Genomic DNA, 72,089 nt, shown 5'->3' with positions numbered 1-72,089 from the left:
CACACCTATGCAGTTTTAGTGCTTTTTGCATTTTACAGATTTGCACTACAGTCCATTTAACATGGTTTTCTATGGAACACGTTCTGTAGTGCAAATCTGCAAAATGCAAAAAGCATTAAAAATACATAGGTGTGAATCCAGCCATAGGCAGGTCAATTAGGAATGAACCTCTCCTCTAGTTTGGAAGCCACAGGTGCTGGCAATGCATATAGCAATGAAATTGAGGAAAATTCTGGACAGCCGCACTCCAAAAGGCATTTTCCTCAATTTCATTGCTTCTTGCTTGACTGACTGATTGACTGCAATATTAGAAAAGTTGATTAGTAATTGGCACTTTTCCTCACAGTACTATTGACACAAGTTCAATTATCTGCATACAAGGACATTATCTACACATATTTTGTAAATTCCCCTCGGGGGTTTACTGACATCCTGCAGAAGCACTCCAATGGGTTAACTGAATTCTAGTGCACAGTGTACGTGTGCGTATACCTGCACGTGTGCCTCAACAAAGGTTGGTATACTATAAAGCAGGCATGTGCAATTAGCGGACCTCCAACTGTTGCAAAACTACAAGCCCCATCATGCCTCGGCCTCTGGGTGTCATGCTTGTGGATGTTGGAGTTTTGCTATGCCTCGTGGGACTTGTAGTTCTGCAACAGCTGGAGGTCCACTAATTGCATATCCTTGCTATAAAGTATCTCAACCAGAGAACAAAAATATAATATATTGCAGCTTTCCACTCACTTTGATGTGAACGCCGCTGACTGACACTTTCACCTGATTATCCTGGCAGTGACATACTTCATGTTCCAGTACCCACCCAATGTAGTGACCTGTGCCCAAGCTGCAGCCCTGTTCCATTTTAAATGCTGCTTTATATATTGACATACCTCCTACTGCCACCTGCTGACTTGACATCATCCATGGGCAACTTAACTCTTCAATAAGACACCGAAGTTGAATCCAATGCAATTGTACTTGAGCTTTTTGCAGTGCAGAAGATGTTGTTCCAGTCTTTAGAAGGAGGATGTTGTTCCAGTCTTTAGAAGTGTAATGCCTTGTACACACATTCGGACATTCCAACCACAAAATCCGTCAGATTTTTTCTGACGAATTTTGTCCTAAACTGGTGTTGCATACACACGGTTGAGCAAATTTGTCGGACAATCCGATCGTTCGGAACGTGATGACCTTCGTTACGACGGGACTACATTGAGGCTAGTAGCCAATAGCTTTGGTCTCGTAATTTGATCTGAGCATGCGATCGGAATTTTCTACAAATGATCGGAAAAATTTCGATCTGATTTTTTTTTTGTCGGAAAATTTGAGATCCTGCTCTCAAATTTTTTCCATCGGAAAAGTCAGATAAAGCCCACACACGATCGGATTTTCCGACAATATAATCCGATCGGACCTTTTCCGTCGGAATTTCCGATCGTGTGTACAAGGCATTAGAAGACAATGACTTGACTTTCCTAAACCCTGTCTCTGTGAAAAACGAACACTGACTGAGGGAACATGGAAGAAGTGGGGGTGATCTTGCAAATAGGGGAGGGCAGAGGGTAAAACAAGTTTGAGTGGCCCAAAACCACCACTAGATATCAGCATACTGCAAAACAATAACAACCTATTGCAGTTCATTACAATACATAAAAAAACACACAAAAGTGGGGAAGAAAAGGCCCTTTGGCACTTTTTGTGTGACGATGCAGGTTTTCCCTATTATTATAGCAGTGATCTCTAGCAGTCTCATGTAATGTGTCTCTAGTCTATGGCTGTCTTTTTAAGCAACTCTTTTATTGTGTTCACAGTCTCTGACAATCTCCTGCAGTATGTTCATGATGTCTGACCATCTCTTGTATCATACCCATAGTATCTCACCATCTCTTGTATCATGCCCGCAGTCTCTGATCATATTTGTATCGTATCCAGAGAATATGATCATCTCTTTCATCATGTCCATGGTGTCTGACCATCTCTTGTACCATACCTATAGTATCTGACCATCTCTTGTATCATACCCACAGTCTTTGATCATCTATGTATCATGTCCAGAGTATCTGATCATCTCTTGTATCACGTCCACAGTCTCCATCTCCTGTATGATGTCTACAGTCTCTGACCATCACTTGCATCATGCCCGTGGTCTCTGACCATCTCTTGCTTTGTGCATGCAGTCTCTGATCATCTCTTGAATCATGTCTACAGTCCCTGACCATCTCTTGTATTGTGTCTGCAGTCTTTGACCATCTCTTGCATCATGTCTACAGTCTCTGACCATCCCTGGAATCATATGTGCATTCCCTGACCATCTCTTGTATCATATCTGCAATCTCTGACTATCCCTTGTATCATGTCTACAGTCTCTGACCATGCCTTGAATCATTTCTACAGTCTCTGACCATCTCTTGTATCATGGCTGTAGTCTCTGACCATCTCTTGAATCATTTCTACAGTATCTGACCATCTCTTGTATTGTGTCTGCAGTCTCCGGCCATCTCTTGTATCATGTCTACAGTCTCTGACCATCCCTTAATTTTATGTCTACAGTCCCTGACCATCTCTTGAATCATGTCTGCAGTCTCTGACCATCTCTTGTATCATGTTTGCAGTCTCTGACCATCTCTTGTATCATTATTATTATTATTATACAGGATTTATATAGCGCCGGCAGTTTACGCAGCGCTTTACAACATTGGGGAATGTATCATGTCTGCAGTCTCTGACCATCTCTTGTATCATTTAACTTTACCTTCAACTTTAAATGGTACATATCACAGTACCAAAAGGAATCAAATAAGAGTTTTTGTAAGCTAATTTCCATGCGTGGGCTGAAGTGAATAGTTTAATATTCTCTGTAAAGCACAGCAGAATATGCTGGTATTATATATGAGTAAAACATGACCATTTGCACTTGACGCATGCTTCTTACAATATAACCTTTATCCTTTCTTGTAATGTTCAATACAGTGCTATAGTTACATGCCAAGCCTTGTGTGAATGACAGTTCTATTCATTATAGAGATGAATGGCGGCTGCATGCTATGAAATGCTTAAAGGTGCTTATTACACAGTAACTTGTATTTGTCTGAACGAGCCCAACTTAAAATCCAGTGTTGTATTGAATTAATTACACCTTTTTGTTCCTGGGAAGAGTGCCACTGATGATACGGGATGGCACATATTTGCTTTTTTGTTTTTTGCAACTCTGTAGACCCTATTGCTGCAAAGGGTATGTGATGAAAAATGTATATAATAGCATGCTTTCCAATACAAAGTCTTGTAATAGGACACATTACATCATCAGTCCATAATTTTCTGTTTAAATATCTTTAAAGGCTAGCTTCAGTTTTTAACAAAAGAAATTAAATATTCTATTCAAGCGAAACCTCACCCAAAAGGTTCTGCTGTAACTCCTCCTTCTCTTTTCCACTACCAGATTTGGCAAATCATTTTTGTTAGGGAGGAGCGAGTACCTAGATTTGACAGGTAGCCACTCCTACTTCTGCTCGGATCGCCCAAGGTAGACCATATATCTCCAAATTTTTTTAAATGGCCATTTTACTTTCCTTCAGAATTTAGGAGGGCCAGAATGCAGCCAGTAGGAGTAGAAAAAGCCTCAGACTTGGTGGTCAGTGGGGTAAAATAACTATATAATGCCTGTAGGCAGTAGGAGGTATTGGTATTAGTGGGAAGAATAATCTCAATCATTGTTGTCAGTGGGAGGAATGGTGCCCCACCATTGGTATCAGTGAAGGAATAGTGCCCCATCATTGGTGTCAGTGGGAGAAATAGTGTCCCATTATTGTTGTCAGTGGGAGAAATAGTGTCCCAATACTGGTGTCAGTGGAAGGAATAGTTCTCCATCTTTGGTGTCAGTAGTGCCTTGTATCAGTAGGAGGAATAGCAGCAAAGGGCTGCATCTGGTCCTCAGGCCACAGTTTGGAGACCATCGCCACAGACAAATTGATTTTCTTTTCTTCCACCATGGGTGTTGATGGGGGAATCCCTCCTGCAGAGCTATTGTGTTTTTACAGTGGGGGGGGGGGGGGTCAGAGGGAGCCATACCTGCTGGGAGAACACAATGATTGTTGCTAGAGGCTATAACTACTGGCAATAATCACTTGCTGAAAATCCATTATGCTGGTTGTACTCAAGTCTATCGATCAGTGGGTATAATCAACCTGCCCATGGATGGTTCAAAGTTCGGCCAGCGCCTGCTAAACCAATTGAGATTCGAAACATCTATGGTCGGCTTAAGCGATACGAGTGTAACTTCACCCCTTTCTCTTCACTGCAGCTTTCTGGGACACGTCACAGGTCTTAGAAGGCTGCAGGACTATTTTTTTTCTAGTGTGAAGGACCTCTTTAACTATGCTAGGTCAGCTCTTTTGATTCCTTATGTCTGTACAAGTTCTTGAAGTGTCCTTCATGTCTAGTGAATATTGTTAAAACATTCTTAGATATGGTTCAACCCACGTCTCTTTCTACAGTCCTAATATTTCTTACTTTACACAACCAGGTATTGCAGAGGTTACGTCCTCTGTTACTAGGCTGACCCATATGAACACACCATGACAATGAATGATTTTACATATGACATATACTTCATAAGGTCCTTCAATGCCATACATATTGCCAGCACAAATCCTATTTTGTAACTGGATGTATACTATATGTGTTACACTTTAATTTATGACCTATTTTAAAGCCAATAAAATCAGACAAAATAGAAATTTTGTTGGTTACCATGCATGTAGACAGAGGGTTAGTCTGCTGCATTCTTTCAGAGCTTCTAATAGCAATAGCTGTATTTAGTTATCCTTGGCATCCCACAGATTATAACCCTATAGGACACAGTCCTATTTCAAGACATTGCACAAGGATAAGGAATGAGAATGTTAATAAATACTATTTACATATTCACTTGTATCAGTGTCTTGGCATATCATTTCATATGTCAGAATGCTTTGTTGGGCTTTAAATATAGGAAACTTAAAGAGGAACTTCATCCTAAAAGGCAAGTTCTGCTTTAAGTCATCCTCCCCTCCTCCTCTAACACATTTGGCACATTAAACTTTTTTCGGGGAGAGGGTACCTAGGCAATCTGAGCGGAAGTTTGCCCTCCCCCCCTTCTTTGCCCACAGCCTTCTGGGACACAACACAGGACCAAGAAGGCTGCAAGACCATTTACAAAGCGCACCTTGCGCATGCGCAGTGGGAAGCTGGCTGTGAAACCGCAAGGAGTCACAGCCGGCTTCCCTTAGTAAACATGCCAGTGCCAGGGACTGAAGACTGGCAAAGAATTGACTCTGGTGAGGGCAGTACTGGATACCTGGACATGTACCGTAAGTGTCCTTTTCTTAAAAGTCAGCAGTTACAGTGTTTGTAGCCTCTGACCTTTTTTTTCTTTCTAGGGTGAAGTAGGCAAAAAACCCTAGCTGAAGGATATTTAGTTTATTAAAGTCTGATAAATATAGCTTTTTTTTTTTTTTTTTTTTTTTCATTACAGACCTTTCGTCTTTGCGCTGTTTCTCCAGCTGGGTTCCTTGACAACAGTGGACTATGCCTGCGTAATGTGTGTCATTGTCAGAGTCTAGAAGGACCACTTGTAGCCTCTGACTATGTGGGCGAGCAACTGGGAGACAGACACAGAGCGTTTTCACCCTAAAGCAGGAAGTGCCCGAGCAAGGTCCTTCCTGGAAGGATAACCAGGTATTAGCTTAATGAAAACTGTAGATTTAAAAATAAGATAATCATGATGAAGAACTCAAACATTATTTGATGCAAGCAGCAGAACCAGAAAAATAGTTCAGTTTTTTGGAAGAATTATATTTCTTTAACCCTCGTCATAAAGTACAGGTGCCGTATACTAGACTGTGAATTACCTGCTCTCTGCTAACAAAGAAATTGCTGATCATTCCATCTAAATACACTAATTTGCCTGACTGTCACATAGCTCCCAAGTGTCCCTGATTTTGAGGGACTGTCCCTGATTTGGAGCAATGTCCCTCTGTCCCTTCTCATTTGTCCCTCATTTTGATCTGATCCATATAGATGTATATAAAATGCACTTTTTATCAGTGAAAATGTGTTTTCCAGCACTAAATCTTTCATCTGAATTCTTAATTGCTGTATTTGTGAATTCCAAAAGCCAATATAAAGGAATTAGGGCTGTTACTGATTAAAAATTTTGTGTTTGATTAATCGATTTTTGTTTTAATCGATTAATCGACTAATTTCGATTAATTATAACGCACATACAGAGCCAACTACTTTTAGCTGATCTCCTTGCATTGCAACTCTGCATTAGTCAGTGGTAAATATGGTATACACTATATACAATCACCCGACACTAGTTAGTTTCCACAATCCATGACTTAACTTCACAGTTCACACAAATACGTTTTAAATTCAAACTGTAGCACTGACGTCATTTTATTTTTCACAGTAGCGTAACAATCTCTTCACCTTCAGTCTAACTAATCACTCTCACCTTATGGCATGGACCCCTATACAAACAGGTGCTCATGCAAGCGGATATCAAAAGGGTTAACATGGACCATAAACTTCTCTCACGTCTCCTTAGATCTCAGCAATGACGCCAGGTCATGGATAGTAAGAAAAGATCGAAGTGCTTACCGCTTAAGTATAAGATTTAATTTTTGTGTTCAAACACAAACTACTCACATAAAGATGATAAAAACACAGCATGTAAAGCCGGCAATCGTGTTAGTTCCCTAGGGCAGCAGCGGGTGACGTCATGCGTAGCTCCTCCCCGTATGCGTTACGTTCAATCAGAACTTCAACGTCACCAGACTCCTCCCCCTTCCCTTTGTTAGCAGACGGAAGGGGCAGGAGTCCAGTGACGTTGATGTCAGTGACGTCACCGGATGTCCAATGGAACTCCCTGAAGACCCGTAAGCCGGCAGAGAGGGGAATACCAATCAAAAGAATTTTGATTGATCAAAAAAATGAATCAATTAATTGAGGAATTAATCTTTAATTTCCACAGTCCTAAAAGGAATAGATAGTAGTGGTTTAGTAGGTTTAACCAATCTTGTTTTTTTTGTACAATTCTCCTTTAAGGGGGTGTGGCAAGGGGTGTGTCCTATGCCTGCATACTTTTGCTGATAGGTGTCCCTCATTCCCATCTCAAAAAGTTGGGAGGTATGCTGTCATGTGAATTCAATGGCTTCAATACTTTATGAGTCGTTGATCAGGAACAAGTATGCAGTTTTAACTGTACTTTGGATTGATTTACTAAAAGGCAAAGAGACTGCTCACTTTGCAAGTGCTGTTGCACTATGCAAGGGAATTTGCTCCAGAGCTTAGTAAACAACTGCTGACTTCCATCATCCAATCATGTGTAAGTAAAAATACAGTTTAAAAAAAAAAAAAATCCTTGTATGTGATTGGGTATTCTTTGAAAAGTGAAGCTTCCCCTCATTCACTAAGTTCTGGAACAAATTCTGTTGCAGAGTGCAATTGCACTTACAATGTACACAGTCTATTTGCCTTTAGTAAATCAACCCCTTTTTTCTTCATTGAGTGTGTGCTTGTTCACTGTCAGTGATGTATGCAAGTGCCAGGAACCAGGCAAGTAGCATTTTCAGGTGGCAATATTGGAAATCTCCCAATACAGAAATTTTCAGCAGTTTTAACCACTTCCTGACCGGCGCACGACGATGTACGTCGGCAGAATGGCACGGGCAGGCATATTGGCGTACAGGTACATCCATTTCTATATGCCGCCCTGCCATCGTGTGCATGCCGCCGCCAGGATACCCGTGATCTTCTCACGGGGAGGCTGAACAGGGAGATGCTGGTGTAAACAGCATCTCCCCATTCTGCCTAGCAACAAGTGACACTGATCTCTGCTCCATGTGATTGGAGCAGAGATCAGTGTTTACTAACACAAAGCCCAGCCCCCCACAGTTAGTAACACACCCTTAGGAACACTTAACCCCTACACTGCCACCCCCTGGTCAACCCCTTCACTGCCAGTGTCATTTACATAGGAATCAGTGCATTTATATAGCACTGATTGCTGTATAAATGACAATGGTCTCAAAAATGCGTCAAAAATGTCCGATGTGTCTGCCATAATGTCTCAGTCACAATAAAAATCGCTGATCGCCGCCACTACTAGCAAAAAAAAAAAATATTAATAAAAATGCCATAAAACTATCCCCTATTTTGTAAACGCTATAACTTTTGCGCAAACCAATCAATAATCTCTTATTGCGATTTTTTTTACCAAAAATATGTAGAAGAATCTGTATCGGCCTAAATTGAGGGGAAAAACTGTTTTTTTATATATTTTTGGGGGATATTTATTATAACAAAAAGTAAAAAATAATGCGTTTTTTTTTTTAAATTGTCACTCTATTTTTGTTTATAGCGCAAAAAATAAAAACCACAGGGGTGATCAAATACCACCAAAACCGACCGCGCAATTGTCAGTTAAAGTGACGCAGTGCATAATCGCAAAAAGTGGGCTGGTGTTAAGCCAACAAAATGGTCTGATCTGAAAGTGGTTAAATTACAATTCACTTTATTTTGGATCATCCTTTTGCTGTTGTCTATCTGAATGGCGGTTGAGCCATGGTACCTCTTACTGTATTAAACTCGCCCATTCACATAATGTATCCACACCACACAGGGATTTAGGAGGCAGCCGGATCACCCAAATAGTATATATATTTCTTCCTAATCAGTGACATTTACTGAGAAAAAACAGGAAAGAATGAGATAAGGACAAGTATTTATAATATTTCTGCCAAACTATGCTCTGCTACATACCTAGACATAGGGAGTAGGCTTAGTTTACATCTCAGCACATTCCTTTCTTTGTATGGCCTTGCAGTTTCTAGAATACCGCAATAAAAAGGGATATGGAGTGGCATACCCAGTGGTATTAGATTTACAGTTAAAAATTTATATTATTAACCACTTCCGCCCCGGACCATTTTGCTGGCCAAAGACCAGACCACTTTTTGCGATTCGGCACTGCGTCGCTTTAACTGACAATTGCGCGGTCATGCGACATGGCTCCCAAACAAAATTGATGTCCTTTTTTCCCCACAAAATTAAAGTAAAGTAAAAAGTAAAGTAAAAGTAAAACTCAGTTTACTTCTGCGTGATATGGGTGTTTTTTATTTTTTATTTTTTGCGTTTTTGGTGAAACATGTAAGATATCCCATTCATTTGTGGGCTTCATGGGCTGAGCTTTCTTTTGGTGGTATTTGATCACCCCTGCGTTTTTTATTTTTTGCACTATAAACAAAAATAAAGTGACAATTTTGAAAAAAACGCATTATTTTTTACTTTTTGTTATAATAAATATCCCCCAAAAATATATATAAAAATTTTTTTTTTCCCTCAGTTTAGGCTGATACGTATTCTTCTACATATTTTTTGTAAAAAAAAATTGCAATAAGCGATTATTGATTGGTTTGCGCAAAAGTTATAGCGTTTACAAAATAGGGGATAGTTTTATGGCATTTTTAATAATTTTTTTTTACTAGTAATGGTGGCGATCAGCGATTTTTATTGTGGCTGCGACATTATGGTGGACACATCAGACATTTTTGATACATTTTTGGGACCATTGTCATTTATACAGCAATCACTTTTATACAAATGCAGTGATTCCTGTGTAAATGACACTGGCAGTGAAGGGGTTAACCAGTGGGTGGCAGTGTAGGGGTTAAGTGTTCCTAGGGGTGTGTTACTAACTGTTGGGGGCTGGGCTTTCTTTTAGTGAACACTGATCTCTGCTCCAATCACATGGAGCAGAGATCAGTGTCACTTTTTGCTAGGCAGAACGGGGAGATGCTGTTTACAATGGCATCTCCCAGTTCAGCCGCCCCGTGAGACTATCGCGGGTATGCCCGCAGCGATCGAGTCCGCGGGACCCGCGACCGGACTCACAGGGGTCCCGACCAGCACACGAGCGCGCCGCCGGCAGCACGCACGCGATGGCAGGGCAGCATTTAAGATTGGACATACCTGTATGCCAATATGCCTGCCTGTGCCGTTCTGCCGATGTACATCGTCCAACGTACATCGGCGTGCGCTGGTCGGGAAGTGGTTAAAATATACTCTTAGAACAATATTCTACCTTACAATTCTGCTGTAAGAACAAATTAGTGTTATTCGTTTGGAACTTTTGTAGGTATAAAAGATGTACAGGCATACCCCACTTTTAAGTACACAATGGGGTTTATTTACTAAAGCTGGAAAGTGCAAAATCAGGCTCACTTCTGCATAGAAACCAATGAGCTTCTAACCTCAACTTGTTCAATTAAGAGTTGGTAATAAGACCTGGAAGCTCATTGGTTTCTATGCAGAAGTGAGCCTGATTTAGCACTTTCCAGCTTTAGTAAATAAACCCCATTGTGTACTTAAAAGTGGGGTATGCCTGTATTCCTTTAGCCCTTTTACTGCCAGAGCTGTTATTTGCATCTTTTGCACACATTTAAAAATAACTTTAGGCCTGAAGATCGGTTAAAACCTCCAAACAGTACATCATTTCTGAATGTAGAGACCCTGGAGAATAAAATATGGGTAGTTCCAATTTTTTTTTTTTTTTATGTCACACAATAGTTGCGCATCAATTTTCCAGTAAAAGATATACTAAAAGGTAATTTTAGGGCACACAAGCGCAAAATTACCAATTTTTTTGTTGGTAAAGTATAAAGAAAACTGCACGCAAAAAAGTTGGTACCCCAAATTTTCAATAGGCAACATTTTAAAAGCCATTACAAGTCATCAGTTTGGAGTTAATTGAAAATAATGGCCCTAGAATTATCACTTCCACTCTGGCATGCACGGCGATATGTAACATTTGTAGCAAAATCATTGTTTTCATACATAGACATCCCAGACAAGTTTGTTTATTCATATGCACAGGTACGTGAGAGTGGGGGAGAATCCAATTATTATTTTTTTGGGTGGGTGGGCTGGGGAAGGGGCAAGTGCTTGGGTGTAACTTTATTTTGTTTTACATTTTTTCCACTAAAACTTTATTTATATTACATAGGTGACAGGCCGATTCTTTTTGTGTGTTCACACTCATTTGTCTTGCATTTAGAATTTTCAGAATTGCAGTATGTAATGCTACCTGCATTCACAATAGTTTGGTTTTATCACTCCATGATATTATATTATCTTTCCATTTTCCTATTGGTCCTGTAATGCTCCATGTCCACCCAACTTGTGTATCACCAGGCTAACGTTAAACCCGATAGAAAAATGTTGGGCTTCATTTGTACATAGAATTTATTCCACACACAGGGGGAGATGTTCTGTAGTGCAAAGAGCTGTTTGAGATGTCAGAGCAATAAGAGGTGTTGCGTTTTTAGCTCAAACAGGAAGTTAGAAACACACTGGATTTCTGGCAGATCACCAGGTTTTTATTGCACAGATATAACAAAATATTTTCAATGGTATATTCAACAAACCAAAAGGGAACAAATAAGAAGTTAATTGTTAGCATTTACATACAATTTAACCTCCCTGGCGGAATACCTGAGGGTGGCTCGTGGTGAACTTTCATTACCAAAAGCGGTAACCCCGAGCCACCCTCGAGTTTGCATTTCAGTATCCTGGGAAAGTTACTTACCTTGTCCCTGGGATCCTGCAATGTTTCCCCGCTGTGTGAGCGGCTCGTCCTCTGCCGGATCTATCACAGTGCCGGACTCATTTCCCTGCGAGCGTTGGGACGCATGGGGACGGAGCCCGGCGCCAAATTCAAAAAGTGAAAAACACGGAACACATATAGTAATGTAATCTGTAAGATTAGTGTACTGTATCAAATCATTTCACCTCCCTTTTGTCCCTAGTGCTTTGTCCAGTGCCCTGCCTGCAGTTTTATATTATATATAGTGTTCGTTCTGCCTGTAAACTTGAGAATGTCCATGGCAAACAAAAAGTGTCCCTTTACGTCAAAAGCGGTTCGAGACCAGCTAGAAAACAGCGATAATAAATTAGGTTCAATACGTTTTTGTTGTTTTCAACATAAATTTAAACAGAAAGAAACAAGAACAGGGCCAGGTGCCTAACATAATGCATTCTGGTATAACATATTTGAATTATACAAAAAATATATAGTGCATTCTATGTCATTTATATAGCTAACCTGAGGATGCATCATTGAGGTAGGATTTCAAAAAGTGTACCGACAGACGTGTAAGTGTGATTTCCATTGGCTTGGCTGCCCCTATGGGAACCTGCTGTGCCCAGAGGCCGAGGAAATCAACAGCAATAATAAATTAGAATCACTTGCAGAATTGAGCAATAGTGATTCGTGGGGAAATCCCTCATCAAAAAAAACACTAAAAGTAATGACAGCGACAATTCTGCAACTGAGCAAATTTCAGTGTTTTTGATTTGATTACATTATTGAATCATTTTTATTATATTATTTATATTATAATTTTACAATTTAGTGTTTCAAACGTTATCATACCCAGGATGTCTACTAGACTCTGGTTTGGACAAATTTAAGTGAGTTATTCCTAAGAATTACAAGCCTACAATATAAAAAACGCCAAATTTCAAATGCGAAACAACGTACTGCTTTCAGCATCAACAATCTGACATAATCATACCACCAGGGAGATTAAGAAAAGATAAGAATTATTCTTGCTTAAAGTGGTGTTGCCACCAAAAAATAAAAAATAGTTAAAAAAAAAAATTGGAAATTTTTTTTTTTTACTCACCTCTAAATGCCTGTTGCTAGGGGGTCCCTCGTAGTCTGCCTTCTTCATTGCCCGGGCTGGTGACATCACTTCCCCTTGCGCCGCACAGTCATCTGGGACCTGTCACGTGTCCCAGATGACTGTGCGGTGTATCACGGCGCCGAAGCCACAGCCAGGTGCCCACAGTAAGAATGACGGCGCCGCGAGCGGAGCGGGGAACGAGGGGGGGGGGTTTCGTTCCCCTGCATCGCTGGACCCTGGGACAGGTATGTGTCCGATTATTAAAAGTCAGCAGCTGCAGTATTTTTTTTTTTCTTAGGGGGCACTCCACTTTAAAGTATAAACCTTCTAAAACAGGTCAGCAAATGACGCTTCCAGTCTGTGCTGACAGATACTCTCCTGGTAAGTATAAAAGAGATGACTTACAAAAACTGGAGCAAAGAACTTATAGGAAAAAAAAGGATATGCTTCAAATTGTATAAACTTTAGAAAAAAAAAAGTAAAATCAAATTCACCCAAAGCTATAGTTATATATCTTTCCCTTAAACCCCAGCTAAAGAACAATGGGGGTTATTTACGTAAGGCAAATCCACTTTGCACTACAAGTGCACTTGGAAGTGCAGTGGCTGTAAATCCATGGGGGACATGCAAGGAAAATAAAAAACAGCATTTTTTGCTTGCACATGATTGGATGATAAAATCAGCAGAGTTTCCCCTCATTTCAGATGTACCCCTGAGATTTACAGCGACTGCACTTCCACTTTGCCTTTCGGAAATAACTGCCAATGTGCAACTGCAGTCAAATACTAAAATTGCAGTCAAATTTTGCCATCTAGTGGCACAACTGCCAAAAAAAATTGAAGTTCAGCTCCACAGCGCTGCAAGCCAACCAGTGACAGATTTCTGAAGCCAAAACTCATGTTACTGTCAGGAACACATCCAGGATAATAAAAGGTTCCAAGCTGCCCCCTGTCTACCAGGTCCCATTGCTGCTTTCTTTGCACAATTTTGGCTTTTGAATTGGTAGTATAATTGGGGAGAATGCATCAAAACTGGAGCAAATAGTATCTGGAGCCTCTTTCTTTCATTAGCTTATTCAGTTAAGCTTTGAAAACGAAAGATATAAGGCAATTGGTTGCCATGCAAAACTGCTGCAGATTTTGTCTGCTCCATTTAAAAAAAAAAAAAAAAAAAAAAAATACCCTCAAAGTATACTCATAGTTTGTGGACTCTGGATCCATAAACCTTTAACCAAATTGTTAGCAGAGTAAAACAGTTTACTAGTGATAAGTTCTCTTCTCACTTTCTCTTTCAGGATCTCTGGCCAAAACTGGGGTGTTTTAAGTGAATAAAATGTCTGATGAGTGTTAACTGTGATAGGAGGGGGATGACACAAGGCAAGTTGGGGTGGGGGGTACAGCATGAAGCTGACCCGACCAAAATCAGACTCACCGACTCATTTTTTTAAAGAGGCAAATATATCTTTATTGTTTTACAGCATAACAAGGATATATAAAGTGACTACTTTTTTTTTTTTTTAAAGCAACCAAGGCTTTACAGCCTGCCTTTTATTCAGACATGGACAAAAAAGAACATATTGGGTTTCCCTAAAGTACACAACTAACTACACCACTAATCAAATGCGTTTTCACATTTTTTTTTGTGAGAGTCTGTTTTGCTCTCAATGAATGCGACTTTGTTCTTAAATGTTTACTTGATTTTTAAGCCTAGCTTCATGAAAAAAAATAAAAAAATCCACCCTTCTAGTGTGCCCCCTGAACTATAAGGTTTAACTGCTCCTTAAGTCTTGGGGCAGCAGATTAAGGAGAGTACTTACCTCATCCCTTGCTCCAGTAGGGTCACCTGCGGCTCCTCAGTAAGCTGTGACTAAATCCAGTGGCACTCCAGCTTCCAAAATTTAAAATACAAGACTACAGTCACTGTGTTGTGCATGATGATGCCAAGGCTCTGCCCACTGGCCAGAGTGGAGCGGGAAAGCTCCGAAAAGGCAGCTGGAGTGGGGTACAGGGTAAGTGATACAGCCTGTTCCAAAATCCCCTAGACATAAGCATTTAAACCTTAGAGTGTGTGGCCTGATTATTCTTGATACTTGTATTCTTACTATACATTACCCACAGATGCAAGCAGGGATATGATCAGGCTCCTCTGACCCATTTGGATTTTACTGACATGTTATCACTTTATCGATATATTTTATTGTGACTGCAAAACCAATTAAAAAAAATTCAACATATACATAATAGCCCGTACACACAATCCGAATATTGTGCGACTTTTTTTGCTTAATAGTTGCAAGTAGAAATTTAATAGATAACTAAAGTCACAGAAATTTGTCTAATGCCGCGGTGCGTTTGGAGGCGGCGCGGGTGGGCACCCGACGGGATCTTCAAGATCTGGTTTATAGGGGGGTTAGGGCCTATTCGGATCTCCCTATTCCGACAAAGGCTACGTTAAAGGCGTGGGTTGTGGCTAGGCGTCGTTTTTTCGAGTACCGATCGGTGGTCTCCTGCGCAGCCACTTTGGGGCAATCCTGCCTTGCATCATTTTCGTACGGTTCTGGACCATCGGGTGTGGGCTAGGTATGGGATAGCGACTCTCTGGGATGTTATGCCTACCGGTGTTCTATTGACGTATTCACACCTATCTGGGAAATATGATCTCCCGGGATGGATGTACTTTCGGTACATTGAATTGTGCCACGCTGCCAGGGCCCAGTTCCCGACTCCCCCCTTGATTCAAATGGACCCAGTGGAAGACCTATTGTCTGATAGTGACCTGAGGAAGCCCCTCTCTGCATTGTATACCACCTTACTGCCAAAAGACACTCCCAGGATGGCCCGGTTGTGGGAGGAATGGCGAACTGATATCCCGACGCTCACTAGGGCGGATTGGGAAGACTGTCTAACTTACGGGCCCAGGGTAATGATAGCAGCGGGTGACAAATTGATTCAGCTTAAATTTCTCCACAGAGTATATTTTACTCCAGTCAGATTGGCGAGAATGTATGCTGATAAGGACCCGCAGTGCCCCCGTTGTAGAGTAAATCTTGGCACATTTATTCACATGTTCTGGGAGTGCCCGACTCTGGCGACTTTCTGGGATGGGGTGTTTGAACATATGAATGTTCATATGGAGTTGTCGGTCATCAGGTCACCGGAGCTTGCTCTCTTGGGGGTGCAGGAGGATGCTCAGAGGCCACACCACAGTAAGATACTTATCTATATGCTTTGTTTTTACGCTAGGAAGGAGATTCTGGTGAGATGGACATCCCGACTCCACCTAGGGTGTCTGCATGGGAGAGTAAAATAAATGCTTTGCTGCCCATGTACAAGCTGACATATATGAGCAGGGGCTGTCCTTGGAAGTTCGACAAGGTATGGTCCCCCCATGGATTGGGCCCACCCTTGGATAGGAGATTAGCGGTGACAAGTAGCTTTGTGCACTTTTCCCTTTGCACTTCCTGCTCCCTCTGCTGCTTCTCTTCTGTTTTCCTCCCCCTCCTTCCCCCCCCCCGTCCCCTTTTTTCTCCCCCCCCCCCTTTCTTCTTCTCCCTGTTTCCCGGCGCCCTCCTCCTTCCCCTGTCTTCCTCTGTCCTCCTCCATCCTCTTCTCTCCCTGGTGGGCTACGGCACTGCAATAGGTATCCTCCGGTTCACACTGTTTTATTGGTCTTGTGATTGGTATGTCGACTTATGTACGTTGCTAACTGTATACCTTGTGTATGTGGATTTTGTATTATGATGATGTTCAATAAAGCACTCCTGATTGTTAAAAAAAAAAGTCACAGAAATTTTTGCACGACAGATAAAAATAAATAAAATATCGGAAGTGATGTTATGTGTTGTAATGTATTTGTATTGTATTTTCGGACAACAATTGTACTGACTAAACTAAAATCGTATGATCTGGTATCAGACGAGGAAAACTTTTGTGCTTGTCCGATCAAATAAATCGGATGAACTCAAGGAGTAGTGTACACACGATCCGAAAATCGTACGATTCTACCTCAGACGACAGTTTTCATACGAAATTCGGATTGTGTGTATGGGCCATTAGAGAGCAGGGGGATACCACTGTAAGGGTGGATTTTTTTTTAAATTTCATGTCCCATGTACACAAGATGCTCTCTAGTTCCGGTAGGAAGTACATCTTCACAGAAGAGCGCTGCATGCCCCCTGGGGCATGCATGCAGTTGCGAGACATGTGAGCGCTGTGTTTGTCGGACACAGCAGATAACAGTACCAGCCTTCTGTGAGAGACTCTGGTACCACATGAACACAGATTAATCACATAGGGCACAGTTACAGTAATAAACAAGGCTGTCATTCATGATGCCCCGATTACTATTGTGTGATCCCTGTGATTGGCCCTGGTACTATGTGATCAAATACACCAGCCCTGTACCATAGGATAGCTGTGACCAATCACGGTAGTAAACAAAGATTTTATAAATTAAACATTTGAGCAATGTTACTGATTGCTTATTACAATGATCACTGTATAGGCAGATTGTCAAAATAAGTTTAAAAAAATCCCTGATCAACTTCCCAGGGTAGTACAGTGTCACTATGGTGACACTGCACTGCTCTGGTGACAATATAAAAAATTCTACTTTTTTTGTACATATTGTTACCAGAGCAAGTACAGTGTCACTATGGTGACATTGTACAATGGCTGGCTGCTCTGATCAATGCCACAACAGAACAATGTCACCAGACCAGTGCTGCCAGTCAGTATCCCTAATCACTGCCGCACCAGTCATATTGTTCCTGATCACCCCCACACTAGTTGCTGTGTCCCTGATCACCGCAACACTAGTCAGTCATATTGTCCCTGATCACTGTCACACTAGTCAGTCATATTGTCCCTGATCACCGTCACACCAGTTATATTATCCCTAATCATCGCCACATCAGTTACAGGTCCCTGATCACGCCACAGTAGTGCAATGTTGCCTCTGCCTGTACTAACCCAGGCCTACTTATTAACCATATTTCTGCCTGCTGCCTGTAACGATCATTTGTCTGTTGGCTGACCAGGTCTCTGCTTGTGGTTTGAACGAACCCACCTGCACATCCCGTTGACCATCGTGAGAGACAACAGACCAGTGAACATAGCATTCCTGGGGACAGTCCTGTACCAGTAGGTTAGGCTTGCTTGGCTTATTGGAACTGGCACTGCTATAGGTGAAGGTACAATACACTATATTCCCTGAAGAGGTGACCATTATAGTATATTGGTATTGACACAATGGGTTGATTTGTGTGATACACAAGATACAATGTCTGATAAATAATAAGTCCATGGTATCAGTGGGCAGTGCTAAAAGCTGAAAATTGGCCTTGCCAGGAAGGGGGTAAAAGTACTCAGTAGGCGCTCGCTCTCTCTCTCTCTCTAAGGCCGCGTACACACGCGGGGACTGTTCGCCCAACTTTGTCCGTCAAACAGTTTCGGCAAACAGTCCGCTCAAACTTAGCATGGACGGACATGGCCACACATGACGGACGAACAGTTTGCTGAAACCGTGCGCGATGACGTGAACGGCACGTACGACGGGACGAAAAATACGACGCCCTATACACTGCATTATAACTTTCGGCGTGTAAATCCTTTCTGAGCATGCGCGGAACTTAGTTTGACGAACAAGCCTACACACGAGCGAACCTTGTTTCAGCGGACAGTTTTTCGGAAATTCCGAAAAACCTTGTTCGTCAAACTGTCCGCTGAAACTGTCCGCTGAAAGCCCACACACGAGCGGACTGTCCGCCCAAACACTGTTCAGCGGACAAAGTTGGGCGAACAGTCCGCCCGTGTGTACGCGGCCTAAAGGTCAGCAAAGTTTAGGACTGTAGCAGGAAATGAAGCTTGTTCTGGGATTGTCCTAATGTGTGCTTTGAATAGTAAACTAGAGATTACATCCAATTCTAATTATACTAAATGACACGGAAGACATGACATAATTTTGTATATATATTTTTTTTTTATTAAGGTCATAACTAAAAATCAAATTTCCAAAAAACATATAGGTACATTTGAAATGTGCTCAAATAAACACACAAGTGAGACAAATTCCTATAAATTCAATATCCCTGAATTCCACTCACCAGTGAGGTGTTGTCACTGAAACCAAAAAACACAAAAGCAAAAAAATTCCCCTGTAGTAAAGATACCTGGGGAAACAAGTGGTTACTCTAATGACAATAATAGTGGTTGGGTCAATACAGAAAGATTCCACTTTATTTAATTAAATATATATATATATATATATATATATATATATATATATATATATATATATATATATATATATATATATTGTATCAAAAATATTCACGAACACCCAGCTTTAGAGGAAATCACACAAGTTAAAAGGATGCATCTAAGTGCATATCAGACAGACAAACAAAAAACATATATGGAAAAATACATGTTCGTCTGGACGGTCAAGTATCACCATACAAAGAGCTGTACCACAGCAAATGGCTTCAATCTTTCAAACAAATTTATCGCAGTGCAAGAAAAAGTAACATCTTGTGCGTGGAATCCTTGGGAGCTAGAGCTGCAGATCCACTAAATTTAGGTCATATAGACCCCGTGCTAGAATGTACAGGAAACCATGGGCCAACAATGGTATGCACTTAAATACGTCCTTTTAATTTGTATGATTTCCTCTAAAGCTGGGTATTAATGAATATTTTTGTAATTACATTTTTGATACAAAATTATATAGATGTTTTCTAAGAATTAGAATAAAGTTAAATCCTTCCTGCATAGACCCAACCACTATTATTGTCATTAAAGTAAGCACTTGTTTTGCCACATTCAAAATACGGTACATAGTTTGTTTGTATTCAACTTTTGAGCCAATAGGTATATTGTTAGACTTACATTTTTTTTTTAACCTTTATCTTCTTACTTCCTATTGCACAAAGCCTGTTTATAAAGCACAGTATGGCAAACTGAAATTTACACGGTCAAGTGAATCCCTCTCTCTGAACAGCTCAAACTGACATTTCAATGAAAGACTAAAGCCTAAAGACTAAAGCCTCGTACACATGATCGGATTGTTGGCCAACAGAGCGTCAGACTTTTGTCAAAAGGGCATGTGCCTGGATCTTGTCTCACATACTAACAGCACACAATTGTCAGCCAACAATCAAGAACATAGCAACGTACTACGCGGAATTTCAGCTCTTGATCGCCACCCTTTGGGCACCTTCTGCTAATGACATGTTTGGTGAGCATTGATTCCGAGCATGCGTGTTTGTACTTTGGATTTGTGTGACAGACAATACGAAAATCTGGCAACAGACCGTTGTCTGTCTGAAAATTTACTAGCCTGCTATCCAAGATTTGTTGGACAACAATTCTCTGAAGGAGCGTACTAATGGTCAGATTTTAAGCCAACAGTCTGTCATCACACAATCCCCTGCCAACAATCGGATTGTGTGTAGGAGCCTTAAGGCTTGATTCACACCTATGCATTTTTAGTGCTTTTTGCATTTTGCAGATTTGCCCTACAGAACGTGTTTCATAGAAAACCATGTTAAATTGGCTGTAGTGCAAATCTGCAAAAAGCACTATAAATGCACAGGTGTGAATCAAGCACACTTGTGCAGGTTGCATTTGGCATATTGCAGGTGCATTTTGCATTTTTCGATACATATCTTTAAACCATTGTCTAATGGAACCAAAAACCAGAAAAAATTCTGGTCCTTTCCATAGAATGCACAGATGTGAACTATATCCATAGGAGACCAGGTTAAATGGACTGTAGTGTGTCTGCAAAACTGAAAATGCACTAAAAAATGCATAGGTGTGAACCAGGCATTAAAGGGGTACTGAGCTGTTCCCTCTGGGAATCGTAATAAACATTTTCAAAATAAACTGAAATTATATATATCACAGATGAGTTTTAAAACTTATAACACCGATAATGATTGTCCACCAGACTATGCCTTTATCTTGCTCTTCACCGTTGGTTAAATCTTCAGACCAGTTAATCATGGCTCAGAAAATCATACGTTAAAGCATACCTGGTCATGTAATATTTAGTAATAAAATTCAAAAAATTATAATTTTGACTTGCTATAGAATTCTGTTTTAAATGGGATCAACTTTACCAACAGTTCTGTGGCTGCCTTAGCTGTACCTCTATGGACAGAAAACCCACCTCCACCATGACCATAATTATGTACTGTAGGAAGATGTTGCTTATTTTTGTGAAGGATCTCTTGTTCTATTCTTACTGCAGCCCTTGTTGGTCTCAGCCCTACTTTCTCTTTGATTACCGCAACACCATGCAGAGAAGGTTCAAGATTACAGCAACGATGTCTTATCTCTTTGCTGGTCTGTGCATCTGGTAAGAGATTCCAGTCATCTTTTTCTCTGGATCCACCAAGGGTTACACCATCTTCTCCAGGATAAATGTAAGTGCTGCCATCTCCATCTCTAATGAAGTGTTTAAGCCAGGGGGCATGGACCTCTAGTACTTGTCCTCTTACAGGAAATACTGACATATCACCAATCAAATCTCTGGCGCCTAGCCCGGTACAATTCATAACCAAATCATAACTGCCATGTAGCTCCCAGATATCATGTACTTTCCTGGTTTCTATACATCCACCATTCATTTTAAACCTATGACAAAAAAACACATAGACAGAAAAGTTAGATCTACAGCACAAGACTCATCCAGCCACCACAGTGTCACTCCCCGATGGAATTCTTATTATTGCAACTTTAAAATATAAGATCGGCAATTTATATTTTTAGATGCCATCTAAGCAGGGCTGGGACAAGGTGGGGGGACGAATGGCACCTGCCCTGGGTACAATACTGCAATGTTGAGCGGGAGGCACTGAGAGCTTGTCAGCTTCTTGTTCTCCAGCTGTCTGAATGACAGGAATGAGGCTGCCATTACTCCTGTCACTCAGAATGGAACACAGATCAGAGGCTGCCATAGTTGCTGGAGGAAGGATTAGGTTCTCTCCTCCCTCCAACAGCAGTGTAAATTGTGCAGGACAGCAGGCAGGGCAGTGCCCATGCTGAGAACACAGACATCCCCTTCTCAGTATGATTGCCTGCCAGAGAGATTTAGATCATATGACTTGGAGAGGGGAAGAAGACAAAGCTTCATTCCTGGGCAGATGCTGCACTGAGAAGGTCTGAACAGTACAAAGAGGATGGGAGGAGCAAGTTAGCCCCAAAGCTCCCCTTCTCCCTCTTATAGTCAACCTCCCTCCCTCTGGATTCATTTAAACATGTGGTTTGGGGGTGGTAAAAACATGGTAGAGACATGTTTTTACTGCCCCTCTAAATGCTCCCTATTACGCTGCAAAAGTAAAGGCAAGGAATAAACCTTCTGCTGCCTTTGGCGGGCAGTAAAACAGGCAGTTAAAACAGGCACTGAGATTTCCTCTCTAAACAGGGAGGACTGTTTAGAGCAGGGGCCTAGGCTTGTTGTTTCCTCCAAGGGTAAATTAATGCAAGTTAAAATTGCTCCACCGGTTGTATTATACATCCTCTAGGCACCACAGAGTGTTCCCAGAGCAGTACCCCCTCGGTTCCCATTGTAGACTCAAGCCAGGATCCTACTTGTGCATGTTTTGGGAATGCCCCTCTGTTGTGACATGTAGGTCTGCCATCTTTGAGGAGATAAATCTTAGGTAACAGCCAACCTTATCGCTCACCCTATCCTTAGCCCTACTGGGAATTCCAGATGAGCAACGTTCCCACTATTCTAAACTGCTAATAGCCTATCACCTTTACTATGCCAAAAAATCTATTTTGATGAAATGGTCATCCTCGGCCCCACCTGAAGTTCCCGAGCGCTCAGGAAACGCGTCGCCAGGAAATGACATCATAGCTCCGCGTCCTGCTTGCCACAGCGTTCCAAGCCTCGCTTCAGGACAACACACTCTGCGTCCACTACAGCCGGCAAACTTGAACATCAAACAGTGGAGACGCCTAGAGGTGCAAGAGGGCAGCTGCGGACTGGATTATCAACATGACGGAATGAATCAGATGACCCCTGTTTTAATGCCCGTTTTGTTCTTGGAATATGTGAGTGCAAATCTGTTTGCTTATTAATAAATTTGTGAAAACTTTTAAAAAATCTGCACCCAGAGGCGCCATCTTCTTTCGTCTTTGTATCCTTGAGTTTTTCTCCTGCCTCCCTTCCCCCACCCATCCATTTCTTCCCCCCGTCTCCACCTTGTTACACTCCTGGGTATAAGCTGACCCTCCTTTTAGCGCAAGCGGTCTTATTCCCTGGTACTTTCTCATGATTTGTCATGTCTAATTTACTTCTGCTATGTACTATAGTTTTTATTGCCTGTCATTATCAATTTTCTGTATGTACACCTTTGTTGGTTACTGTACTAGACCATGTCTTGTGTTCTGTTTCATTGTATTACTATTGTCTGCTTTTGAAAAAAAAAACAGAAAAAAAAAAAAAACCCCAGGCACTAAGGAGGCTCCTCAGGGATCCACTGAGGATTACTGTTCAAAGCCCCACACTCCCATCTCCTCTCTTTATACTACTGCCAAATATGTCCTCAGATTGACACCACTGGAAATTTTTCCTTCAGTGACACCACTACAAGACCGGTCCAGGTCTTACTTGACCATTCTACCTCTAGGATTAAGCGCTGGTGGTGGGGTGGAGAGAATACACATGGTTTATAATATATTTATATAAAATGTAAATTTTTAACCCACTGGTGCTGATGTGCAGTATAGGAAGAAAGAAGTTTTCTTCCTCTTATCGCACCAGCTTCTCTCCCAGATTTCTGGGAGGGAGATATTTCAGTGTAATGGCCAGTGAGGTTTTTCAGATCTCACTTTCATAAACTGGTCGTTTGTGACCGAGAACATATTCCTTGTTACTCATCTCAGCTACATAAACCGGTACACACAAGGGATCAGCCGTGATCCTGAGGATCACACCCTTTCTCTGTTTCATAAATGGACACCTTTAGGTCTTCTCTCAGACCTCCTTGCAATACAAAAAAATAAATAAAAAATTACCTTTTCGCCATCCATGGCAGGTAACGTGAAGACTGGCATTTTAGTGTGGTGAAGGCCTGCCCAAATGTGTAAGATGGGAATTTTGCCAGCTCCGCTTCTGTCATCAAACGAAAACCCAGAACAACATTTCCCCAAAATGGGAAGGCATCCTTAGGGGGCATTTTGAATACTTGCCATCTGATGAAAATAACACCAAGTATTTTATTTTTGTTAACTTAATTTCAGGATATCAAGTAGATACAAAGTAAGAATATATACAGTGCCTTGCAAAAGTATTCGGCCCCCTTGATCTTTTCAACCTTTTGCCACATTTCAGGCTTCAAACATAAAGATATAAAAATTTTTTTTTTTGTGAAGAATCACCAACAAGTGGGACACAATTGTGAAGTGGAACGAAATCTATTGGATAATTTAAACTTTTTTAGCAAATAAAAAACTGAAAAGTGGTGCATGCAAAATTATTCGGCCCCTTTACTTTCAGTGCAGCAAACTCACTCCAGAAGTTCAGCGAGGATCTCTGAATGATCCAATGTTGTCCTAAATGACTGATGGTGATAAATAGAATCCACCTGTGTGTAATCAAGTCTCTGTATAAATGCACCTGCTCCGTGATAGTCTCAGGGTTCTGTCGAAAGCGCAGAGAGCATCATGAAGACCAAGGAACACACCAGGCAGGTCCGTAATACTGTTGTGGAGAAGTTTAAAGCCGGATTAGGATACAAAAAGATTTCCCAAGCTTTAAACATCCCAAGGAGCACTGTGCAAGCGATCATTTTGAAATGGAAGGAGTATCAGACCACTGCAAATCTACCAAGACCTGGCTGTCCCTCTAAACTTTCAGCTCAGACAAAGAGAAGACTGATCAGAGATGCAGCCAAGAGGCCCATGATCACTCTGGATGAACTGCAGAGAACTACAGCTGAGGTGGGAGAGTCTGTCCATAGGACAACAATCAGTCGTACACTGCACAAATCTGGCCTTTATGGAAGAGTGGCAAGAAGAAAGCCATTTCTCAAAGATATCCATAAAAAGTCTCGTCTAAAGTTTGCCACAAGCCACCTGGGAGACACACCAAACATGTGGAAGAAGGTGCTCTGGTCAGATGAAACCAAAATCCAAATTTTTGCCCACAATGCAAAACGATATGTTTGGCGTAAAAGCAACACAGCTCATCACCCTCAACACACCATCCCCACTGTCAAACATGGTGGTGGCAGCATCATGGTTTGGGCCTGCTTTTCTTCAGCAGGGACAGGGAAGATGGTTAAAATTGAGGGGAAGATGGATGCAGCCAAATACAGGACCATTCTGGATGAAACCCTGTTGGAGTCTGCAAAAGACCTGAAACTGGGACGGAGATTTATCTTCCAACAAGACAATGATCCCAAACATACAGCAAAATCTACAAAGGAATGGTTCACAAATAAAACGTATCCAGGTGTTAGAATGGCCAAGTCAAAGTCCAGACCTGAATCCAATCGAGAATTTGTGGAAAGAGCTGAAAACTGCTGTTCACAAACGCTCTCCATCCAACCTCACTGAGCTCGAGCTGTTTTGCAAGGAAGAATGGGCAAGAATTTCAGTCTCTCGATGTGCAAAACTGATAGAGACATACCCCAAGTGACTTGCAGCTGTAATCGCAGCAAAAGGTGGCTCTACAAAGTATTAACGCAAGGGGGCCGAATAATTTTGCACGCCCCCCTTTTCATATTTTTATTAGTTAAAAAAGTTTCAAAAATCCAATAGATTTCGTTCCACTTCACAATTGTGTCCCACTTGTTGGTGATTCTTCACAAAAAATAAAAATGTTATATCTTTATGTTTGAAGCCTGAAATGTGGCAAAAGGTTGAAAAGTTCAAGGGGGCTGAATACTTTCGTAAGGCACTGTATATATATATATATACATATATATATATATATATATATATATATATATATATATATATATATATATATATATACATATATATATATGCTTTACCTGTCAAAGGATTTGTATTTCTGCCCATCCAGTTCTGTACACAGCTTTGCTAGATAGCACAGCCAACCTGGTGTACCAACTTTATTTTGCTACCATTACCTTCTATGGTCTTAACTTCAAGCAAGGAAATCAAATGTAAAAAAACTGTTAATCTTTGTTTACTTGGGGTAACCATTTTAACAATTAATGTTTGGTTCAAGTAACACTGATCTCAAAAAAATTGGGACAGGGCCATGTTTACCACGATGTATCATCCCCTCTGTTGAGCAGTTAGAATCAGGCAAGAATGGGACAGCATTCCTCTCCCAAAACTCCAGCAACTGGTCTGCTCAGTTCCCAAATGTTTACAGAGCATTGTTAAAAGAAGAGGGGATGCTACATTGTGGTAAACATGGCCCTATCTCAAAACTTTTTTGAATGTGTTGCTGCCATCAATTTATAAATTGCCATATTTTTTTTCTTTAAACGGTACATTTTCTCTGTTTAACATTTGATATGTTTTCTATTTTCTATTGTGAATGAAATATAGGTTTATGAGATTTGCAAATAAATGTAATTCTATTTTTTTATGTCAATTTTACACAGCGGCCTAACTTTTTTTGGAATTTGGGTTGTGTTTATCCTGGTGACTATTAAGACCAAGGTGAAAATTTAAAATGTTACAGTTGTCGTCAGATGTGAAAGTAAATCTTCCAATGCAGACCCCTGTTCCGGTAAGAGCTAAGAGGGAAGTTTCCCTAAGCCATCCTCCAATTTCCTGTTGTGCCTTCAGGAAAGGTAAATCTCTTCAAAGGGACACCGTATGCAAAAAAGAAAACAAAAGTGGTCTCACCCTTTCCCTACTCTATCCAAAATTAAAAACTGTTTTGGCTATACTGTTTATGCACTTTGCCAAAACTCAGAGTTGGAGTGGAACTCCACTGGACCGAGAAATCAGTTCGTGTGTATGCTAATCCAACAGACAAAAACCAACGCTAGGGCAGCTATTGGCGACGAACTTCTTTAGTCTAGTTCGGTCGTACGTCATCACGTTCAAATCCGTTGGACTTTGGTGTGATTGTGTGTGTCCAAGTCCGTTTATTCAGAAAGTCTGCCGGATCCCCGCCGAAAGTCCATCGGGAAGTCTGTTGGACCTAGTCCATCGAAAAGTCTGGTCGTGTGTACACGGCATTACAGATTTTGTAAGTTTGCCCACTTAGAAATGAGGGGTCTATAATTTTTATCATAGGTGTATTTGAAATGATAGAGACAGAATATCAACCAAAAATCTAGAAAAACACATGATACAAATGTTATAAAATGAGTTGCAGTTCATTGAGTAAAATAAATATTTGATCCGCTGCCAACCAACAATAATTCTGGCTCCAGTATATGCTCATGTGGTACAGTACAGTAGTCCTGTCAATTTAAGAAGGTGCACTCAATGACAACTTGTTATGTGTATAAAAAAAAAGAAAAGGCACCTGTCCACAGAATCTTTCTTCCATTCAAACCCCACGATCATGGGCAAGACCAAAGAGCTGTCAAAGGACGTCAGGGATAAGATTGTAGACCTGCGCAAAGCTGGAATGGGCTACAAGACCATCAGCAAGAAGCTTGTTGAGAAGGAGACAACCATTGGAGTGATCACAGTTGTGCTCATAAGTTTACATACCCTGACAGAATTTATGATTTCTTGGACATTTTTCATACAATATGAATGATAAACACAAAAACTTTTCTTTCACTCACGGTTAGGATTTGGCTGAAGCCATTTATTATCATCATCATCATCATCATCATCAATCAACTGTGTTTACCCTTTTTAAATCATAATGGCAACAGAAACTACTGAAATTACCCTGATCAAAAGTTCACATACCCTGGTGATTTTGGCCCGAAAATGTGCAGTTGACACAAAGGGGTTTGAATGGCTATTAAAAAGGTAACCATCCTCATCTGAGATCTGTTTGCTGGTAATGTGTGCGTAATATATATATATATATATATATATATATATATATATATATATATATATATATATATATTAGTATTTCCGGACTCCTGACAGGCCCCTGCATCTTTTATCCAGTGCTGCACGGACATTTCTGGATTCTGAGTCATGGGGAAAGCAAAAAGAATTGACAAAATATCTGCGGGAAAAAGCTAGTTGAACTGTATAGAAACAAGAAAGGATATAAAAAGGATACCCAAGGAATTGAGAATGCCAATCAGCAGTGTTAAAACTCTAATCAAGAAATGGAAAATGGGGGGTTCTGTTGAAACCAAACCACGCTCAGGTAGACAAACTAACATTTCAGCCACAACTGCCAGAAAAATTGTTCGGGATGCAAAGAAAAACCCACAAGTAACTTCAGATGAAATACAGGACGCTCTGAAAACATGTAGTGTGGCTGTTTCAAGATGCACAATAAGGAGGCACTTGAAGAAAGATGGGCTGCATGGTTGAGTTACCAGAAGAAATCCATTATTATGCAAATGCCACAAAGTATCCCGCTTGCAATACATCAAACAGCACAGAGACAAGCCTCAAACCTTCTGGCACAAAGTCATTTGGAGTGATGAGACGAAAATTTAGCTTTTTGGCCACAACCATAAACGTTACGTCTGGAGTCAACAAGGCCTATGATGAAGGGTACGGCAGTGGATCACTGATGTTTTGGAAATGTGCAAACTACAAAAGGCACCGGAAATTTGGTCAAAATTGTTGGCAAGATGAATGCAGTATGTTATCAAGAAGTACTGGAGGAACATTTGCATTCATCAGCCAGGAGGCTGCGCATAGGACATACTTGGACATTCCAACATGACAATGATCCAAAACAAGGCCAAGTCGACCTGTCTGAATAAAGTGAAGGTTCTGGAGTAGCCACCTAAGTCTCCTGACCTCAATATCATTGAGCCACTCTTGGGAGATCTCAAATGTGCAGTTAATGCAAGAATTTACAGGAACTGGAGGCTTTTTGCCAAGAGGATTGAGCAGATTTACCATTTGAGATGATAAAGAGCCTCACCCACAAATACCACAAAAGACTTCAAGCTGTCACTGATGTTAAAGGGGGCGATACTTGGTATTAGGAACTGGGGTTTGTAAACTTTTGATCAGTTTCATTTGGTTAGTTTCTGTTGCCATTAGGATTTAAAAAAATAAATAAAATAAAAAAAAAAGAGTAAAAAAAACAGTTGATTGATAATAAATGGCTTCAGCCAAACACTAACCATCAGTGAAAAAAAGTTTGTGTCATCATTCATATTCTCTGAAAAATGGCCAAGAAAATCATAAATTCTGCCAAGGTATGTAAACTTATGAGCACAACAACTGTATATTAGAACAGAATAAAGTGGGACTTTACATGTACCTTGCAAGGTCTAATGAAAGTCACTTGTTCAGGACATGTCCATTATTCCTTAGACTTAATTAGCCTATCTTGAATAAACTGCATTTGACAATATTATAGTGCCATTATTATACACATCTCTTCTGTCCCTTTCTGTGTACTGGCAGTGATGGTAATGGCCACCCATGGCAGTGTCTCCCCACTGCCTGTGGTTGTAAGAGGAGTTGCTGTTCCAGTATCCACTCCTCTTTAGATCCCTGTGATCTATCTGGGATCCCTCAGAGTTGTCACCGGGTGGAAGGCACATACCATATAGCTCCGGATTGATGCGGTTCTCTATCCACACACAGCACCAGGACTTGCCATTCGGGCTACATCATATCCAGTGCACTGCCAGAATCGGTCCCCCTCCTCAATGTCTATCACAGTGTCCACCCCTCCCTGTCATTGACCATTAGGGTGAGACCCCCTCACCCTCAAGCCTTGGACGGTATATCCTGGAGATGGATCTCACTTGGGGTGTGCACCATGAGTCCACACCCTATACTGGCATATTCAGTGAGAAAATGAGCCCGCTCCCACCCCTCCAGAACCATAAGGCCACTTCGGACCTTTGATCCAGGCGACGGGGGTGGCCTCCGGGGACTGCTCCTCCACCCTCTTACATGGAAATTTACTTCAAATACCATCCCCTGTGACCGATGGAACAAAGCTGACCATCCATACTGAGACACAAGCTATGACAATCTATTCTGATAGATTGGCAGTTCAGGTAAGGAATCCCTTGCAATTCGATGCAGTGCTGTGGTCTGTGCATGGATACACTCTCCATCAATCATTGCATTCTCTTTCTCCATTATCCCTTGTCCTTTATATCTATTCCATTCTTATAGTGATTTGAATAGCCCTTTATTTATTGATCTTTATATAGATCAACATTGAAACAAATAGCAAAACCTGCTTAGTGCCTTTATCCAGTCATTTACCCTATGCTCTGAGGCCTTTGTTTGATACTTATGATCTTTAACCACTTAAGGACCGCCGTATTGCCATTGTACGTCATCGCAATGGCACCGGCAGGCACAAGCACGTACATGTACGTGCTTGCCTTCCAGCGGATGGGGGGTCCGATCGGACCCCCTCCCGCTGGATACGGCGGTCCGTTTCGCTTCAGGAGCGATCCGGGATGAGGGGATGGCCGTTGGTTTCTGGCCATCCCCTCTCGATCGCTCCTGGCGAATGAGAAGCTTCCTCCCTCTGTGTATAGTAAACACAGGCAGGGAGGAAGTGATGTCATTCTCCTCGGGGCGGTCTTTTTGACCAGACTACGAGGAGAAGACAGAAAGTAAGTGTGCACCAACACTACACTGACATGTAGGCTCACACAGGCACACAAACCCCCCCCCCCCCCGATCGCCCCCTGCCCCCCCCCCCCCCAGTCACAGTGTCACTGATTGCAGTGATCATTTATTTACTGATCACTGCATTCAGTGTCAGCTGTAAAAGTAAAAACTGTCAGGGCAGTTAGTGTTAGGTCCAGGGTAGCCCCCTACCACCCCCAATAAAGGTTTAACCCCCTGATTGCCCCTAGTGTTAACCCTTTCACCCCCTTTTGCCAGTGTCACTAAGCGATCATTTTTCTGATCGCTGCATTAGTGTCGCTAGGTAGCTAGTTATTTTTTTAGGTTCACCGCCAGGTTTTTATAGCGCTAGGTACCCCGATATACTACCCAATAATGGTTTTAACCCCCTGATTGCCCCTAGTTAACCCTTTCACCCTCTTTTGCCAGTGTCACTAAGCGATCATTTTTCTGATCGCTGCATTAGTGTCGCTAGGTAGCTAGTTATTTTTTTAGGTTCACCGCCAGGTTTTTATAGCACTAGGTACCCCGATATACTACCCAATAATGGTTTTAACCCCCTGATTGCCCCTAGTTAACCCTTTTACCCCCTTTTGCCAGTATCACTAAGCGATCGTTTTTCTGATCGCTGCATTAGTGTCACTGATGGCACTAGGTAGCTAGTTATTTTTTTAGGTTCACCGCCAGGTTTTTATAGCGCTAGGTACCCCGATATACTACCCAATAATGGTTTTAACCCCCTGATTGCCCCTAGTTAACCCTTTCACCCCCTTTTGCCAGTGTCACTGAGCGATCATTTTTCTGATCGCTGCATTAGTGTCACTAGTGTCGCTAGGTAGCTAGTTATTTTTTTAGGTTCACCGCCAGGTTTTTATAGCGCTAGGTACCCCCATATACTACCCAATAATGGTTTTAACCCCCTGATTGCCCCTAGTTAACCCTTTCACCAGCGATCACAGTATAAGTGTCACTGGTGACGCTGGTTAGGCAGTTAGTTATTTAGGTTCGCCATCAGGTTTTTATATAGCGCCAGGGACCCCCATATACTACCTAATAAAAATTTGAACCCCCTGATTGCCCCTAGTTAACCCTTTCACCAGTGATCACCGTATAAGTGTTACGGGTGACTCTGGTTAGTTTGCTTTTTATAGCATCAGGGCACCCACCATTTATTACCCAATAAAGGTTTAACCCCCTGATCACCCGGCGGGTGATATCAATTAGGTTTTAGGGTCAGGGTCTGCGTCGCCCCAGGCAGCGCTAGGTATAGAATCTGAACAGATCAATATCTGATCTGATCAGATCTATACTAGCATCCCCAGCAGTTTAGGGTTCCAAAAAAAACGCATTGTTAGCGGGATCAGCCCAGATACCTGCTGGCACCTGCGTTTTGCCCCTCTGCCCGGCCCACCCAAGTGCAGCATTGATCGATCACTGTCACTTACAAAACACTAAACACATAACTGCAGCGATCGCAGAGTCAGGCCTGATCCCTGCGATCGCTAACAGTTTTTTTTGGTAGCATTTTATATTTAAATCCGGAAGGCAGTGCTTGGTTTTCGGGGTCCCGTACGTGGCTAGGCTCCCAAAAAGTCCCCCACATGTGGTATCCCCGTACTCGGGAGAAGCAGCAGAATATATTTTGGGGTGCAATTCCACATATAACTATGGCATGTGTGAGCAATATATCATTTAGTTACTTTTTGTAAACTTTTTTTAATTTTTTTGTGTCATTATTCAATCACTTGGGACAAAAAAAAAATATTCAATGGGCTCAACATGCCTCTCCACAACTTCCTTGGGGTGTCTACTTTCCAAAATGGGGTCATTTGGGGGGGGTTTATACTGCCCTGCCATTTTAGCACCTCAAGAAATTAGATAGGCAGTCGTAAATTAAAAGCTGTGTAAATTCCAGAAAATGTACTCTAGTTTGTAGACGCTATAACTTTTGCGCAAACCAATAAATATACGCTTATTGACATTTTTTTTACTAAAGACATGTGGCTGAATAAATTTTGCCCTAAATGTATGACTAAAATTGAGTTTATTCGATTTTTCTTATAACAAAAAGTAGAAAATATCATTTTTTCTCAAAATTTTCGGTCTTTTTCCATTTATATCGCAAAAAATAAAAATCGCAGAGGCAATCAAATACCATCAAAAGAAAGCTCTATTTGTGGGAAGAAAAAGGAGCAAATTACGTTTGGGTACAACATTGCATGACCGCGCAATTACCAGTTAAAGCAGTGCAGTGCGAAATTGTAAAAAGACCTCTGGTCCTTAGGCTGTTAATTGGTCCGGGGCTGAAGTGGTTAAAGGCAAGATTCTACAATCTACCTCCAATCCCCCCTTTCTCTTTTACCCCCTTGCCCTCTCTAAAGATTTATTAACTGATTATTAAAAGAGATGGAAATTAGATGTGACTGTTTGTTAACCTTGTTGAAATATACAACGAATACATTATTTTTTGGTTTCTGATTCTTACATGGACTTTTGTGGCAATAAAAATATATCATTACAGTATATTAGGGATGCACCGAAATTTCGGCCGCCGAAACATATCGGCCGAAAATGCCCTTTTCGGCAATTTGCCGAAAGAGAAAAACTGCCGATAATGGAGCCGAAAATGGGGCGGGTCAGGGTAGGGGGCGGGGCTCCGCCCTCCGCCCCCCACCCCTGGTGCGCCCATCATGAAAAGCTATATCATGCTATAGTGCAGGAGAGCCGTCTCCACCACCTGTTTGATCACAGCGCGGGAACATCACAGCTTTCAATTCAATAGCTGTGTGTTCCCGGCCACGCGCCATCACGTACAGCCCCTCCCCCTTGTCCGGGCACTTTGATAGACAGATCACCCGTAGGATTGGACGGATGATGATCTGTCTATCAAAGTGCCCTGACAAGGGGGAGGGGCTGTACGTGACGGCGCGCGGCCGGGAACACACAGCTATTGAACTGAAAGCTGTGATGTTCCTGCGCTGTGATCAAACAGGCGACGGAGGCGACTCTCCTCTTCTCTCTTCTCTTCACAGGTTAGCTGCTATGAGGGGACACTCTGGCTGCTACGAGGGGGACACTCTGGCTGCTACGAGGGGGACACTGGCTGGCTGCATTGTATCATGTGTCATGTATCATGGGTGCAATTTCTGACCATCTCCTGTACCACGTCCCCAGTCACTGACCATCTCCTGTACAACGTCCCCAGTCTCTGACCATCTCCTGTACAACGTCCCCAGTCTCTGACCATCTCCTGTACAACGTCCCCAGTCTCTGACCATCTCCTGTACAACGTCCCCAGTCTCTGACCATCTCCTGTACAACGTCCCCAGTCTCTGACCATCTCCTGTACAACGTCCCCAGTCTCTGACCATCTCCTGTACCATGTCCGCAGTCTCTGACCATCTCCTGTACCATGCCCGCAGTCTCTGGCCATCTCCTGTACCATGTCCGCAGTCTCTGACCATCTCCTGTACCATGTCCGCAGTCTCTGACCATCTCCTGTACCATGTCCCCAGTCTCTGACCATCTCCTGTACCATGTCCCCAGTCTCTAACCACCTCCTGTACCATGTCCCCAGTCTCTGACCACCTCCTGTACCATGTCCCCAGTCTCTGACCACCTCCTGTACCATGTCCCCAGTCTCTGACCACCTCCTGTACCATGTCCCCAGTCTGACCACCTCCTGTATAAAAATATTTTTTAAAAACAGTCATTTTCGGTATCGGTGCTGTTTCGGTATCGGTTTTCGGCCTAGGGTATTTTTCATTTTTGGTATCGGTTTTGGCACCAAAAAACCCATTCGGTGCATCCCTACAGTATATACATAATTTATGCTATAATCTGAGGGCCTGATAATGTGGGTTATCCCGCGGAACACGTAGACCACTTGCCTGGATATTCCAGTTGAAATATCAACATCCTGAACAACCTTAGGGTCCTTTCACACGGGGCGGATCAGTTCTGATCCGCCCCGTGGATATCCGTTTGCTCAGCGGGGATCACTCCGTCGATCCCCGCTGAGCAGGGAGATGACAGATCTGTCTCTGCACACTGTGCAGGGACGGACCTGTCACAGCGCCGCTCTCCCCTATGGGAGATCGGATGACGACGGACCGCAGTGCCCGTCGTCACCCGATCCGATCCGCAAACGGATGGAAAAATAGCTTTTTCCTCCGTTACACTTTTTCGGATCGGAGCGGGTCGGATGTCAGCGGACATGTCACCGCTGACATCCGACGCTCCATAGAGCTCTATGGAGCACCCGTTCAGGTCCGCCTGAAAAACTGACAGGCGGGCCTGAACGGGACGTCAATGTGAAAGGACCCTTACTGTGCCTGTTTTTAATTAGACTTTTGTAATTTTTTTTTATAACCAATTATGTGTATGTATAGAATAAAGTTTTTTTTATACCAATTTCTATGGTTTGTGCTTTAATTAGACCTTGCAAGGTACATGTAAAGTCCCACTTTATTCTGTTCTAATATGGTTTGTGTTCACTATTGAATGGTACCCTTGTAGGGTCATAATTGTGTCACACTCATCCTCCATTCCCTTTTACTGTTTGAGCGATTAGTTGCAAATGGAAGAAATACAGTATAACCATCAATCGCCCTTGGTCTGGAGCTCCATGCAAGATTTTGCTTCATAGGGGAATGATGATCATAAGAAAAGTGAGGGATCAGCCCAGAACTACATGGGAGAAGCTTGTGAATGATCTCAAGACAGTTGGGACTATAGTCACTAAACAAACCATTGGTAACATAATACGCCTCCATAGATTGTATCTCTCCTCAAAAAGGCACATGTACAAGCACGTCTGATTTTTGCCAATAAACATCTAAATGATTCAGAGAAGGATTGAGAGAAAGTGCTGTGGTCAGATGAGACCAGAATTTAGCTCTTTGGCATTAAAGTCCAGCCTGAGCTTGTTTGGCTGGACTTCTCCTATGCGTCACAGGAGTGCAATTCGTTTTGCACTCCCGTGATTCGTTTTCAGCAGAGAATGGTCTGAAGCTCTCTGCTGACGTCACTGGAATCAGTTCAGGCACCACGTCATCATGACAATAAAGTCTGGATCCGCTAGGTGCCTGGACTGATGCCTGTCTCAGCCTCTCAGGGAGCCGCTGAGAGCCTGTGACGGCCGCTGTGGGAACCGAGCCATCTGTGGTGTTCGATGGCTCAGTTCTCAGTGCAGAGGCGGTGGGGGACAGATGCAGCATCGAACCGATGCTGCATCTACCCATGTAAGTATAAAAGGGGAAAAAATAAAATATAAATGCCATACTTCTCTTTTAACTCGATACTGACTAGGACCCTAAGAACACCATCCCTACAGTCAAGTAGGGAGGTGGAAACATTATGCTTTTGGGCTGTTTCTCTGCTAAAGGTACTTTGCCGCATTGAAGGACCAATGGACAGGGCCATGTACTGTAAAATCTTGGATGAGAACCTTCTTCCCTCAGAACACTGAAGATGGGTCGTGGATGGGTCTTCCAGCATGACAATGACCCAAAACATAGGCAAGGCAAAAAAGGAGTGGCTCAGTCTCCAGACCTTAATCCTATAGAAAATTTATGGAGGGAGCTGAAACTTCAAGTTGCGACAACCAAGAAACCTTAAGGATTTAGAGAAGATCTGTAAAAAAAAGTGGACCAAAATCCCTCCTGAGATATGTGCAAACCAAACCTGGTAACCAACTACAAGAAAATGTCTAACCTCGGTGCTTGCAGACAAGGGTTTCTCCACCAAGTACTAATTCATGTTTTGCTTGGGGATCAAATACTTATTTTACTCATTGAATTGCAACTCAATTTATAACATTTCTATCATGTGTTTTTTTGGGGCGATTTTTGGTTGATATCCTGTCTCTATCATTTAAAATACACCTATTGTAAAAATTATAGCCCTTAATTTCTTTCTGGGCAAACTTACAAAATCTGCAGAGAAAAAAAATGATAATTTTTCCCCACCGTATACCCGCTTCCTGATCCCTTCCTTCTCCTGTACCTTGTATCCAGTATCCTGTTGCCACATCTCTGTTTCTGCTGTCCGAGTGGGGAGAAACATGTTTGGGACATGGTCTGGATGAATTGAGCTGAGGCTGCTTTTACCTGCTAATCACTCGGGCCGGGCGAGATGGGCAGTGGCTGGCTATCCCTATTTCTGCAACAAAATTGCACATTTGTGTTTCTCAATCAGGGTGACGCAAGCTTTTTGTTGGGGGTCTCTCTGTCTCGAAACTCTGTTTTGTATACTACAGAAATAAGCATTCCACATTTTTGGGGGGTATATTCTTACCCAGAAATGAAGCTAACGCCGGCTTCAGCAGCCTCTGAAGAATTTGCAATTTTAGAAAGATAGTCAAAAGTCTCCTTGAACCAGTCTTTCTGATGATGAAGTGGGGTGTCTTGCAAAACAAAAGCATATGTTAAAAGGCAATGTTACTTGCAGAATTTACTTTGAAAACAGCAGTGAATAAGGCCTCTATATACACTCACCAGGGTAAGCGTGAGGTATGAGACTTCCAGCGGCAACATCACCGGTGGTATCCGGAGAGAATTTCTCAGAAATAACAGTGACGGTACATTGCGGAAGGGACTCAGTGATGTACAGAGCTGTTGAGAGACCAACCAGGCCTCCTCCAATTACTGCAACCCGCATATTTTGCATTGACCTAATGAAAAATATAGCGCAATAGCGTTAGTGTGTAAAGTACAGCTTTAAAATTATTATTATGATTTTAGACACAACAGTAGGAACAAAGATTGGCGCTAAGTTCTATATACAGATTGACGCTTCAGGTTAATTTCACATAAAAAAAAAAAATTATATTATACACACTAGGGATGAGCTTCGAGTTCGAGTCGAACTCATGTTCTACTCGAACATTGCCTGTTCGCCTGTTCAGCGAACAGTGAACAATTTGAGCTGTTCGCAGCAAATTCGAAAAGCCAGAACACCCTATACAAGTCTATGGGAGAAATCTAAAGTGCTCATTTTAAAGGGTAATATGCAGGTTACTGTCCTAAAAAGTGTTTGGGGACCTGGGTCCTGCCCCAGGGGACATGGATCAATGCAAAAAAAAGTTTTAAAAACGGCCGTTTTTTCAGGAGCAGTGATTTTAATAATGATTAAAGTGAAACAATAAAAGTGTAATATTCCTTTAAATTTCGTAGCTGGGGGGTATCTATAGTATGCCTGTGAAGGGGCGCATGTTTCTGGTGCTTAGAACTGTCGCTGCACAAAGTGTCATTTGTGCAGGAAAAAAAGTCTTTTAAAATCACTTGCGGCTAAATTGTCGGGTCTCCGTAATACAGAGAACACTCAATGAGTGTTCTCTGTATTAGCCGACAATTCATTCATTCATTGATTAAAAAAAAAAAAAAAAAAAAAAAGCGTGGGGGTTCCCCTAAATTCAGTCAAAAGGCCCTTCAGGTCTGACATGGATATTAAGGGGAACCCCGTGTCAAATTTTAAAAAAAATTGACGTGGGGGTCCCCCCAAATATCCATACCAGACCCTTCAGGTCTGATATGGATATTAAGGGGAACCCCGCATCAAATTTAAAAAAAAAATTGACGTGGGGGTCCCCCTAAATATCCATACCAGACCCTTTATCCGAGCACGCAACCTGGCAGGCCGCAGGAAAAGAGGGGGGGGACGAGAGAGCGGCCCCCCCTCCCTCCTGAACAGTACCAGGCCACATACCCTCAACATTGGGAGGATGCTTTGGGGGTCTGTGACCCCTCAAAGCACCTTGTCCCCATGTTGATAAGGACAAGGGCCTCATCCTCACAACCCTGGCCGTTGGTTGTGAGGGTCTGCGGGCGGGGGGCTTATCAGAATCTGGAAGCCCCCTTTAACAAGGGGACCCCCAGATCCCGGCCCCCCCCCTGTTTGAAATGGTAAGGGGGTACAAAAGTACCCCTACCATTTCACAAAGAAAGTGTCAAAATGGTTAAATAAGACAAACACACTTTTGAAAAATTCCTTTATTAAAAAAAAAAAAATAAAAAAAAAAATTCCAGCGGTGCTAATCCACTCTTGCTATCCAGCGACGGGTCTCCGGGGTCCAGCGATGGATGATCATATCCAGCGACGGGGGATCTCTCAGTCCAGCGCTGTCCATACCTCCTTCTTCTGTCTCCACTGCGGAGACACTGCAGAGAGCCGAGCGCTGACATTTCTTATATTGGGAGGGCGGGGCCACCCGTCACCTGACCCCGCCCCTCTGACGCAGGAGGGGGAAGCCAGGGGTTCCCCAGTGACGTGTGGGTGACCCCGCCCCCTCTGATGTAACGGAAACCTGCGTTACATCAGAGGGGGCGGGGTCACCCACACGTCACTGGGGAACCCCTGGCTTCCCCCTCCTGCGTCAGAGGGGCGGGGTCAGGTGACGGGTGGCCCCGCCCTCCCAATATAAGAAATGTCAGCGCTCGGCTCTCTGCAGTGTCTCCGCAGTGGAGACAGAAGAAGGAGGTATGGACAGCGCTGGACTGAGAGATCCCCCGTCGCTGGATATGATCATCCATCGCTGGACCCCGGAGACCCGTCGCTGGATAGCAAGAGTGGATTAGCACCGCTGGAATTTTTTTTTTTTTTTTTTTTTTTTTTTTTAATAAAGGAATTTTTCAAAAGTGTGTTTGTCTTATTTAACCATTTTGACACTTTCTTTGTGAAATGGTAGGGGTACTTTTGTACCCCCTTACCATTTCAAACAGGGGGGGGGCCGGGATCTGGGGGTCCCCTTGTTAAAGGGGGCTTCCAGATTCTGATAAGCCCCCCGCCCGCAGACCCTCACAACCAACGGCCAGGGTTGTGAGGATGAGGCCCTTGTCCTTATCAACATGGGGACAAGGTGCTTTGAGGGGTCACAGACCCCCAAAGCATCCTCCCAATGTTGAGGGTATGTGGCCTGGTACGGTTCAGGAGGGAGGGGGGGCCGCTCTCTCGTCCCCCCCTCTTTTCCTGCGGCCTGCCAGGTTGCGTGCTCGGATAAAGGGTCTGGTATGGATATTTAGGGGGACCCCCACGTCAATTTTTTTTTTAAATTTGATGCGGGGTTCCCCTTAATATCCATATCAGACCTGAAGGGTCTGGTATGGATATTTGGGGGGACCCCCACGTCAATTTTTTTTTAAAATTTGACACGGGGTTCCCCTTAATATCCATGTCAGACCTGAAGGGCCTTTTGATTGAATTTAGGGGAACCCCCACGCTTTTTTTTTTTTTTTTTTTTTTTATCAATGAATGAATGAATTGTCGGCTAATACAGAGAACACTCATTGAGTGTTCTCTGTATTACGGAGACCCGACAATTTAGCCGCAAGTGATTTTAAAAGACTTTTTTTCCTGCACAAATGACACTTTGTGCAGCGACAGTTCTAAGCACCAGAAACATGCGCCCCTTCACAGGCATACTATAGATACCCCCCAGCTACGAAATTTAAAGGAATATTACACTTTTATTGTTTCACTTTAATCATTATTAAAATCACTGCTCCTGAAAAAACGGCCGTTTTTAAAACTTTTTTTTGCATTGATCCATGTCCCCTGGGGCAGGACCCAGGTCCCCAAACACTTTTTAGGACATTAACTTTCATATTACCCTTTAAAATGAGCACTTTAGATTGTGAACGTTCGAGTCCCATAGACTTTAATAGGGTTCTAAAGTTCACACGAAGTTTAGGTCTGTTCGCAGGTTCTGGTGCGAACCGAACAGGGGGGTGTTCGGCTCATCCCTAATACACACACACACACACACACACACACACACACACACACACACAGTATCTCACAAAAGTGAGTACACCCCTCACATTTTTGTAAAGATTTTATATTTTCATGTGACAACACTGAAAAAAATGACACTTTGCTACAACCTCAGATCAAGTGCAGATCCCGTTTTTGGATGTGCTTATCGTGAAAAGCCCTGATGGCTCCCTATGCACTAATCACTAATTTATACCGTAAACCCACGGAGGGTAACACATCATTACACGCCTCTAGTGCCCATCCGAAATCTTTGGTGCACAGTATCCCGTATGCGCAATACCTGCGACTTCACTGGAATTGCGCACGGGACGAGGATTTTTATGTACAATCTGCTGCCCTTCGGGAACGACTCTTTTTGAGAGGTTATTCCAAAACAAACTTGCGTAAAGCCTTTAATAAAGCCTTGAGTCACACCAGAATGTCATTATTATATCCCTGTCCACAGACTTCAAATACCAACATGGTGAAAGTCATCACTCAATACTCGGCCCATAATGACCAATTTAGAAATATATTGGCTAAACATTGGCATCTTCTTACGGATCATCACATTTTAACACACTATGTACATAATAGACCAGAAATAGTTTTTCGTAAGGCAAAGTCCCTATGGAACAGCCTTACCAGTAGCCATTATAGACCTAAAATTACTAATTCATTGAGTCGCAGGGGTACCTTTGCCTGTGACCAATGTCCCCCGTGTCCCTGGATTTTCTCAGGGGCCCCTGTTGAACTTCCAAATGGCGAATTATATACACCCCATTTTGGAGCCACTTGTGGTACCACTGGTGTGGTTTACCTGATGCTTTGCGTGTATGGAGCCTTTTATGTGGGCAAGGCCATTAGGGAACTCAGACAGAGAGTAGGTGATCATGTCTATTATTCTACTAATGGCAAATTGACCACCATTGGCTGACATATTGGTCTTTACCACAGATTTGACCTACAGTTGGTCAAGTTTGGGGTACTAGAGGTGGTGCCACCTGATGTGAGGGGTGGCGACAGAGATAAAATCATATTGCAAAGAGAAGCCCTTTGGATTGAAAGGTTGGATGTTTTGAGACCACCAGGCCTCAATGAGACAAACTCTTTCAAATCCTTTTTATAGGTCCTATTTAACACCTCTCTGTCTGGGTTGCCCTGGGTCTTGCCCATGTCTTTTCCTATCTTAATTTTTAGACCTTTACTAGTCGGTTCTTTCAATGTGATTTGCTGACCATTAATGGAGTATAACCAGGACAAGCTTTCAAATATGAGTGTTGTAGAATGTCAATTCATCCTTTAAATGTAATCTGTCGTGTAGTGCCAGTGAGTCACCATATATATTTATATAAATACACATTGTGATATGTCATACAATGCATGTAATACCCTCTTTATAATTTATTATTTTTCTGCAATTCAGTTTGTGTTGTTGTATATCATTTTTTTTTTTTATGGTGCGCGGCTTCTATGCCCCTCACTGTGTGCCCTCTTTGTGTTGCGGGCCCCTGGGATCACCTCCTCGGCAATTGGTAGGGCCCTTGGTATGGGGGTTATACTCCGCCTTTTTTCAGGGGCGGTGTTCCCCTTCCCCATGTCCTGGCCGTCGTTTTGGCCATGGGACCTGTGCTTGTTATGGGCTGTGCGCGCAGCACATCTCTGCACGTGCTCTGTAGGACCCTTGACCCCATGATGCTGTGCGCTGGCAATGTACTGCCGGCGCCCAGCGGCAAGGCTGGGCGCCGTTTATAAGCGGGGCAGTCCCGCTATTTGGACAGGCCGGTGTTTGACCCGGAGGACGTGTTTGATTGTTCATTGGAAACGGTAAGCTGTGCATTTACTTTACTACTGGAAGGTGCTTACCCCTATTTACTTGGCCATCTAGTCATACAGATCTTATGTTTCACCTTCCAGGCTGATATCGTCACTTCCTAGGGTCCCCATGTTTTGGCCTATGGGCTATTTGCCCGGTGTATAACCTGGGCCATTGGGCCTAGACTGTACCGAAGATCTCTTCACCTGGGAGACTCCTGTTTAACCCCTTTCCTCCGGGTCCAGATTTAGTACTTTCAATTTATCTGGTATGTGACCCCCTGTTAACCACATTTATTTGGGAACACCAATCTCCTTTTATGTCAAGCACTGCACTTCCATTAATTGTCGTTTGGCGTGTGTTTTGCACATTGTAGTTTTGGGTGGTGTTTTTAAAAAATGTTATTTAATTTTTCTTTGTTTCACCCAGGTTCAGATTTGGGACACTTTTTATTTTTATTTTATTTTATTTTTTTCCACACTCTCACTGATTTCCAATCAGTGGAAATGGTCAATGGTCACTTTCAACTAAGCATGCCACACACCATACACCGACTGTTCACACTGGTGTGGTTTTCCTGGCTCAGGGGGCTGTCCTTGACCCTGCCATTTGGTAGTGTGGTGGGATTTATGGACATTTTTAGTACTCAGTTTTTTGTATATATTACTATTTTTTATAAAGACACCGGCCTGTCTATTGAACTTCTCCCCCAATCACCAGGGGAGCCTCGTCTGGGTTTCCTGGGTACCTTGATGGTACATTGAGTGGGGTAAGAATCTGTGATGTACATTTCGCATTAACCTCTCCCCTTTTGTTTTTTGCATTCTATGGAATGAAATTTGCCAGTCATTGTTCTTTCTTTATTAGGTTACCATTGTTTATGTCTATACTTTTTTACAGATGTGTGTATTTCCTGAAGAAGCTAAGATCTAGCGAAACTAGTAGAAATACTTCACCACTTGTACCAGTTTGTTATTGTCAAATGATTTTATTGTATTGATAAAATTTGTATGTTTTTTATAGCATTGCATTTATAATTTTTTCAACATGTACTGCAATAGTCCACTAGCTCCCCCCTGTTTTTGGTAGCTCTGGCTGGGGACCAGATTACCAAGTTTATATTCTATATATTTATGGATGATGGTACATTATACCAATATTTCTAGTTGTCATAATTTGTGAGGTCATTCATTTTTCCACTTTGCTACAAAGTAAAGTAGTGAGTGTATAGCTTGTATAACATTGTTAATTTTCCATCCCCTCAAAATAACGCAACACACAGCCATTAATCTTTAAACCGCTGTCAACAAAAGCGAGTATGCCCCTAAGTGAAAAAAATGTCCGAGTTGGGCCCAAAGTGTCAATATTTTGTGTAGCCACCATTATTTTACAGCACTGCCTTAACCCTCTTGGGCATGGAGTTCACTAGAGCTTCACAGCTTGCCATGGAGACCTTTTCCACTCCTCCATGATGACATCATGGAGCTGGTGGATGTTATAGACCTTGTGCTTCTCCACCTTTCGTTTGTGGATGCCCCACAGATGCTCAATAGGGTTTAGTTCTGGAGACATGCTTGGCCAGTCCATCACCTTTACCCTCAGCTTCTTTAGCAAGGCAGTGGTCACCTTGGAGGGGTGTTTGGGGTCGTTACCTTGGAATACTGCCCTGCAGACCAGTCTCTTAAGGGAGGGTATCATGCTCTGCTTCAGGATGTCACAGTACATGTTGACATGCATGGGTCCTTCAATGAACTATAGCTCCCCATTGCCGGGAGCACTTATGTAGCCCTGGACCATGACACTCCCACCACCATGCTTGACTGTAGGCAAGACACACTTGTCTTCGTGCTCCTCACCTGGTTGCCGCCACACACGATTGACAATCTGAACCAAAATACGTTTATCTTGGTCTCATCAGACCACAGGACATGGTTACGGTAATCCAAGGCCTGTTCTGAGTGGAACCTGTGCTGTTAAATCACTGTATGGTCTTGGCCACCATGCTGCAGCTCAGTTTCGGGGTCTTGGCAATCTTCTTATAGTCTAGGCCATCTTTATTACAGCAACAATTCTTTTTTTCCAGATCCTCAGAGTTCTTTGCCATGAGGTGCCATGTTGAACTTCCAGTGACCAATATGAGAGAGTGAGAGCAATAACACCAAATTTAACACACCTGCTCCCCATTCACATCTGAGACCTTGTAACACTAATGAGTCACATGAAACCTGGGGAGGGTAAATGGCTAATTGGGCCCAATTTGGACATTTTCACTTAGGGGTGTACTCACTTTTGTTACCAGTGGTTTAGACATTAATGGCTGTGTGTTGTTATTTTGAGGGGACAGCAAATTTACACTGTTATACAAGCTGTACACTCACTACTTTACATTGTAGCAAGGTGTAATTTCTTCAGTGTTGTCACATGAAAAGATATAATAAAATATTTACAAAGATGTGAGGGTTGTACTTACTCTACTATATTGTATAGATTATAGTGTGTATGTATTATATATCATATCATACACACATACACTTTAATGGTTGGAGCCCTCCAACAGAGATAGATGTGAAACCACATAAAGATGCTACAAGACTAGCAACATACAGTAACATAGACCTGAGGTGTGCTCTGGTCAGCTGGTTGATATACCAAAAGGGGCATAGCCAAGATAAGCAATGGTTGATTGTAGAAGAGGAATGCGAAGGAAGAGCCCTGTAAAGGGGATGGGAGGGAGGGTATCGCGCACTGGAACCGTCAAGGAACACAGGTGAGTGGGCTGCTTAAATACCACCAGCTCCCCCTCCGGGGCTCCTCCCATAAATTCAGGCCACCATACCGGCCTTCTAATTTATGGTAGGAGCCCTCCAACCGAGATAGATGTGAAACCACATAAAGACGCCACAAGACTGACAACATAATAAAGACATGAGGTGTGCCCTGGTCAGCTGGTCGGTAAGCCAAAAAGCGGCAAAAATATCAGGATAGGGAAATCTGTTTTATTGGAATACATGACATTTATTGGACAGGCTTGGCGAAGACTTGATATGGGCAAGAGTTTGCTGTTGGCTATGGGTGGATGTTTCCGGATGTCACGCAGCAAGTCTTTGACCGCCTGGGTCGTGAACAACAAGGGTTTCCCAAGGGCTTGTAGGGAGAGGAAATGCTGTATGCCAGCTAGATACAGTCTGTCAGTGTTGTGGGACAGACACAGATGGGTGTGGCAGTAAGACACAAAGGCCAGGACATGCTTGATGTGACCTGTGCCCATCTCGGGGCATGTGGCTAGGAAATTGCCATAGGCATTGCAGGCGGTGCGGTAGGCCTTCAGCATGTTGGGCTTCCGTGACCGGTTTATTAGCAGTATAGCTTTGTGAAGGTGGTCTCTTAGCCAATTGGCCAAGCTGCGACCAAGGTGGGATAGGAAATGAGGTTGGGTCGGCTCTGGGTCTCTGTAATACAAAGGAAAATTGAGGCGTCTGCTGCAAGTTTGCACTTGCCAGGTATGCAAGTACAGTGCACATTGAAATTGTAGTGAAGGGATATCTACACCAGCCTGCATACAAAGGACACGATGGGCAGGCACTTGGGCCTGCCTTTGTTGACAATCTCAACCATGGCTAAGCTGTCAGTGGAGAAGATCACGGTCTGCCCTGCCCAGGTGGGTGCCCAGACCTGAGTTGCTGCAACGATAGGGTAAAGCTCGAACAATGAGGATGTCTGGCTGAATTTGGGGAGGATTTCCTATGGCCATGGACCTGCAAATGGCAGCAAAGCCTGTGGAGGCTGCTGCATCTGTTAGTTATCATATGAGGTAAGGAGGCTGAAGCTGCTGAGGTGAACATGGATACACCGTTCCAGTTCTCAAGGAAGTTGTCCCACATTGCTAGATCTGCAGCAGCTGCCCGGTCTAGTCTGATGGTTTGATCGGGGGTCTTGTGCGTTTGAAAGGAATACCAGGGGGCAAGAAATTAAGGAATTCCCCTGAGGGACAATCCTCATAGCAAAGTTCAGCATGCCTAACAGGGACTGTAGTGATCTCTTGGTGCAACTTTGTGAGGTGATGAAGGCATGATTGACTGCCCTAATCCAGGACAGCTTGTCAGGGGGTAGGCTGCCCCGCATAGAGCAGGTGTCAAGGGTGATTCCTAGGCAGGAGATGGACTACATAGGGCCTTCCACTTTATGCTCTGCTATGGGCACCTTGAAGTTATCGAACACTACCCTTAAATTTGTCCAAATCTGAGGGGGGCTCATCGGGCCGTTTGATCAGCAAGAAGTCTTTCAGGAAATGGATGACTTTCTGGCACTGTGTCTGGTGACTTAGGATCCAGGTGAGGGACTGGGCAAATGTATTGAAAAGCCATGGAGTGCTCTTTGAGCCGAAGGTCAGTTTGGTAGCAAAGTAGTATGAATCTCTCCATATGATGCCGTGCCACTGCTACAAGGAAGGTTCAATGGGTAAGAGCTTTAAAGCATCTGAAACGACAGCCATGAACCCGTGCCTATGCTAATGATGGACTGTATAGCGAAGTCAATGGATGCATATTTGAGAGAGAACTCTTCGGAAGGATTCAGTTAAGACTGGGGATGTGGAAGGAATGAGGCGCAGACAAGTCGTACTGCAAACATAATTTATTTGAGAATTTGTCCTTGACAAGCCCAATAGGGCCAATACTCCATGTCTCAAATGGAGCGAAGGGGCCTATAATGAATCCCTGGTCCAGCTTGGTCTGCAACAGATTGTCAATAGCCTGCTTGTCAGTGGAGGCTGAGCGGAGGTTCCTGCTCTCATGGGTGGTGTGGTTTAGGGTGATGAGCCCCGTGTGAAATCTGGAAATTAACTCACGCACCAGGATTAGTGCAAATACGGGCGATGGGTGAGAGGAAAGGTAGAACTCCAGCCATCATACTTTCACCCTGTTCAGTCAGGATGAGTTGGAATGCTTGAGGGTGTATGTGCTCTTGGGATAATCTCTATGACAGCTGACACAAATGTTGTTGCAGATAGGCCAAGGTCTGCATAGTAACTGGACGGGCCGTCACAACTTGTCCACCTGGGGATGTGAGGACGAGCATAGGGGCAGGCATGCATTTAACAGCACTAGAGATAGAGGTGAAGACTAAGGAACGTCTGGCATCCATGTTAGAGCACCATTTTGCCTTGTGCGTGGAGGAATGGCAAACGGTGCAAAGTGGGGAATATAGACCGGCAAAGTGGCAGCAGAACAACTCGGTGTCCACAATGCTCCAATTTGTGTTGGTTTGGAACTGGGCAAGTTTGGCTACGGCTCTGGCTGTGAACGAGCAGTAGTAGTCGTAAGATGCAGAGCCTCCGTATTTGTATCCTAAGTCAACCATGGCATGGAGGTACAAATCTCTTCCCTCCTGCTGGAGTTGGCTGAGCACAACACGTCCCTAAGCAAGGTCAGCACAAAATCAGTGATCAACAGTTTGCTATTAAGCCCGCGGTCTTTGGCCTTCAGGTTCAGGCCTACTAGGTTAACATCCTTTTCCTCCAGGATGTCCTTCTTGATGCTGGCAGGGACCAGTTGTGCAGGAAAAATAGTGGAACTAGTGTTTGGCGTACCTGTGGGTGGTAGTGTCAAGATGGGCGCTGCGACCACATCTAGGGGGGGTCACCGCTGGGCGCACCTCCTGGACGCCTACACGTCAGACTGCTGCGGTCAGCGTGCCGATCACGGCGTGCTGCTGGGCGAGAGCTGGGGAGTTGAACTGCAGGGATTCCTGCCGGGTGCCGGGTGCAGCTGCTACTGGTGTTGGGAACAGCAACCTGAATCATTCAGCGTTCCTGGCTGTGGCAGGGTAAGGAATGGCCCTATGCTGAAGCTCTGCTGTCCATACCCTGAGGGACTCAATGTTGTCTGGCTCTGAACCCGAGGTGGGTGACAGAGGGGCGGAGGGAAGGTCCTCACTGCCGGATCGTGACATGACAAGCTATAATGAGAAAAGAGGGGGGATATATTTTTAAGAAGAGCTTTTGGAAAATGAGAACAGCGGAATAGAGATAGAGTACATAAGAATCCGTGCAAACAATACATTCTAATCTCCAAATGGATGAGGCAGCAACCCCATAGACAGTGAAACCTATAACCAGCGAAGCCTGTGTCGAGTGGTATCGGACAATGACCGACAGTGGCTCGGAGGCTTGGATCTATGAACAAATTGTATGTTTATGGTGGATGGGATGAGAAACAAGGCAGAGGGAACCTACCAATCTACTACGCCTGTGCAGAATGATGTTGGGACACGACTCCCAACAAGAGGCAGCTGAGTATGAAAGGGATGCGGGATAGGAAACATAACGGATCACAACATTGCGTATGAAATTAAAAAGGTTTGAATCCTACCTGCAACAATGAGCGAGAACCGTCGACGAAGACCACGAACTGAGAAGCTGCAACACACTTGTAATCAGATGAAGTGAGCTGGGGACAGTCGGCCTAGTGACATGTAATATCGCGCACTGGAACCGACAAGGAACACCCGGCAAATGTACATAAACGGCTGGGCGGGCGCTCTCTCCTTCTGAGTGGAAGGATCGCACTGCTCAGAAGTATGCTATGTATATTAGCTAATTATGCCTTACTCTTGCAGGGTTTTTTGTTTTTTCGTTTTTTTGCTGCGGGTTTACTTCCTCTTTAAGGCTCCTTCCACACTTATGCAGAGCAGGTTTAGTGCAGTGTACCCATGGGTTTGATGCAGGATAGATGCACCATTCCATGGAGTACTATTATATTTTGATATGCTTTCTGAAAGCCGGCTCTGCATCAGTGTTAAAGGGGCCTAACAGAAAATGATGCACAGCACTTTCTATGTGTTGTGGTAAACACTAATATGAGTTAATATACAGTACATATCATTAAACATATCATTAAACTGATGTATTTCCCCATGTTGACTCCTCCCAACCTTTTTATGGAAATAACTTTGTTCTTAGAAAGGATTGCACAGATTACAGAACAAAACCACAAGTAATTTTACATTATGCAATCTTCACACGGATGGATAGGAAAGCAAATATTTGATGGGATCAAAGGATCAGACGGAAGTGGATTATATATTAATTTAGATTCAAACAAACTATCTAAGTATATACTGTACAGCAGGGCTCGACAAAACCCGGGCGCCAGGTCGCATTTGCGACCAGAATTAGCGACCTGGCACCTGGGGCAGCACAGCTGGGGGTATCCTGTCTCCGTGGACCCCCCCGGCGTGATCACGTCGGGCCGTTCCGCCGGCGGCCGGTAATTGAGGCCGCGGCTTTGAGGCCTGCGGTCCTATGATTCCTTCTATAATCTGGCGCCCTCTTGTGGTGGCCGTTGGTATGACAACCAGCAATGCTAATGGAGCTTCCTCTGCCTGTTTTTTTATTGCCTGCATAGCTCCTTCCCTTTATTTAGAACCCCCTAAACATTATATATATTTTTTATTCTAACACCCTAGAGAATAAAATGGTGGTTGTTCCAATACTGTCTGTCACACCATATTTGCGCAGCGAACTTACAAGCTCACTTTTTTTGGGGAAAAATAATTTATTTAATAAAAAAATAAGACAACAGTAAAGTTAGCCCAATTTTTTTTTATATTGTGAAAGATAATGTTATGCCGAGTAAATTGATACCCAACATGTCACGCTTCAAAATTGCACCCGCTCATGGAATGGCGACAAACTTTTACCCTTTAAAATATCCATAGGCGTCGTTTAAAAAAATTCTACAGGTTGCATGTTTTGAGTTACAGAGGAGGTCTAGGGCTAAAATTATTGCTTTTTTTTTTCTTATTTTAACTTTTTATTTTAAATTTTTTTCACTGTTCTTTTAAAAACAAATTTGTGTCACTTTTATTCTTATTACAAGGAATGTAAAAATCCCTTGTAATAGAAAAAACATAACAGGTCCTCTTAAATATGAGATCTGGGATCAGAGAGACCTCAGATTTCATATTTACACTAAAATGCAAAAAAAATAAAATAAATAAAATGTCCCTCTAAGAGCTATGGGCAATGACTTGGAGACATGGGGGGGGGGGGGGGGCGGCGACGCTATCTTCCCCTCACTCGTCTCCATGTCAGGCCGGGGACAGGTCCGGATCGCCGTTACCGACCTGGCTCCTAACTTTTTAAGCTGGCTCCTAGATTCCAAGCAAATTTGTCAAGCCCTGCTGTACAGTATGATGCATTGTCATGTAAAACTACACATTATAGAACAGGGACAGGGACATCCACTGGGTCTTCAGGCATATGGTCAGCCATTAGTCACTGACATTAGACAGTGATCACAAGTGCTGGGAATATACACTTAGGGTTGGTTATCTCCTGATAAGCCCACATGTCATCCAAGCTTGTGTTAACCACTTCAGCCCCTGGAAGAATTTACCCCCTTCCTGACCAGAGCACCTTTTGCTATTTGGCACTGCGTCACTTTAACTGACAATTGCACGGTCCTGCGACATGGCTCCCAAACAAAATGGACGTCCTTTTTTTTCCCCCACAAATAGAGCTTTCTTTTGGTGGTATTTGATCACCCCTGCGGTTTTATTTTTGCGCTATAAACAAAAAAGAGCATCAATTTCTTATTCTTACATTTTGCTATAATAAACATCCCCAAAAATATATTAAAACCTTTTTTTTCCTCAGTTTAGGCCGATACGTATTCTTCTACATATTTTTGGTATAAAAAAAATCAATAAAAAAAAAAATCGCAATAAGCGATTGATTGTTTTGCGCAAAAGTTAGAGCGTTTACAAAATAGAGGATAGTTTTATGGCATTTTTATTAATACTTTTTTTTTTTTGCTGAAGCCCAGAGCCCCTGAACAGCAGTAAATCATAAAGCGGAACTAAACCCATTGATTTAATGGCTTCAGAAAACAGTTACATTCCTGTAAATGCCAGGATTGCTAGTTGTCACATTTGCTTGTGTCCTCAAACTGTCAAACCATCAAATGGCTGGTGTCATAACTGATAACATGAGCAGCACCATGGCAGTTGCAGATTAAACAGACGCAGCTTGCTTGGCTTTAAAGAATAGGAGGGTTTAATTCTGAGGTTGTATACCCTCTTGTATACTTTGTACCTATAGGTAAGCCTAGAATAAGGCTTACCTATAGGTACTGTAAATATCTCTTAAATGTGTGCCATTTAGGAGATATTTACTGTATACTGCTCAGGTCATCGGCACATGCACTCTGAAGGAGCTGCTGTCCTTGGCGTTTCTTCAGGAGTGTCTGCCGTGACCGGCGGCTCCCGCGCGAATACGCAGGAGTGATGTCATGCAGCTCCAGCCAGTCACACAGCCGGAGTCCACGGCCCCCAGAAGGAAGATGGGCAAAGATGGATGTGGCTTGTAGCGTGGACGACGCGGGATTAGTTAGCAGGTAAGTGTTACATACATGTGCTAGTATGTGATGCATACTAACACATTATGCCTTTACTTTGCAGGGATGGTTAAACAAAAAAAAAAAGTCTGTCAGCAGATCGGCCTCTACGAATTCAGACGTGCCTAAAAATAGAGAGCAACTGAGCATGTGCAGAGCAGGGCGAGACAGTGTATTATTGGGCTTTAAAGTTGTTGTAAACCCTCCCCCACAACTTTGTCCCATGTAAATCAGCATAAAAAACCCTAATGAACACTGCTTGTAGATATCTCCTTACTTGCTTAGTATTGTTGTAATCCTTTTTGTTCTTTAGAAAAATGTCACTGAGCATGCCCAGATCTCCCCTGATTTACGGCACACTCTCTATATCTTATTTATCTGTTATCAGGACTTCCTACGGCACACAGCACTTGAACTCCCAGGAGGCTGATAATCACTCAGAGCTTCCTCCTACACACCATGTGACCATGTGACATGACATACAGTGTAAACCAGGGAATGGGACAGCAGTACTGCAGTCTTATCAGCTGAAGCTGATAGGTCTCACATAGGCAAACACTAGGTAATCAGGACAAGTAAATACTATGAAATAAAACAAGTCAGCTAGCAGGTGCTGCTTGCAGGACTTTTTTCGAACATCCTGCAAGTGCACCGTTCCTGTATGAAAGCACTCAGGCTCTCACACTGGGGCTGCAGGGGAGGCGTTCTTCAGGCACTCTACAGGCGATGTTTTTAGCTCAAAAGCACCTGAAAAACACCCCTAGTGCGAAAGAAGTCTAACTGACAGCTGGTTGGCAACTGGGTAAGGAGCTATGACAGGGGGTGTGTCCTATGCCTACATACTTTTAAAAATAGGTGTCCCTTGAACCCATCTCAAAAATTTGGGAGGTATGTGACTACAATATCAATAACAGTCAAGAATGGCTTCCACCCATGGTTTTTATGCTTAGTATTGTGATGCTGTGATCGGGCCACAGCTATCACATGATGCCTGGGCCAATCAGAGCACCCTGTATCATGTAAGTAGCTGTAGCCAATCACAGATCACAATATTAATCAAGCTGTTCTGAATGAAAGCCATTTATGATAGCTAAAACTATTGCTTATAACAGTGATTATCACGGTTATAAGTGATAATAGTATAACAAAAAAAGAAAACTGACCCTCAGAGTAGTACAGTGTCATTGTGGTCACTAAGGCCCCTTTCACACTGAGGCGGTTTTCAAGCGCTAAAATTAGCGCCTGAAAAGAACCGTCCCCTTTCACTCCAGTGTGAAAGCCGGAGGGTTTTCACACTGGAGCGGTGCACTAGCAGGACGGTGGAAAAAGTCCTGCTAGCAGCATCCTTGAAGCGGTACACCCACTGAAATTACTGGGGCAGCGTGGCTATACCGCTGGCAAAGCGCCGCTGCGGTTTTAACCCTTTTTCGGCCGCTAGCGGGGCGGTTTTAACTAAACCCATCGATTTAATGGCTTCAAAAAAACTGTTAAAACCACCCCGCTAGCGGCTGCTTTACCGCCGACGTGGTTCACACCCCAGTGTGAAAGGGGCCTTAGGAGGATCTCCGGTGTGTTCGCACACTCCACGTGCAGAGCCCACCAGGAAGTCGGCTTAGCGCTGCACTAATCACAGGCAGTAAGACATTTCCCGATCTCTGCAGCCCCACATCGGGGCAATGTCTCACTGATTAGCGCAGCACCGTGCCGACTTTCTGGCGGGCTCTGCACATGGAGTGTGCGAACACACCGGAGCTCATCCTTAACCACTTCCCGACCAGCGCACAACGATGTACGTCGACAGAATGGCACGGGCAGGCATATTGGCGTACAGGTACGTCCAATATTCAATGCCGCCCTGCCATCGGGAGCGCGCCGGCGGCGGCACGCTCCCGCGCTGGTCGGGACCCCCGTGAGTCCGGTCGCGGGACCCGCGGACTCGATCGCCGTGGGCATCCCCGCGATCGTCTCACGGATCGGCCGAATGGAGGAAATGCCGTGTAAACAGCATTTCTCCATTCTGCCTAGCAACTAGTGACGCTGATCTCTGCTCCATGTGATTGGAGCAGAGATCAGTGTTCACTAAATGAAAGCCCAACCCCCCCACAGTTAGTAACACACCCCTAGGAACACTTAACCCCTACACTGCCACCCCCTGGTTAACCCCTTCACTGCCAGTGTCATTTACACAGGAATCACTGCATTTATATAGCAGTGATTACTGTATAAATGACAATGGTCCCAAAAATGTGTCAAAAAAGTCCGATGGGTCCCCCACAATGTCGCAGTCACAATAAAAATCGCTGATCGCCGCCATTAGTAGTAAAAAAAAAAAATAATAAAAAATTATTAATAAAAATGCTATAAAACTATCCCTATTTTGTAAACACTATAACTTTTGCGCAAACCAATCAATAATCGCTTATTGCGATTTTTTTTACCAAAAATATGTAGAATACGCATCGGCCTAAACTGAGGGAAAAAAAATGTTTTTTTATATATTTTTGGGGGATATTTATTATAACAAAAAGTAAAAAATAATGCGTTTTTTCAAAATTGTCGCTCTATTTTTGTTTATAGCGCAAAAAATAAAAACCGCAGGGGTGATCAAATACCACCAAAAGACGCAGTGCCGAATCGCAAAAAGTGGTCTGGTCTTTGACCAGCAAAATGGTCCGGTCTGCAAGTGGTTAATGGTCACACAGAACAACTCTGATGACAGGATGTAAAAAAAAAATAATAATACAAAAAAATAAAGCATATTTGTTTTTGTGTTGTTATTTGTGCTGATGATCTGTTTACCTTTAGAAATGAGTGGATGTTGATAAAAAATAAATAGGAAAAGATCTCCCATAACTAGAAGAGTAAGGACCTTTCCTTCTTATAAATCCTATTTTTAGCTGAGTGCTGTTGCACAATGGATCTGCAGACCAGAACAGCATGTCCTCCTGGCAGCACACAATACTTACATGATCCGAACAGCTGAAAGCAGCCTGTGCCCCGGAAATAACAAGGCGAGCCCTGAAAATTTGTGTCACTGAAGGAGGGATCAAACATGGCGACCAGGGTGTCAAATATTAACAGGAGCTGTCTGTACACGTCCCAGCATTCTCTCGGTGCACAAAACGGGACTGGTGAAAAAATTATAAAAATAACAATAGGACAAGTAACCTAGTCTTCAGCGGTATACAGATTTGTATTAAAGAGTAATAATGAGCAAATATGTTAATTTAATATTCCGATTATTTAATCCGTAGTGCTATACTTCTACCACTAGATGGCAGCAGATGCCCGAACATGAAGCTCGTTAAGCAGCCGCGGCCATAGCAGTGCAGACTGCTGAGTAAGGCCTCATGCACACGAGACGCAGTTAAACGCGCGTTCAGATGCAGTTGGACAGTTTTTTCAACTGCACCTGAACTCATTCAATGTTATCCTATGTGTCCATGCACACAGTCTCGTTTTTTTGCGTTTATATGCAGTTGCGTTTAATCACGTTTTTCCAGAAGCAAAAAAATGCGTTCAGAGACAAAAATTTCTGCGTTTCAGACGCAAAACGGGGCTAAACGCGGCTAAACGCGGCTGAACGCGGCAACCGCGTTTAGCCGCGTTTGCGTTTATATGCGTTTTTAAAGGTGACCTTTTTTTTTACATTAAAAATCTCAAAAATGATTGCAAATGATGAAAAACCATTAGAAAAATATTTTAAACAATTGCAATTGCAAGTGGACAATCCACAACTTGTGGCAAGTGACGTGGCAAGTGGACAATCCACAACTTGTGGCAAGTGACATGGCAGGTGGCAAGTGATGTGGCAAGTGGACAATCCACAACTTGTGGCAAGTGACGTGGCAGGTGAAGTGGCAAGTGACGTGGAAAGTGGACAATAGACAACTTGTGGCAGGTGACGTGGCAAGTGACCTGGCAGGTGACGCGGCAAGTGACTTGGCAGGTGACGTGGCAAGTGGAAAATCAACAACTTGTGGCAGGTGACTGGCATGTGACGTGGCAAGTGGACAATCCATAACTTGTGGCAGGTGACGTGGCAAGTGACGTGGCAAGTGGACAATCCACTTGTGGCAGGTGACGTGGCAGGGGACGTGGCAAGGGACGTGGCAAGTGGACGATCCACAACTTGTGGCAGGTGATGTGGCTGGTGACGTGGCAAGTGGACAATCCACATCTTGTGTCAGGTGACGTGGCAGGTGACGTGGAAAGTGGTGTGGCAAGTGGACAATCCACAACTTGTGGCAGGTGATGTGGCTGGTGACGTGGTAAGTGGACAATCCACAACTTGTGGCAGATGGCATGGCAGGTGACGTGGAAAGTGGACAATCCACATCTTGTGGCAAGTGACGTGGCAAGTGGACAATCCACAACTTGTGGCAGGTGATGTGGCAAGTGATGTGGCAGGTGATGTGACAAGTGGACAATCCACATCTTGTGGCAAGTGACGTGGCAGCTGACGTGGCAAGTGACGTGGCAGGTGACGTGGCAAGTGACATGGCAAGTGGACAATCCACATCTCGTGGCAAGTGACGTGGCAGGTGATGTGGCAAGTGGACAATCCACAACTTGTGGCAGGTGACGTGGCAGGTGATGTGGCAAGTGACGTGGCAGCTGACGTGGCAAGTGGACAATCCAAAACTTGTGGCAGGTGACGTGGCAAGTGACGTGGCAGGTGACGTGGCAAGTGATGTGGCAAGTGGACAATCCACAGCTTGTGGCAAGTGACGTGGCAAGTGGACAATCCACAACTTGTGGCAGGTGATGTGGCAGGTGATGTGGCAGGTGACGTGGCAAGTGAACAATCCACAACTTGTGGCAGGTGACGTGGCAGGTGATGTGGCAGGTGACGTGGCAAGTGAACAATCCACAACTTGTGGCAGGTGACGTGGCAAGTGACGTGACAGGTGAAGTGGCAAGTGACGCGGCAAGTAGACAATCCACAACTTGTGGCAGGTGATGTGGCAAGTGACGTGGCAGGTGATGTGGCAAGTCACGTGGCAAGTGGACAATCCACAACTTGTGGCAGGTGATGTGGCTGGTGACGTGTCAAGTGGACAATCCACAGCTTGTGGCAGGTGGCATGGCAGATGACGTGGAAAGTGGACAATCCACATCTCGTGGCAAGTGGCGTGGCAGCTGACGTGGCAAGTGACATGGCAAGTGGACAATCCAAAACTTGTGGCAGGTGACGTGGCAGGTGACGTGGCAAGTGACATGGCAGGTGACGTGGCAAGTGATGTGGCAAGTGGACAATCCACAGCTTGTGGCAAGTGACGTGGCAAGTGGACAATCCACAACTTGTGGCAGGTGACGTGGCAGGTGACGTGGCAAGTGAACAATCCACAACTTGTGGCAGGTGATGTGGCAAGTGACGTGGCAGGTGATGTGGCAAGTCACGTGGCAAGTGGACAATCCACAACTTGTGGCAGGTGATGTGGCTGGTGACGTGTCAAGTGGACAATCCACAGCTTGTGGCAGGTGGCATGGCAGATGACGTGGAAAGTGGACAATCCACATCTCGTGGCAAGTGACGTGGCAGGTGATGTGGCAAGTGACGTGGCAAGTGGACAATCCACAATTTGTGGCAGGTGACGTGGCAGGTGATGTGGCAAGTGGACAATCCCCAACTTGTGGCAAGTGACGTGGCAAGTGGACAATCCACAACTTGTGGCAGGTGCCGTGGCAAGTGACACGGCAAATGCAAGTGTACAACTGCTCTCTATGCTGCTGCTGCTCACTCTGATCAAAATAGCAGAAATAGTTAAAAAAAATGCTTTGAGAGCTTGGGGAGGGTCTACATGATGTTATCTTTATAAACGCGTCTAAACGCAAACGCGTCTAAACGCGTCTAAACGCGTCTAAACGCGACATGCAAACGCGGCAAAACGCGCGTTTCTAAACGCGCGTTTCAGCTTTTTTTTGACAGAGGTTTCATCTGCGTCTCGTGTGCATGAGGCCTAATAACATTGCCGAAAAGCAGCAATGATAATAAAAAGGCTTGTTAGAAAGACCTGTCCTGTTTGTATTTCAGTTAATAAGCCCAAGCAAGACCACCATTAGAAATAGTAGCCTACCTGGCAGCCCCTTCCTCCTGTACACCTCTATCAGCAGACCTGTTTATCTGGTTTTACATTCCACCACAGCTATATCACCACATGACTTGTTTATCGTTTCCATATCACCTCATTTATATTCCACCCTCATCCATGGTGCTCCACCTCTGTTTAGTCTTCCATAATTCCCCCCCCCACACCTGTGCCTACATGTATTCTTCCTCCTCATCACTGTCTGTTGTTCAGTCAAAGACACCTTAGCTTCTATTTACCATCTCATATCACCCCCACTTCTAAATTTCCTCAACTATGCCTAGAGTTGCTACCTCAACCCTTTAAACCTGAACACCTTTGAATAAGGTCTCTTTCACATGGCCGATCCGTTCAGGTCCGCCTGTCAGTTTTTTAGGCGGACCTGAACGCATGCTCCATAGAGGTCCCCTGACATCCGACCCGCTCCGATCTGAAAAAGTGTGACGGAGGTAAAACCTACTTTTCCATCCATCATCGGATCGGGTGAGGACGGACACTGCGGTCCGTCGTCATCTGATCTCCCATAGGGGAGAGCGGCGCTCTGACAGGTCCGTCCCTGCGCAGTGTGCAGAGACAGACCTGTCATCTTCCTGCTCAGCGGGGATCGACGGAGCGATCCCCGCTGAGCAAGCGAATATCCACGGGGCGGATGTCAGCGGACATATCACCGCTGACATCCAACGCTCCATAGAACTGGCTCCATACAGAGCCGGTCACAATCTCCTGACATGCGAATTGGATGTGGAAAAAACCACATCCAATTCGCAATAGTGTAAACCCAGCCTTAAATGTGGGAGACCCAGCAACAGTAGGAGGCCGGATAGCTCCTGCAGTCACTCGCATGATTACCTGTGAATGATTGACCTTGGACACAGACAGTCTGCGTTCATATCCAATCATTCACAGGTAATCAGGTAACCCTCTGGGAGGGTATGAGGATTCCATGCTATGGTGGCTGAGGACGTATGGAGATTAGGGTTGACACCTCATCACTTTAGACCCGAACACATATGAATTGCACAGGTTCTGAGGCTAATTAAATGCAGATAAAGCAACAAGTGATCCCAGTTGAAGTCACCGGAAGTGACGTAACGCATGGGATACGGAGACCGAAAGTGACGCTCGTACCAGAGCGGTCGATTTGAATTGTCTTGCTGCTAATACTGCCTATTTACCCCATTTAGTTTGTGAGTAATTTTAACCTATTAATAAAATAGTGAATCTTAAATACATGCTACACTATGGTTGCCTTTATATTTGTTCTCTGAGCTATATTGGAACATCTTGATGAAGTGTATATTGACGGAGATCTGAGAGTGACTCCCTGAGGCCCCCCTCCCTGGGACTCCTGGTACATCTATGAGGAGGCTGCATATATGCTATACTTTATATAGCGGGAAGGTAATTACCCAGTGTGCACACTTATGCGTGGAATCACCTATGTGGAGGAAGTCTCTGATGCATTTTTTCAGCACAGAATCACTTTATATGTATATGTGATATTATCACGGGACTGTGTTCACGTCGCTAACAGCTGTATATAGTCCAATTGTTTTTGATATTTTATGCACTCAGCACTTTCTGTTTATAGAGTTTTGATCTATAGTCCGATTATTGTGTGTGTTTTGATATTTTGTGTTGCACTTAGCACTTTGCATTTTTTGCACTTAATTATTGTCACTAGTTTGTGCTTACTTAGTCAGTGATTACCTATACTTCAGTCACTTTGGTTTAATTTTGATGCACTCAGCACTTTTTGCCGTATAATTCTGATTTATAGTTAGACCACTGTATGTGGTTTTATATGTATTACTGCACTCAGCACTATTGTTATGCTGTAGAGGTATAAATTGCACCAATATTGTGACAGTTATTATTGTGTACACACTGCTGTGAGCACTCTCGATAGAATAATTTTCACACTGGGAGAAGAGTTCTCCTCTATTTTATTAGGTTGAATATATACCATCTGATATATTTCCATCTGAACAATTAGATCTCTAGTGTTTTCTTGTAAGGTTCAATTTTTCTGGAAGCGCAGCACCACCATTTTTTTTGTTAAGTGAGTTTAATTACCACCTTAATCAGCCACAGAACCTGTGTAATTATAGTGTTCGGGTTTAAAGGGATGAGGCGGCAACTCCAATGGAGATACTGTCCCCTTGACTGTTATGTCCCTTCAGTATTCATATTGGATACATTTGGAGACAATTTGGTAACATTTCATTGAATTGTTCTATTGAGTTTATAGACTTTTTAGTACCTGACTCTTCCAGCTCCAATTTTAAGCATTTTATTTTGCTTTTTGGCCTCGTTTACAGGGGGTGTACTACAGTGTACACCCGTGTGAGGCCATGTTTAATCACATGGGTAAACAGGATACTCCCAATTTGACATCCATGTGGGTGCAGGTCCATGATCATATACACAGTGTGAGTTTAGGGACACAAACTAAGGTTGCCACCTCAGCCCTTTAAACCCGAACAGATATTAATTACACAGGTACAGTGGCTGATTGAGGTGGTAATTAAACTCACTTGGTGCATTATATGCATTTAATTCGCCTCAGAACCGGTGTAAGGCTGGCCATGCATTATACAATTTTCTTATATAGATTTCTTTTAGATTTACCAAAACCATATAATATGAGGTCAAATCTGAACACTTTTAGTTTGTGTGCAATCAGGCAGGCCCTTGTACTACACAGTTGAAGGTAAATCTAAAGGAAATTGAATAAGAAAATTGTATGGTGTATGGCCAGTTTAATTCAAAGGTGTTCGGGTTTAAAGGGATGAGGTAGTAACCCTACTTCACACTACCCCACTACACTTTTGCTGAAGTGCAGCTAATCTGCATTTTTTTGTGCAGGTTAGCTGCGCTCTCCTATAGACTTCTGTGAGGTCCTGCAGTTTTGGTGTAGTTTCAGAAAGTGCACCAAAACTCTTGCTTGCTGCATCTTCAGAGAGCTTTCTGAAACCACACCAAAACTGTGGGACAACATAGAAGTTAATGGGAAAGTGCAGCTAACCTGCACGAAACCCATGGATTAGCTGCTCTGTGCTCAAAGCGCAGCAGGATTGCAAAAAGGCAGTGTGAAGCTGAACTACAGTGTATGCACATGCAAGGCTGTCTTTACCTTAGAGTTGCTGCCTCATCCCTTTAAAACCAAACACATATTAATTACAAAGGTTCTGTGGCTGATTAAGGTGGTAATTAAGCTCACTTGGTGTCTTATCTGCATTAAATTAGCCTCAGAAACTGTGTAATTCATATGTGTTTAAACTGGGATGAGGTGGCAACTCTAGTGTGAAGCCGCCCTTAGTATGTCCCACATGTACAAGGCCTTACAGTCTGTTTTTACTAATGGTGATAGGTAAGGATGAGCTCAGGCGTGTTTGAATGCTCCACGCGCAGAGTCTGCCAGGAAGTTGGCGCTGCGCTAATCACAGGCAGTGAGACATCGCCCCGATGTGCGGCTGCAGAGATCGGGCAATGTCTCACTGCCTGTGATTAGCGCAGCGCAGCGCTGCGCTGACTTCCTGGCAGGCTCTGCACGTGGAGCATGCGAACATGCCTGAGCTCATCCCTAATGATAGGTGTTGTCCTGTGAATTTTGTAGTTTCTAAGCCAACATCTTAGTCCAGGAAGTTGATTGTAACCCTGGATGATCTATAAACAAAGATGGCTCCATCATTCTGGTCAGAAAAGCAGAAGACATAGTCAGGGGAGTACTGTGAACTGTAGGAGGCAATATACTGTATTGTATAACTGTAAGTGCTATGCTTGAACCTAACATGAATTTTTTTTTTTAACTTTGCATTGTTATTTTTTCCTGCACACACATTGCAAGGGATTATTAAAAAGCATCTGAAACAAACTTTGTCTCAGCTATAGCACATCCAATCAGCTCTTACATTTCATTTTCTAAGCTGTGCAACAAAAAAATGAAATATGGAAGCTGATTAATTGCTTTGGGCAACAGTGCCAGTTGGCACTTTTTATTTACTCCTCCCATTGTTCACTCAGCAGTGTCCACACTGTTACACCCACAGGATCTCTTCCTAGTATCCACATTTCAACTACACGCAGTTTGCTTGCTAGTCTCCATTAAGGATGAGCTCCGGCGTGTTCGCACACTCCACGTGCATAGCCTTTCAGGAAGTCGGCGCATCGTTGCGCTAATCACAGGCAGTAAGACATTGCCCCGGGGTGTGGCTGCAAAGATCAGGAAACGTCTCACTGCCTGTGATTAGCGCAGTGCTGCGCCGACTTCCTGGCGGGCTCATCCCTAGTCTCCATATTTCTACACACTGCTTTATCTCTGTGCAGTGCTGTATTTTGGTTTTGTGCTGCCTAGGCAAGACTAAAAACGGGTGCCCCCACCCGCGGTCTAAATTTGTCTCACCCCAGCCGCTTTAAAATTGAGCCCATGCAACAGCGACAAACAACCTAAACTTTAATATTCATAGACAATGCTTTAGAAGCCTTTACACTACCGCTTTAGATTTACAGAGGAGGTCTGGTGCTAGAATTACTGCCTATGATCTGACGTTCTTGGTGATACCTCACATGTGTGGGATGATCGCTGTTTGCGTGCATGCAGGACCGACCTGCGTGTTCACCTTTACGTGCAAACATGGGAGGACGGGGACACTTTAATTTTATTCTTTTAACTACTTCAACTCCAGAAGGTTTTCTCCCCTTACTGACCAGGCCATTTTTTGCAATACGGCACTGCATTGCTTTAACTGCAATTGTGCGGTTGTGTGATGCTGTGCCCACATAAAATTGATATCCTTTTTTTCCCACAAATAGAGCTTTCTTTTGATGGTATTTGATCACCTCTGTGGTTTTTATATTTTGCGCTACAAACCAAAAAAACTGACAGAAAAAATTATATTTTTTACTTTCTGCTATAAAACATAGCTAATAAAAAACTGTAAAAAATCTAAATCTAATTTCTTCATAAATTTAGGCCAATATGTATTCTGCTTCATATTTTTGTTAAAAAAAAATCCCAGTAAGCGTATATTGATTGGTTTGCACAAAAGTTATAGCGTCTACAAACTATGAAATAGACTTAGGGACTTTTTTTTTAATTTGTAATGGCAGCGATCAGCGATTTTTAGCAGGACTGCAGCGTATAGATCTGACACTAAGTGACACTTTTTGGGGACAAGTGACAACAATACAGTGATCAGTGCGAAATACGTGCACTGTCACGGTATAAATGACATTGGCAGGGAAGGGGGTTGACATCAGGGCCAATCAAGGGTTAAATGTGTTCCCTATGAGTGCTTTCTAACTGTGAGGAATGTGGTTTGACTAAAGGAAAACAGAAATCCATGTTTCAGCTAAGCACAAGATCTAAATTTTCCTCTCTGGCAGAATGGCGGTCTGCCTTGTTTACATAAGCAGACCAGCGTTCTGCCTCTCTACGAACGATCGCCAGGTTCCCGGCAGACATTGATTGGCTCACACTGTGCCCAATAGGTGGGAGCGGGACTCTGGCGGCAAGCACACACCACAGAGCCGAAGAAGATGATCAGGTATATGTTTTCGCTCTTAAGGGCCGCCCCGCTGCAGTATATCTAGGTAGGGCGCTCCTTAAGCAGTTAATTCTTTATTTTACTTTTTTTTAGCACTTTTATTGCTGTCACAAGGAATGTAAACATCCTTGTGACAGCAATAGACAGTGACAGGTGCTTTTTATGGAGATATCTGGGGTCTATAAGAACCCAAATCCCTCCCCTGCCCCTAAAGCATTCAAAACGCCAAGTTCTGTGTTTTTGAATGCTTTTGATTTTTCAAAACTGACGTTGATGGGAAAACCAGAAGTGATGTCGAGTCCTTCCGGTTTACTTTTACCAACAGCCGAGCAAAGCCAATCCCGCAGTGGCTGGTCGCTCAGATCTCCCAGTGGGGCAGGAGAGCTGTGGCGGGAGGAGGGGGTGTCTCCGCTGCTTGTAATAGCAATTGAGCATCCAGTAAACATCCTTGTGACAGGTGCTTTCTATGGAGAGATCTGGGTCTATAAGACCCCAAATCCCTCCTCTGCTCTTAACCACTTCAATACCAGACACTTAGACACCTTCCTGCCCAAACAAATTTTCAGCTTTCAGCTCTGTCGCAATTTGAATGACAATTGCGCGGTCATACAACACTGTACCGAAACAAATTTTTTATCATTTTGTTCCCAATTTTTTTTTTTAAATGGCGTGGGGGTCCCCCAGGCCCACAAGCACTATATACTCTGAACAGCAGTATATATACTATACAGCTGGCCCTATATACTCTGCAGAAAATTGGGCCTTAGGTGTTGGTGGTACCCAAACACTGTAAGCCCTCACAGATACTCTTATTGTGCGCAGGAATGGGCCCTGCTGTAAAATATTAAGTCAAAAATTATAATTGCATGTCCCTGTTAAACAGGGGCAAAAAAATTGGGCCTTGGGCAGTGGTGGTGGTGCCACAACACTGTAAGCCCTCACAGTTACTCTTGTTGGGTGCAGGAATGGGCCCTGCATTGAAATTATTATATCAAAAATAGTAATTGCATGCCCCTGTTAAACAGGGGCAGAAAAATTGGGCCTTGGGTGGTGGTGCTCTAAACCAAAAATATTGTTGGAAGCTAGCATCATCAAGATTGAGGAGGAATAGGATAGTTAGCATAGGCAGTCTTCAAGGGTTTCTACATCCATAGCAAATTCAGTCAGTTACATCAGCATCAGGTGCTTGATAGCTGCTGATCCAAGACTGATTAATTTTTATGAATGTGAGCCTATCAACGGAGTCTGTGGACAGGCACACTCTTTGATCCATTACAAACCCTCCAGCAGCACTGAATAGGCATTCAGAAAGCACGCTGGATGCAGGACAGGCCAGTAGCTCAATTGCATATTGAGCAAGTTCTGGCCAGTGGTCCATCCTCAAGACCCAGTAACCAGGTGGATGCTGTGTTGGAAAAGTCTCCAAGTCTACTCTTGCCCCTAGATATTCCTGCACCATTTAATGTAGACGCTGGTAATGGTTGCTTGAACCAATCAGACCGGGCTGAGAACTGAAAAATTGTTTAAAGGCATCAGTCAGTCATCCACCTTCTCCACCATTCTTCCTCTGACTGAACGAAGCCTCAGCAACATGTTGTCCAACCCCAGGAAATTGTAACCTCCCAGGGTCTGAAAATGCATTGCACAAACCTTTCTTCAAGGCCCCCTGAAGATGCCTCCTGAAGATGTTTCATTCTCTGCTCCTTCTGCGAAGGCAGGATGAGTTCTGCAACCTTACCCTTGTAACGTGGATCAAGAAGGGTTGTCAGCCAGTACTAATCCTCTCCTTGATACACAAATCTAAGCCCTTGTACACACGGTCGGAGAATCTATCGGAATGAGTCTTATCGGACCGTGTCGTCAGATAATCCGACGGTGTGTGGTATGCATCGGACTGATTCCGTCCCAATCTCCGTCCGACCCAATTTTCCAACATATTGTAAAGATTTCCCGACCGACTGGGCCGGACGGACCTAATCCGATCATGTGTAGAGCATTTTCATCGGACCAAGTGCCACGCATGCTCACATTCAAATTCCGACACGGAAGCGCTCGTTCACGTAAAACTACTGCTCGTAAGGGATATAGCACATTCATCACGCTGCAATGTTAAAAAATCATTCATCAAGCGCATTCTCTTGTTCTTTACAATGCTGCAAGAACCAACTTCTTTTGATGCTCACAGTCACACACACTTCTCCCGAACGGATCTCATTACTCTTTTTTAACCATTTCAGCAATACAATTTTAGTTTAAGTCACATGTACACAATGTTTTTTTTATTTTTTGGATGTTTTTTGGGGGGGGGGGGATTCCCTAAAAATCTCCTTTAAAGACACTGCTCATTTCTCCTTTTTTTTTTTTACTTTTTTTTTTTTGTGTGTAAACTTACAACAACAACATTATTGTATTTTTTAGATTTTCTTTTGCTTTTTTAATCTACAGGAGGTTGTTTAGTGTTGGTACCCCTTGTTATTTATTTCACTTTGTATTTTGGAAATGTACCTGCCTGCTCACAAATAAACTACTTTTTGAAGGAAAACACATTACACAAGTATTTCATCAAACAAAAATAAAATTTATTTTTTTTGCTCGAAAATAAAACTAGGAACGCAGCACTGGAGAAACTTCTTAACTTTGGTGCAGCCTTTGGCCCCCAGGGCAGACATGACTAAATGAGATATAAAAAAATTGGTGGCCTGAGGAGTAGATATCTCAGGGAGAGAAGTCTGCTCCTGAAGTCCTAGAGAGCAGGAAATTAAGATGCCATTTCTGTCCCCAGGATGGTGATCTTGAACAGGCTGCATCTTCTGGCACACCAGACTCATCCCAGGCCATCACTCTCTGGTCTTCCTTTGTGACTTCCCACCAGGCATCCTTCCAGGCTGTGGCTGGGCTTCTGTAGCTGGGGCAGGAGGAGAAGGGCATTGTTGGACCTCCTGGCTGCCACTTGCCACAGCCTCCCCCCGACTGAGGTCTTCCTGTGTATGAAAAGTGGACATAGTTTTAGTTTTTTGATCATCAATCACAACATTTTGTGCTCCTGGCTTTTGCTATTTGACTGTTACCAAATAGAACAGACTATCATTCTGACACCAGCATTTTTCTTTCCCGTCCCAATCATTTTTGGTCACTACTGTCTATTGAGATGTAAACCACTTGGAGAAATCTCAACTTACTGATCAATAAGAACATCTAGTTAACATCATTAAATGTAACACAAGAAATATGTTCAACAATGCCATACCTGTCTCAAGCTGGGCCCCACCACATGGTGCTGCCTGGAAGGCCCAGGTTGTACATCAGAAGCCTCAGCTGGGGGTGAAGGATGCCTTGGAGGAAGCATGGAGAGTGGTGGCCTGAGTGGTGACCTGGGTACCCCTTGGTCTACCAGAAAATGCAGCCTGTCAAAGTGCACCATCCTGGGGTAGTAAACAGCATCTGGATCTCCTGCTCTCAAGGACTCCAGGTGCTTCTTTCTCTCCCTGAAATATGTAATGCATGGCCACAATTTTGCGATTCAGATATGTCATGTCTGCCGTGGGGACTCTGATCTGCACCAAAGCAAGCAGTTTCTCCAGTGCTGCGTTCCTCTTTGATCTGTCATAATAAAATTTGTTGTGGAACTGCCACAGGCAGGGTATCTCCATGTAGAGCTCGAGGAAGAGCCCAATAAAGTTGGGATTGTTGAATGGGTCCATTTTGTCTGCAAGACACAACACAAGACAAACCCTCAAATACTAATAATGCAATTAAAATCCATCCTAATCTTGTCCCAACAGCGGCCTAGATACAAGCAGTCTAGTCTAGTGAAGCACAAATTTAAAAATGTTACCTTCGTTTCGACGTTCGCCGCGTCCGTGACTCACACTCTCCTCCCAGATCGTACGGACGATACACATGTGTGGCGTTTTATATACAGTGCGCATGCGTGAAACTCTGCCCGCCCCTGACGTTCTTTCTAGACTATTCCCCGCCCCTTCGCTTCCCGCGCAGTGGGGAGAGCACATGGCGGAGAGAACGCAGGTGCGCAATAATAGTTCCACTAACGAGGAGGAGGGTGAGGAAAGCCTGGAGCCTGAAACGTCCCGATCCAGGAAGAAAAGATTTAAGGCTTCAAATATGTCTTTTGGAGAGATGTTGGAGATGGTCGACATATTGAACAGCCGACTATGATGGGAAGTATGGACCTTACCCAAACCCAAATATCAGAAAGGCCAAGATCATGAATAAAGTTGTGAAGAGTCTTCTGAAGAATTTTGGGGTACGCCGATCCAAGGATCAACTGAGAAAACCCTGGTCAGACCTGAAACTGAGGGAGCACGAGCAGTACCTAAGGATCAAGCGTGTTCTTAAAAAAAGTAAGTAGTTGTCGTGTGTTCATATCATTATTCTTGCTTGCATACATGCTCCATGTGCTTTGATTTCATGTTGTGCATTTTAAAATGGCCACTTTCAAGGTCATGGTTTTGTTCGTTCGTATGAAACATCGTTCTGCAGGGAAGTATTCCAGCTTAACAAAGTGGCCCCAATAATGTTTGCACCTTGTACCTCGGCCCAAAAAAACAATTGTACAACACTTCCAAACAATGTTTCATATTCATATTTCTGCCTTCTGTGTGCTAATTAATCTTTGTTTACATTCTCATAGGGGAGAGAAGACTTGGCAAGTATGAGGACACCAGGGACCACACCCCTCCCAAAGAAGGGCAACTTCCAAAAGAAGAAACAGAGGAGCAGGAGCAGGAGGAGGAGGAAGAAGGAGAGATCGTGGAGGTTGGCCAAATTGTCACCACAACAGGTGAGTGTCGGAGAACACAGCTTCCGGTAAGCTCATCAATGTATATCACCATATTTGGATTACATGGTGTGTTTGTTTTTTGTTTTTTCTAGGTGATGTGGAGGAAGATTCCCGTTTTACCAGTGAAAGTGTCCAGATCTTGATCGGGGAGATAAGGGGGTGCAATAGGGATTTGGAAATTGTACACCAAAACATCAATGATGTTAAAAGTAAAATGAAGAACATCATTGATGTTTTGGGGAGAGTGTGAAAACGAAAAAACTAGATAGGGTTTTATTTTTGATTTAAAAAAAAAAATGTTGTATTTTGCATAATTCCAAATTTGGAAGATGCACAGAGTGTGTAAACATGCGCTATCTCCCATCATGGGGGATCAATGTACATGTTTTGTGGAAAGTGTCTGAGATGAAGGGGTTGCAGCCCCAAAGCATGTACATTGATCCCCCATGATGGGAGATGGCACATGTTGACACACTGTGTGCATCTTCCAAATTTGTATTTTTCAGGGGTGACACCCCATGTGATGAAGGCAATATCAGCCCAGTTTGTACATACTCATGTCTGATACTGTCTTCACTTTTCAAAGTTGAACTTTGTAAGTTCCTGTGTTCTGTATTTTACGGTTTGATACATGCCTGTTTACACAAAAAACAAGTAAAAAATAAATATGATTAAACTGGGTTTTGGATACCCAAAATATCTTGGTTTGTTGTAAAAACCTTTACTAAACGCACATATGAATGTGCTTGTATTAAAAAGTTGAATTCTCAACAATGTGTGGCTTCCTTTTTCATTGGGCTTAAAATTTATTTGTAGGGAAATTTTAGTTTGTACTGAGAAGGAGTGCGATTTACTAAAGGCAACTCCACTTTGCACTCCAAGTGCAGTTTCAGGTGTACTTTTGCAGTGCACTTGTAGTGCATAGTGGATGTGCCTTTAGTAAAAAGCACCCACAGTGATGTGTAAATTTGGACAATCATGCCATTTTCCTGCCAGGGTGCTGAAAATTAGCATGATTTAGATCAGTAATGCACTACACATTAGTTAACAAAAAGAAGGTGTGTGTGTGTAGCAGACCCACAACATAATAAGATTATCTGAAGAAGAGACTGTCCCCTCATCTCACTCTGAACTTGGGTTTGCACTGTTGCTGAAAAAGGCACAACTTGACGAAAACTGGCAAAGTGGGAGGCCACAGTCTGCCATTCCTGTGGCGTTGAAGGACACTGTGTAGTGACACAAGAAAAAAAACTAGTAATTTTACAAATCAACATTGCATGCAGATTAGACACACACATTTTTGGACAAATTTAGTATAACATTTTTTAAAATGAGTATTTAAAGCCTAAAGTATAAGGTCCCCTTATGAGAGTCCTAACCCCCCCATCCCCCCCATCTGATGGGCCCTTGATAAAAAATGAGGGGGGATGTTTAGGAGAGGTAACCCTCTCCACTTGATTGAGAGCTGAATGCCTAAATAATGTGTGATACTTTGGGAATCCCCTCCTTAGTTACACTATCGGCAGCCCACCGGACAGGTAAGAAGTGTCATAATAACAAAATGGAAGGACATTTTGACATTCTGCTATTACATAGCAAGAAAATTAATGTGTTAAAAAAATAAAACTAGCATTTGAAAGTATTGAGGCCCTTACACTACATGCTTTGGTGAATTGTTCCATAAATGTGATCATGAAAAAGGTATTTAGAGTGTGTATTGGGTTGGGTCAAGTCATCAGATAGAAGATTGCTATCAGCTGAGCTAGCAGTTGGGGAGAGGGGGATTCCTAATGAGTTTGGCACAACTCCAAAAAAACACTAAAAAGGTCACTTTGCATGAATTGAAGCACACACATCACATTTGTAGAGATTTTAGGGGGTATTTAGGGGAAAGCAATACTATGGAGCTGCCAAAAGACATTGTCAAGTGACTAGACTATAGTTTTAGGGGCCAAGAAGAGCATGGTGGGGAAGTTAGTGAGGCAAATCCGCATGAGGACAAAGGGGCAGAGCATATGAATTAGAGCATATTGCAATGATGGTAATTAGGGAATGAGGAAAGAAAGACATTAGCAATCATGAAATACATAGAATGTGATGTTTAAGGTTAAAAATTAGCATAAGGCCGCGTACACACGGGCGGACTGTTCGCCCAACCTTGTCCGCTGAACAGTGTTTGGGCGGACAGTCCGCTCGTGTGTGGGCTTTCAGCGGACAGTTCCAGCGGACAGTTGGACGGACAAAGTCTTTCGGAAATTCCGAAAAACTGTCCGCTGAAACTGTGTTTGAGCGAACAGTCCGCCCGTGTGTAGGCTACTTTCGAAATGAGCAAACTGTTCCCGCTCGGAAAGTCCGCCCATTTCGAGCGCGTGTACAGGTAGGCGGGGCCCGCGAGGGAGACGTCGCGGGCTCCGCCGCCTGGAATGGGCTTAAAGGGGAACCCCAACGCCGAAAAAAATCGGCGTGGGGGTTCCCCCAAAGTCCACACCAGACCCTTGTCCGAGCGCGCGCGCCCCCCCTCCTGAGCCGTACCAGGCCGCGTGCCCTCAACATGGGGGGGTGCCTTGGGGAAGGGGGGGCCGCGCGGCCCCCCCACCCCAAAGCACCTTGTCCCCATGTTGATGAGGACAAGGGCCTCTTCCCGACAACCCTGGCCGTTGGTTGTCGGGGTCTGCGGGCGGGGGGCTTATCGGAATCCGGAGCCCCCTTTAAGAAGGGGGCCCCCGGATACCGGCCCCCCACCCTATGTGAATGAGTATGGGGTACAATGTACCCCTACCCATTCACCTGTGAAATAAAGTACAAAAAAAAACACAACACAGGGAAAAAATATTTTATTGCACAGCTCCGGGGGTCTTCCGTCTTCGGGGGTCTTCTCGCCGGACTCCTCCGCTATCTGTGTGTAGCTCTTTTACTAGCGGAGGAGTCCGGCTTTCTTCCTCCCCGCCGCCGGCCTCTTCTCCCGACTTCGGGGGTCTTGTCCCCCTCTTCGGTTCTTCTGCCGGGCCACCGCGCCTTCTTGTAGCTCTTTTACAGGCGGTGGCCCGGTCTTCTGTCGCCGCTGCCTTACGTTCTTCTGTCGCCGCCTTCGGTTCTTCTGCCGGGCCACCGCGCCTTCTTGTAGCTCTTTTACAGGCGGTGGCCCGGTCTTCTGTCGCCGCTGTCGTCGCCGCTGTCGTCGCCGCCGCCTTCCGTTCTTGTTCTTCTTCTTGTTCTTCTTCTTCTTCTCCTGGAGATGTTGACTCGACGAGCTCTCCGGCCGGAATGCCAGAGCCGCGCTGTGCGGTCACTTATATAGTGACAATGGGGCGGTGTCACATGGTATATGTCACATGGGTTGGTCACATGGGTTGATGTCACATGGGGACTATGACATCGTAAGGGGGCGGGGGTCACCATGTGACCAACCCATGTGACATATACCATGTGACACCGCCCCATTGTCACTATATAAGTGGCAGCGGAGCGTGTCCCTGGCATTCCGGCCGGAGAGCTCGTCGAGTCAACATCTCCAGGAGAAGAAGAAGAAGAACAAGAAGAAGAACAAGAACGGAAGGCGGCGGCGACGACAGCGGCGACGACAGCGGCGACAGAAGACCGGGCCACCGCCTGTAAAAGAGCTACAAGAAGGCGCGGTGGCCCGGCAGAAGAACCGAAGGCGGCGACAGAAGAACGGAAGGCAGCGGCGACAGAAGACCGGGCCACCGCCTGTAAAAGAGCTACAAGAAGGCGCGGTGGCCCGGCAGAAGAACCGAAGAGGGGGACAAGACCCCCGAAGTCGGGAGAAGAGGCCGGCGGCGGGGAGGAAGAAAGCCGGACTCCTCCGCTAGTAAAAGAGCTACACACAGATAGCGGAGGAGTCCGGCGAGAAGACCCCCGAAGACGGAAGACCCCCGGAGCTGTGCAATAAAATATTTTTTCCCTGTGTTGTGTTTTTTTTTGTACTTTATTTCACAGGTGAATGGGTAGGGGTACATTGTACCCCATACTCATTCACATAGGGTGGGGGGCCGGTATCCGGGGGCCCCCTTCTTAAAGGGGGCTCCCGGATTCCGATAAGCCCCCCGCCCGCAGACCCCGACAACCAACGGCCAGGGTTGTCGGGAAGAGGCCCTTGTCCTCATCAACATGGGGACAAGGTGCTTTGGGGTGGGGGGGCCGCGCGGCCCCCCCTTCCCCAAGGCACCCCCCATGTTGAGGGCACGCGGCCTGGTACGGCTCAGGAGGGGGGGCGCGCTCGC

The 72,089-nt window shown here is 43.8% G+C and overlaps 1 protein-coding gene across 4 annotated transcripts; it reads right to left on the bottom strand.

Annotated features, from left to right (window-relative positions):
* Positions 1-18,699: 18,699 nt before the first annotated feature.
* Positions 18,700-57,509, bottom strand: DDO (D-aspartate oxidase). 4 transcript variants are annotated; one of them, XM_077487121.1, is made up of 6 exons: positions 54,373-54,518; positions 47,599-47,966; positions 36,940-37,115; positions 36,740-36,848; positions 23,762-23,938; positions 18,700-21,370 (listed from the first exon to the last, which is right to left on the bottom strand). In XM_077487121.1, exons 3-6 carry the CDS (start codon positions 37,109-37,111, stop codon positions 20,803-20,805), a joined length of 1,026 nt encoding a protein of 341 aa, XP_077343247.1. In that variant the 5' UTR covers positions 37,112-37,115; positions 47,599-47,966; positions 54,373-54,518; the 3' UTR covers positions 18,700-20,802. The 4 variants fall into 4 exon arrangements, with proteins under 4 accessions (XP_077343247.1, XP_077343248.1, XP_077343245.1 ...); XM_077487122.1 differs by lacking the exons at positions 47,599-47,966; positions 54,373-54,518 and adding an exon at positions 57,487-57,509; XM_077487119.1 differs by lacking the exon at positions 47,599-47,966 and having other exon boundaries at positions 54,373-54,524.
* Positions 57,510-72,089: the final 14,580 nt, after the last annotated feature.

Source organism: Lithobates pipiens, unplaced genomic scaffold, assembly GCF_037356315.1.
Source record: "Lithobates pipiens isolate NorthernLeopardFrog02 unplaced genomic scaffold, aLitPip1_a1.2 Scaffold_18, whole genome shotgun sequence".
Classification (NCBI taxonomy): Eukaryota; Metazoa; Chordata; class Amphibia; order Anura; family Ranidae; genus Lithobates; species Lithobates pipiens.
The sequence above is the reverse complement of the archived record's forward strand: the minus strand, read 5'-3'. Positions and strand labels throughout refer to the sequence as shown.

Excerpts from the sequence above, each read along its gene's own strand:
- DDO (XM_077487119.1), bottom strand. Across the intron at positions 36,849-36,939 it reads CATACCTCACGCTTACCCTG|ACACCCCACTTCATCATCAG; the intron begins GTGAGTGTATAT and ends TTGTTTTGCAAG. Across the intron at positions 21,371-23,761 it reads CTGCCATGGATGGCGAAAAG|GTTTAAAATGAATGGTGGAT; the intron begins GTAATTTTTTAT and ends TTTTTGTCATAG.